This window comes from Hemicordylus capensis, chromosome 3 (assembly GCF_027244095.1).
Source record: "Hemicordylus capensis ecotype Gifberg chromosome 3, rHemCap1.1.pri, whole genome shotgun sequence".
NCBI classification, from domain to species: Eukaryota; Metazoa; Chordata; class Lepidosauria; order Squamata; family Cordylidae; genus Hemicordylus; species Hemicordylus capensis.
The window spans coordinates 195,073,513-195,134,460 of NC_069659.1; the positions used below are offsets into that span (position 1 = coordinate 195,073,513).

The window sequence follows — 60,948 nt, forward strand, 5'->3', positions numbered from 1 at the left end:
ATTTTAAATGTGCACCATGGGGTACTTTAAAAAGAGACAGAAAAGAGAGTTAGAAATTCCTAAATAAGCAAACAGGTTTTATCAGAAAGTGGGAACTGGCTACTCAGCTTTACTACTGGCTCCAGACCCCAGTTTGTTTCCAATGTATGCCAGCATCTCACCAAACCTTGAATGAAATATCTGCTGGTAAATAATAAAGGATAAATCTGGAATTGATATGGCACTCAATTCCCGAACCACCAGCTCACACAACTAATTATTTCACGCTCCCATAATTTAAGCTTTCTGGGTAGATATAATGCTACTGTTCAATTGCTTCTAGAAATGCTTTATTCTAGGAAATCGGGAGGAAACATAAGTCTGAGTAAAATAAAGAAAACTGCGTGTATATCCAGCCTCTCTCACTACTTTAGTTAACTTTAGTACAAGAGATTAGCAGAAGTTCAATAAAAAGTCTCCTACATTAACAGAAGCTCAGTTACAAGCTGTGACACATTTCAGGTGCCCTGTGAAGGTGGTTACTTTACCTGAGTGCACTGCACACCTCCATTGGAGGTGGGAATTACAGCAGCTTGCTTGAGTTACCTTGAAACACCATTGAGAACTTTGGAGTTCGATGTCATCAAAATGCTGATTAAACTCAGATCTAGATGCATTTAAACTAAGCCTCCAGGAGCTGCCATATCAGTTCTGAAACAATGAATGAATTAGGTTAAACCAATTGAAATTAAATCCAGAAAAGACAGATACCCCTCTCTGTGTGTGTCTGTGTCTGTGTGTCTGTTTGTGTGTGTAATTCCATGGTTCTTGGGTGAACTGCATATGAAGCCTCCCTAAGCCATTGGGCCAGTATGCTCTAGGGCTGTGTATTGATTTTGAAATGAATGAAAAATTGAACTAAATTGGACCAGTTTGGTTAATTTTTAAAATGCTGTTTAGAATAGATTTGAACCGACAGAAGAGTTCCTTCTGGCAGGGGTTAACAGTTCCCCCACACAATGCCCTGGATCAGGCCTTGTGGTACCTGAGGTGAAGCTGCGTTGTCCCATGACCCTGGTGGAGGCCAGCTCCCTTGCAAAATCCTTGCAAGCCTCGAAAGTGCCATGGAGAGGTGGGGGAGAAAATAAAGGTGCCAGCAGCTTCCCCTTCTCTCCTGGTGCTTCTTTCAAACTTTGTAAGGAGTGTGAAAAGAGCTTGAAAAGCTTAGATGAGTCCCAAACAGCTGCTCTGCTGGGTGGCCATTTTGTGACACGGCTGGCACCCCAATCATCTGCTACCTAAGATGACTGCCTCACTTTGTCTCATGAATGGACCTCCCCTGCCCTGCCCCTGATGTTGCATCAGTCCAGGGCATTGTGGGGGTGGGGGGAATGGCTGCTGCCGGAGGTGGTTGCCCAAAGGAGAGCTGCAGTTCTTTTTAAAAACACTTTGAGGCATTAAAAGATAAGCACCTCATGCCAAAAATGAATAGGGATTCTGACCTCCCCCCATTTTTCTTATGAAACAAATGTGATTTTTAATGAATAACTAAACAAAGCAGTGTTTTGTAACAGAAATAAATATAATGAAACACACAAAATTCTTGCACACGCCTAGTCTTGCCTACTAGAACTGTAAGTGGCTCTCCAGGTCGCAGACATAGAAAGATCCTTGAACTGGAGATTCTGAGACTGAACCTGTATGTGAAGCATATGCTTTGCCACTGTGCAACTGCCTTTCCAGGTGTGATGCCTGCTTTGGTTTTGGTGGTCGTTGTTCTGTTTTTTGGTGGTGTTATGAGCACCCCAACCTTAGACTTAAAGGTACCAACTCAGAAGTATGTGGAATTCAGGCCTGTGTCTGATTTCATTTTATATTAAGAGTTCAATTAAGGCCTGGACTCAAGGTGAACTGACACCCAGGTCAACTGCTCTGTGAAGGAGGAGGCAATCCAGCATTGTATTGTGAAATGGCTACTCAAGGAAGCACAAAAGCTAGGCCTGAGCTAATCAATATGCTAAAATGTAACTCACTATCAGATAATGTCTGTGGAAGAGGCCAGAGGCTGATCTCCCCTCTCCTGTTGCAAGAAGTCAGCGTTAATCCTTGTCAACGATAAACTCAATTGCTCTCTATAGAGATTCAACATAGGTAAATGCATACAAAGAAAACACCTGTAGACTTTAATTCTTACCTCACTGACAGGATGCTTCTGCCTTAGTCAAATGTATTGATTAACTCATCTCACACATGTACCCCTTTTTATGTTACTTTAAATATTCTCTTGTTATAATTACACACTAGATAGAGGTGCACAAGAAATAATGTAATTGCTGTCTCACACAAATAGAACTAATTCTCTCACTAACTCCTGACTTTTAACACCTTTTGGGAAGGGACCCATTTGCAACTCAGAGATGCAGATTTGCTTTGGGCAATGTCCCCCCCACCACCTTCCTAAGCGCACAGTTTGCAGAAGATGATATTCAGATCTCTCTGGACTGGCCAATATCCTGAATAATTAAAAGACATTATCCAGAATGTAGCAGCAAGTTGTCACCTTTTGGGACCCAGGAAAAGATCAAAGGAAAATACAACTATAAAGAATGAGGCTACTGGACAGAGAGTTAGCAGTCTTGTGCCTACGGGCAATCTTGTGCCTAAAAGCAAGATCTACTCACAAGCAATTCCAGGGTTTGCTGCTAAGCCGCGGGGCAACAAGCAGGAACTCTGTCCATGGACAGGAGCTGTCTGTGACTTCTACTGAGCAGTGAGAAGTCAAGACTTCACCAGCCATAGTGCTCTGACTCTCAGCCGTGATCTAAGCAACTGCTAAAACTCCTGTCTGCAGCCAAGAGCCTCACTCTTTCAACTGAAGAGATCCACTGCTCTCAAGTCTCTCTGATCCTGGTAATATGCTGCCTTTACAAGCCTTTGATCCCCTCATCCCTTCCCCTTCTTCTCCTTCCCCACCCCTTTCCCTCTACTAATTCCTGATCTCCCCAAAACCATGCCAGCCCTCAGCCTTCCTTACCCCCCCCCCTTTTCTGTCTATATCTGAATTATGTTAGGCTCTAGGAAGATTTAATACACACACATATGTTAGTTAGGAACACTGGTTGAATATTGGTACTGGCTAGGATGTTCTGTTTAAATACTGTTGGTAATATTGATAGAGTGTTCTGCTTTCTGCTCAACTAGAATTGATGTTGTTATTCTTTTATACTCAATAAAGCCCACTGAATCTTTGAGGATTGGTTTGATCTCCTTTCTTCCATGCGCCCAGATCCTACATGGTCACCATATAAAAGAACTTGGTCACTTGGTGACACTATGAGCCAGGCCTAATTTTGTATGCTAGCTAATGAGCATATTTAGTATATAAACCAGGCCTGGACCGCAACAGTGGCAGTACCACTCGTGTAGTGGAGCCAGGACAGGGCGTGTCACTGACCTGGCACTTCTCCTGCTGCCAGGTCCTCCCCACCCCCACCTATGCCTCCTGTGGAGCGTCTCACTCGGTCTGGTCCATGCCCCAGCCAGATCCCCGGCCCCAGCCAGCTGGCATTCCCTGCCAGCTGCCCTGCCCCCAGGATGCATGGATGGCCTCCACACATGTGCAGGCATTCTGCACAGGCCACACAGGTGGGGGCACCGGTGGCAGGAGGAGGGGGGCAGGAGGTGGCATGGTAGCGTCCCAGGAGCATCCTCCACCACTTCCCCTCAGCGAGCTCCGGCTGCAGGCTGAGCAAGCCCCTCTGCACGGGAGGGGTTTTTTTCTCAGTGCCCCCTGGAGATGTTGCCTTGCGGGTCCATTGCCTGGCATTTCCAGCTAGGGCTGGGAAAGACTGGAATGTCTCCTTCCTGAAACCCCGGGGAGCTGCTGCCACTCAGCGAAGGCAGCCCTGAGTTAGATGGACCAATGGCCTGACTTAGTAGAAAGCAGCTTTGACTGTTTCCCCTCCATGTATCCTCAGAACAATCCTGTGAAGTCGGTTGGGCTGAGAGACAGCAAGTGGCCCAAGGTCACTTTTGTCAGTTCACGTGGGCGAGGAGTTGAACACAGGGTCCCTTGGCTCCTATGTGCAGCTTTATTCTAGTGCCAAAGTCCCTTTCGTCCATCCCCTTTTCAAATGCATCTATAATTATCAAGTCCTCAGTGCAGTCCTTTTTGGTGGAGTCTGTTTACACATCATGCAAGCACTGCTTTCCCAGTGCATGGTAACTGAGCAGAGGCATCCAGTGAGGTCCATATGTGTGTGAAGCAGTCCAAGGGTTTAACCTCCCCAGTGATGACTAAGAGGGACGTTTCTAAAATGGTAGTGTGGAGGAAGTGGACTATTTCTCTTCACATAGTTCACACGTTTTGTCCAGTAGGTGCCACCTGTGAAGGAAAGGAGTCATCTTCCACATAGGTTCAGAGACCTAACACTGAGCTCCTCCCCTTAGGGAATGGGGCCATAAGAGCATCTCCAGGTAGGGATGGGAAGGCTCCCACCTGTCATCTTGGAGTGCTGCTGCCCGTCAGTGTAGACCTGCTGATGTTGGACTATAGCCCCCACTGCTCCTAATTATTGGCCACTGTGGCTGGGGATTATGGCAGCTGTGTAGTCCAGAAACAGCTGCGGGGGGCACAGTTGTGCAGCTCTGGTGTAGACAATAGTACTGAGCTAGATAGACTAATGGTCTGACACAGTACAAGGCAGCTTCTTATGTTCATACTTGGATCTCACCTGGCACCTGCTGGAAATTTAACCACTCCCTAATTTCAAGTTACTTGAAAGCACTGCAGGCACACCAACTGTTGCTTCCAACTGAGTCTGGCGCTGCGGCAGGTGTGCCTTCATCCTGTTAGCCAGGATGTTGAAATTAATCCAATTTCAGAGGCCCTAGAGTAAAACAACTAAAACGTGTACTATGGGTGTCCACCCAATTGTACAGTGCTGTGTCACCATCTCTTTCCCTCAGAATATTTATTATTATTACTATTATTTATTTATTACATTTATAGACCATCCCATCTAAAGGTTCTGGGCAGCAGTGCACAACACGTTTTAAAAGACATATAAACAAACACCATTTAAAACACACTGCTTAGAACAATATAAAAACAATTTCAAAACAATTCAAAACCATATTTATTTATTAATGATTGGTGCCAATATAGTCCAGTATACTTTGGCCAGGTTTCTTTTTTAAAGGTTTTTTTCACAGCTTGCATGTTTGCACACAAAACAATGAAACTGCATTTTAAAATACAAATAATATAAAGTGGTCATTTGCTTGGTGTTTTTTGAATTGGGGGTGTGGCTGTGGGGTGTGGCTATGGTGTGTGTGGCTATGGTGGCTGGCATGGTGAACACTTGCACTTCTGAATTCTTGACTGCACCACTGAGTGGTACTTGTCCCTTCTAAGCAGATCTAGAGCTTGAGGATGCTCCTTGATCCTGCCTTACTCCTGGACGAGCAGGGGCAGCTGGCTGGACGTGTGCAGGTTCTGTTATTTTTAGAGCAAGGAGACCTCCTCACCATGCTGATCCCTGCTTTTGGAACCTTGAGGATCAGCTGCTGTCATTTGTTCTTCATGGGGATGTGTGCTTGAAGAAGGTGACTCAAATGTCCCAATTTTTGTGGCAACTGAGCTTCCAGGCTCAGTTCAACGTGAGGATGCTTAATTTAAAAAACACCGTAACCATGTCCTGGTTCCAACCTACCTTAGTTATGACCTCCCCTGTATGAATTCCAGAGCTGGCTACAATAATCAGTTGAAGTCTTGATGCATTGGATAAAGCCCTGCTTGAACATAAGTAGAGAAGATTGTGACTGAAACGGGCAAAACACAGAGCTCACTTAAGAGTCCACTCCCCACTGCAGGCCTAGCTCCACTTGTGCTAAAGGATAGCTGTCATTCCAGGTGGAAAAGAGAACTGGATGAAGGGCTGCATCATTATGCAGCCCTTGCATTAATAACTCTGGTGTATGAGAATGCCAGGGTCAAACTTAGACAAAGAATGTACAATATGGAGCATCAAATTGATCTGGGCTCAATTCCTGTTGGTGTTCATTTGGGCAATTAAGTTCTGAGTTTCAACCCTGCCAGATACCTAAACCACATAATCGTGCCAAAATACCACAGAGCTCTGACACAGGCACGATGCAATGCCTTGCAATCAGCAGTCCTGGAAGGGAAATATCAGAAAATCCCCTACAAAGAACGTACTTGTCTCTGCAAATCGGGAGATACTGAAACTACGGCTCATGAGCAACTTTATTGTCAATTTTGCCAAGAAATACGGCATAAACATATAACCCCTTTTATTAGTTGCCATACAGATTGTACAGATTCTTTTTATCTTGATTATCTTTTAAATGACCAGAATGACTTGAGATCTTATAGTGTGGCTATGTTCTGTTTGATAGCCAGTAAAATCCGCTAGGAGTTCATTAAGAATCATTGTTAACTGATCTGTATGCTTAAGTATGTGCTTAACCACTATATCATAAATCTGTAAGTTATATAGGTTTATTTGTTGGACTTGTTTGTAAACTATGCTGGTCTGTGAATATAATAAAGGCATTGAATTGATTGATTGAGTCCACCCCTGGGCAGTGATGGTGGTAAAGAGGGAATAAACTTCTGCCACCATTCCAGCTGCACAGTCCCATCCAGTGGAATGGATTGGGGTGATACAGGATCTGTCAGTGTGGCTCCCAGGGTGAAACTGAACCCTGAAGAAAAAGGAGATGAATCTCCCAGAAACTAGAGTCCCAGCAATTAAGAGGGGGAAAGATTCAGGATTGGGAGAAGATGTCGACACATCTTGGGGTGTGTATCAATCAATGGTGTACAAATCACAGTGACTGGAAGAAGGCAGGACTTGAGAAAATAAAATGAGATTTCCATTTTTAGTGCTAGTGAAGGTGGATTTGCCTTATGCTAGCACTGTTACCTGCTGAGAATCAGTTAGTCTGGCCAGGAATTAGGACACAGAGCTAGGCCTTGGCATCTGAGAAACACGAAAAATCTCCACAAAACTCTGAGATTTTTTTGGTTGCCATTTTTTTGGTTGGCAAAATAAGAGTTTTGCCCCTTGTGCTCGATCCTCCCCCGTTATTTTCATGTAAACTGCTATGAGTGTAAGAAAAGTGGTATACAAACCTTTTTTAATGGTTTAAAAATGGACTTTGTGTATTCACACCTAATACTTTTGTTAGATGCTTCATCCAAAAGATTTCCCATTTTGAAGAGCAAATGGGAGCCTTGCATCATCCTCCCATGTTCTTATGTACCTATAATATCCTTCATTTTATGTGGGCAAAACATAACAGCCATTTAGGGCTTGAATAACTGAACACAGGAGCTTGAGTAGAAATAGAGTGACCATGTAAAGGAGACTACATTATCATGGCTCATTCCCCAATTTATCTGGCCAGTTAGGAAGGACAGGAGAAGAAGGTGCATGCCTAGCCAGGAGTGCCCTCTTGTGGCCCAGAAATGATAATAACAACAACCAAAAATGCTACGTGACATTCAGAGCTCCTCATGAATTTAGAACCCAGTGGTGTGATTAAAAGCTGTCAAATATGCCAGCATTTTACATCACCTCAAACCAGAGCAGTAATAAGAAGTAAGTTGCTTCCACTATAGGTTAAAAAAAAAAAAGAATACTTGTGAGGAGGCTCCTCTTCTTCTTCCACCACACTTGGCATAACTGCCAGCCTTTGACTTGGGCTGAAAGCTAAGCCAATGAAATCTGGTCCATCTTGGAACTAAGGCAGGGTCTCCACTGTATGGAGGGAACGAAAGCTAAGAATTAGCACAAGTCAAGGGCTGTTGTGCCAAGCGCTATACTGTAAGTCACACTGCCTTTCGACACATTTTCTTTTATTGTACTATTGCAATCTGGTCCAGCAGAGGGCATCCCTGACTAGGACAGTTGTGTACCCCAAAAGGACAGATCTTGATATTCCATTGCTTTTATTTGTGCTATATAAGAAGGGAAGGGCTGGTTTTTTGAGGAGCTGCAGCTGGATCTCCAAACAACCAGATTACAACTATTTGCCCAGGCTCATAAATACGACCTTTGCATTTCCTTTCTGGGACGCTACAAACTCTCTGTGGATAACCACCAAAGTTGTTTTGATGAGTTCTTATTTTTACTGAGCTGTGAACTGTCCACTTATAAATTTGAAGGGCTCCCACTAATCATTGTACCTCTGCTAACTGGGCAAAGAGGTGCCTTTTAAAGTGGTGGCTCTTTTATATGTAGCAGTGGGGAGAGCAACTGTCCCTACTGAGTGTTCCTCCAGTATCAACTGCTGGTGGTGTCTACCTTGTGTTTCTTTTTCGAATGTGAGTCCTTTGGGTCCTCCTCCCCCACATGTGTGGCAAGTTTCAAGGCTTTAGGACCAACTGGTGATTTTTTTGTGATTATTTTTATTTCCCCATTGACCATTATGGGGGGAAATCTGAATTTAAGTCAGAATTTGGATTCAAATTCCAAATCCAATCTGATATTGCTAGATCCCATAGCATCAAAATCCAATAGTGTCAAATTCTGATCAGGTCAAATCTGAATCCAAATTTTCTGAACACGCACTGGCCTAATAATTAGTGACCAATACTATAGAATAACCCCCAAACCATCACTTTAACTTCTATACACAGTTAATTAAAGACTTAACCTGCTGCTTTCTAACAGCACATACCATAGCACAAAATTTTGTTACCGTGAAAGTGGTTTGCTATGCATAAGTGGGAGTATAAGCAGGGAATGCACATCTTTATAAATTTGTAGTGATCAGCCACCCCTCCCCCAAAGAATTAACTGGAAGTGAACCCTGTCTTGACTGACAGACTGGTGAACTCCAGGGCTCAGTCAAACAGCACACCAGGTGGGTGGGACCTAGAGAGCTATTGGGAGGAAGAAGGCAGTTCTCTGTTTAAGAAGGACATGTGGCCAGGACGAATGGCTGCAGGAAGATAGGGGTGTGCACAGAACCACGGAGCTGCGGTCCGGCACTGGGGTGGGGGGTTCCAATAAGGATAGGGGGGGCTTTACTTACCCCTCCCAACAACCACGCTGTATTTCCTTGAGCAATCAGGCGGCAGGATATCTCCCTGCCGCCCGCTTCAAAACCCCGCTCGGCGGCGGCTCCTCCTTTCGTATTCAGAATTCGGGTGGCAGGATATCTCCCTGCCGCCCCCTTCAAATCCCCGCTCAGCTGGCGGCTGCCCCCAAGAAGACCCCTGCCGCCCCCAAGAAGACCCCTGCCGCCCCCTTCTTGCGAAATCCCTCCCATTGCAAGAGGGCAGCAGGAGAACTCCCTGCCGTCCCCTTCCCCTTTGCCGGTCTGGCTGCAAATGGCTTCTTAGAAGCCATTTGCAGCTAGACCGGCAAAGGGGACGGCAGGGAGTTCTCCTGCCGCCCGTTTTCTAAAAGGAACTGCTCCTTTTAGAAAACGGGCGGCAGGAGAACTCCCTGTCGTCCCCTTTGCCGGCTTGGCTGCAAATGGCTTCTTAGAAGCCATTTGCAGCCAAGCCGGCAAAGGGGAAGGGGACGGCAGGGAGTTCTCCTGCCGCCCTCTTGCAATGGGAGGGATTTCGCAAGAAGGGGGCGGCAGGGGTCTTGGGGGCAGCAGGGGCTTCTTGGGGGCAGCCGCCAGCTGAGCGGGGCTTTGAAGGGGGCGGCAGGGAGCTATCCTGCCGCCCGATTCTTAATACAAAAGGAGGAGCCGAGCCGCCGAGCGGGGAATGAAGCGGGCGGCAGGGAGATATCCTGCCGCCCGATTGCTCAATAAAATACGGCGCGGTTGTTGGGAGGGGTAAGTAAAGCCCCCCATCCTTATTGGAACACCCCACCCCATCTTCCCGAACCAAAACCACCCTGTGTCCGGACCGGTCTGGAGGCCTTTAGAATGGCCTCCGAACCGGTCCGTGCACATGACTACAGGAAAATGACTCCGTGGATCCTTGAAAGATAGGAGGGCAGGAAGCTTGAATTCTCCTCTGGAGTTTGGTGAGCAAGAAAAGGAAGTCTGGGCTTGGGCTTTGGGAAGTTAAAAGTAAATTAAAGTGTGCTGTTGGGTCGATGTCGACTCCTGGTGACCACAAAGCCCTGTAGTTAGTTTTTGGTAGAATACAAGAGGGGTTTACCATTGCCATCTCCCATGCAGTGTTTAGTCTAGGGAAAAGTTTGTTTAGTCAGACTTTGCATTAGAAGTTATATTCCTTGTGTGTGAGTATGTGTTTTGCACCTACAACCTAATTGAAATAAGAAACACTAGCCTACACTCCATAAACCTAGGGCGTAGTAAAAGACTCAGTACACATTTAAGTGTGCTTTGGCATTTCCTACATACCTGTTCTTTGCAACTGGGTAACTAAGACTTTTAGTGTGCTGTCCCAACATCATTCGGGGTGCTTTTGAAGTATTCTTGTAACCTACAGAGTATTATTATCCGTAACTAAAAGCTGAGTAAGCCTCATATGGAAGCAGTCTGTAGTACCTGAATAAAATTGTTTTTCTTTTTGTTCCTTTCTTTTACAAGCCTCTCCGTGTTAGTTGTTAACTTAGGAAAGGGTGTGTGTGTAAAATGGGGATTTCTCTGTTGCAAACACATCTCCCCAGGCGGACAACAGCTACCAGTTTTCTCATCACATGTAGGCTTGCACGTGGAAGACTTTTGTACTTGTCTAATAGCAAAATAAAGAGAGTTTCCCCTGAGATTCCATGCCAAGCCCAGAGAGGTTCAAGCTCTGTAATAAAGAGGTGTGGCGGTGGCAGCCATTTTTGAACCTACCAAAAATGCAGAAGAGTTTTAGGCCTAGTCATGCAGCTCAGCAAGGATGATCCAGCACTTCTTTCTCTCATGTGAGCTTGCTCTGAGACAAAGGCTTTAATCTGCTACAAAAACAAACAATAAAGCAGCACATGCTCAACCAATTCCACCATGCCTGTATGGTAGGGGCACAAATGTTGGGAGTAAAGCATATCTCCATTCCAACAAAGCAGAGATGATGATGATGATGATGATGATGATAAGTAATAAAATATATAATTCAAATAGGAAAGACAAGGGAATACTCTTCATGCTTCCCCTAATAAGAGAAATAAGTTGGGAGTCAAAACTATTAATGCAAACCAATATAATTTATGCAATGGTTATTCAAATTTTAATCCCATTCCTGACTTAGCTGCAGCAATGGCAAATAATCCTAAAATCATAGGAGTTACAAATAATGACAGAGAAGACAAAATAGACTTTTTGGTAGATGACTTTATTTGTAAGAAAGCAATTAATTTTTGAGAATTGTTATATGAAGAAAGTCTACAGAGCAATAATAACATATTGGAACTTAGCTTGTCTTTAAAGATAAAGAGGAATTATTTATCACATTAATATTCACAAATTTAATCTTTCAGAAGTAGAAGAGTTTTTGAATGATTTAGAAAAACATCTACCAAGAGATTTGATCTGTCTCAGAAAATGTAACTTTACCTGTAACTTTGTAAAATGTAACTTTACTTTTAAGGAAAGGGAATTTGAAGGGCTGGGTCTCATCTAGTCTGCCATAGTTTGACAGACTAGCTGTAATACATAAGATACTTTAACTTAATTTCTTCATTTTCTTTCAGGTTTTGTCAGCTTAGGGATCTTTTTCTCTGGGTTAGTACATCATTAAACATTTTCTGGTAAAAGAGTAGCAAATCTACTTTATTTAGAAAGAAAAGTGAAGAAGCTGAAACACTCCCATCCATGGAGACAAAGTATGAAGGCTTCCAGCTTAAAACAATTAATAAATATAAGGTAATTCACAGCTTCATTGGATGGACATAGAGGTTATTCAGAGTGACAGTCTCATCAAATGTGACTCTATTATTTGCATTCTTTGGATTGGATAAACATTGTTGCGTTAGAGCAATGAATTTGCTGTAGTGCAAGGATGTTATCCAGACTATGAATTATATCCAGACTATGAGAGTGTGGAAATGATGGTCCAAAATGTTAGCTCTTTCACCATCTCCTTGAGCTCCACTTCTAGACCACAGCTTATTCCAAACAAATGATAGGGGAAAAAGACATGTTGATAGTTGGACAAATAATTAGTTGGGCTGGGAATCCTATGACCCCACTATTAAAGCAGCAAACTACAAAGCAGTGTAATAACTACAGATTCACTAACACAGCAATACCAGCAGCCACTCACTGCATCCTAGAAACTTCACCATTGCCTGCCACTCATGATGTAACCCACCACCATATTGCCTGCATATGGGCAATACCCTCATTTATACAGAAGGCATATACAGGCACACACACACACACACACACACACACACACACACACAGGATGTCATATACAGAAGGCATCAGTGAACATGAGGTAACATCCAAACAACCCAATGACATCATTAAACTCAATAAGCAGAGAAGGTATAGGCAGGTTGCTGGAAAAATATCACAAATTTGCCTCCTGCTGTGGTCAGAAGAGAATAAGAGATGGTTTGTGTATAGAGAACTACCACCACTCTTGTCATTCACTTTGTCTATCTTCAGGATGGGGCTTACAGACATAGGGAGACGGGGCAGTGGAATTACCACCAGAACACTTGAGCATCCTACTCATGGCCTGACCACTGGAACACCAGCGAGAGAGAAGGCAGGCCAATGTCCCAGCAGTCAAGTCTTCCTGACACTCCTGACCCATTGCTGCTAGTGTGGTTACAAATTTAGAAGTTGGGCCGCATAGCACTGTATGTAGGCTCCTGGACTCTCTGCAGACCCTCATAGAATCCAGAAAGCTTACAGCTCAAGCCAAAGCACTGGAAGTGTGTGATCATCTATAGAACCTGGGGCCATCAGGGATTAATTAACCCAAAGCACCTGCATTTCTGGACTTGAATGCACCCTGGATAAGCTGCAGCCGTGTTCTCCTAGAGCCTATATGCATGGTGTGTATATTCCACAGCTGGGGCTGGACACCATGGCACAGGCTGAGTGTAGGCACAACCAACTGGGGAGTCGGAACCCCTGTTGTGGCAGTGGCTATAGAGAAGGGGCACCTGCAATCCCCCTAAGCCACATGTGGACAGGTATGGCAGGAGTGTGGCCTAGTCCCACATAGAGATACCCCAGGGCAGCAGCCGCATTACCAATGACACATGTGCCCCTCCCATTCCTGAGCCTAGGGCACTCCTTCAAATGGGGAGATTGCATTGCCTATTAGTTGACCACCTTAACCTTGCCAACCCATTAAACGAAAATTGAAACAAAGATAGACTGAGGGGAACTAGGCCAACTGACTTTCAGTTTCAGTACAGGGGGTGATAATTCTAGCTCAGTGATGGAGGGGCTGTATATTGTTAAAACATTTAGATATAATTTGCTTGCATTTGTAGAGTTCATGGGCCTATATAGCTCTGTTATCTCTGGATGCAGCATGCATATTATGGAAGAATGATATACCTTTGTACACAATTTTGAAATCATAATTCAGCCATCATAACACAGAATCTCGAACAACCTGTTGCGAAATTTTAACTCTAAAGGCCACAACCGTTCTGAAAATATTTAGAGAAATGGGAACTTGGACTGGATAAGTGAGAACTTGGGAGAGGAGAATCAGGGGAGAGGACAGAAAAAGAGTGAGTGGGAAATTCGCTACTGGTGACCTGGCAACTACATCTGTGCAGACTGGTAGTTCTGTATCTTTTGGTCTATATGAAAAGACTTATTCACTCACAGGGGTGAGCACACAGGTACATCCTAATTACTAGAAATATCTAAAAGAAAATAAGTATGGCTGAAAATCCTGTGGATCAGATACCTGAAAATCTATTCCCAATGAGAGGAGCACAGTGTTTTCTTGCCATCCCCACTTTATTTGTCCCTTCTGGTTCGGCAGGTGAAGCATATACTTCATGTATTTTCATGTGGATGTTTCTAACAATATTTCTGGTTAAAACATGGGTCAGTTGTGCAGCTCTGTTGAGTTTTTCTAGATGAGCCATATCCCCCCAACTGACCCTATGGCAGGGTCATTCAGTCACGTAGGGATGAGCAAAGGGCTGTTTGCCTATGTAAAACGTATAAGAGATCGAAAAGGAAGAAAGCGAGGCTTATTCTGCCACCTACAGCAACAGAATGCCTTTCAAAGGCAGGAATCTGGGATGCAAACAGTAACCATACATTTCTGAGAGAACCCTAGAATCATCCCTGCAGGACCTTCGTGGTCTGATCTTGAATGTCTTTTGATCTCAGTTTCCTTCTTTCATGCCTTGGCAGAATAATTTTTAAGAAGGAAAAAAGTAGATTTTCACTGAGTCTCATGGTAAACATGGAGGATCTTGTTTCTTAGGCATTATTCCTACATTAGAGCCACCTAATGACACAGTGGGGAAGTAACTTGCCTAGACAGCAAGAGGTTGCCGGTTCGAATCCCTGATAGTATGTTTCCCAGACAATGGGAAACACCTATATCGGGCAGCAGTGATATAGGAAGATGCTGAAAGGCATCATCTCTTACTGCATGGAAGATGGCAATGGTATAGGTAAACCCCTCCTGTATTCTACCAAAGAAAACCACATGGCCCAGTGGTCATCAAGAGTTGACACTGGCTCCACGGCACTACTGTACTTTACTTTATTCCTACATTACCATTGTTACATAGGAGCACTATTGTGGGTCTGCGTCCATAACACATTATTAATATCAGTAAAGAGGAACCAGACAAATCCTCTGACTCTTACCATGCTGGTGTCATCCATCTTTAGATTATGTGCTCCAAAGGCAGAGCTACAAAGGCCAGAAGGAAAGTCATAAAGAAAGGAGAAAGTCACCTGCCTTTTGGAACTCCTTTTCTGCCCAGCTTTCTGAGGAATGTGTTGTAAATATCCTCCATGATCCAGACTTTCTCTGCATCTTTAGGTAGCCCTTTCCAAAGCAGCTCCATTCCCTCAGCTCTTTAGAACAAATGCAATTCTTCTTGTGTTCACTCAAAAACACTCACAAACACTGGTTGCAGAGGAAGTCTCCAAAAGCTAAAAAGATCAAAGATTTGTAATAAGTCTTTCCAAGTTGCCTTTGGGGATGTTGCAGGGAGGTTGATGGTGAAGATTGCATCCAATGACTATTGGAGGGATTTGCTTTGTCTCTTTCTCTCTTTTTATCTCTTCCCCCCCTTCCTTTTTCTTAGTGCATTTGTCTTTGAGGGACCTGGGGTGTTCTTTTGATCAGTTCAGTCTCTCTCTGGCACTTGAGTCCTGATTGGCTGAAGGACTTAGAGGGAAAAAAATCTTTAATTAAGTAGATAATCTCTTCTTACGAATTTCAGTGGCTCCATTTCACCAGCCCCCTTTGCTCACACTTCAGGATTGATTGTCCTCCAGCATAGTTCGGATTCAGGGTCTTTCAACTTCTCTACACACTCTAGGAGCAGAGGCTAGAAACCCATTTTGCTCTTCTTCTAGTTTGTTTCTCTCTCCCCCCTCCCCAATTACCATTTTACTATTTTGAGATCTTCATTTGCACTCCTTCTGTCTTTTCTTTATTTTGGGGGGGGATTATGTTTCAGATGGGCTCTTATCCAGGCACCTTGCTCCTTGTGTCCTTCTTCCACTTCAGCCATCCTTGGTGAGTATTCAAGAGTTCCTTGCTTTGCACTGTAGACAGGCGGATGGGACACAGCAATGCAGGATCAAGTACTCTTGCTTCTTGCTATAAGCAACCATCACCTCCCTACCTCTTTCCTTTGAATTTTTATAATGTTTTATATATTTCAAAATCTGAGCTCACTCAGAGGCAGATCCCATAGATCCCTTTTGAAATGCAAAACCCAGACTACTGCTTGGATAAATCAGCAGGAGATCCAGGGAAGTTGCTTGTAAAGGATCTGGGGCATCACTTCCAATTTGTGAGATGAGATAATTGACAAACTATGTAGCAAACTATGTAGTACTCATCTTTAATCTCTCTCCTTTTAAATATTATCCTAACTGAGCCAACAGAAGTCAGTAATTCAGTTGTTATCCTCCCATATAGGTATAATCGCATTGGCCGTATTGATTTCAAATGAGCCTGTTAAAATCACAGCTTCTTGCCTTGGCACAGTTCAGGACTAAAGGAATAACAAGGGGGATAAAGGGAAATACCTCAAGAGAGAAGCACTTGACATTTGGCTTATCTTTTAATAGCAGATTTTTGACTCACTAATGGTCGACACTGACTCGGCGGCACACTTTACCTTTAATATCTTTCCATTGACCTCCTATAGCAACCAAAAAAATCTGATCGTTCTCAGATCAACTGGCAAGCAGTTGAGTTGGTCTTGCTGCTGTGTTTTCTATGTTTTTGTTGTATGTATAGTATTTTGCGGTGTGATTAAAAAAATACAGGGTTTGTGAAACCCTAGTGTATCACATAGAAATGATTTTTTAAAATATCTGGTAAGGATGTAAGAGAAACAAAGATCAGCATTCACAAGAATATGGGCATTATCTTTTATTGGGCCTATGCTTCTTGATGTAGGTTGAACATTTTCTGGTTTCAGTGAACCTCTGACAACAAAGAATTCTGCTCATCCATCATTTGGTATTGTTTGCTATCCTCATGTATAGAGATCCAAGTGGAATTAAGTTGTCTGAGAGAGTTCAGTGCTCATTGGACCCTGTACCTGCCATATAGCAAGGTGGGTTTCTTGGGGGTTTTTTGCAATCTATCAGCAAGCTAGAATGGGCTAAATGTATCGCAATTCATAGCATGCTGAATCCTGTCAGAAAGCATAACTCAACTGGGATCCTGGGAACTCAACTAGGAACTCAGCTACATACACAGTGAGCAAAAAATAAATATGTCAGGAAGGGGAATGAGTATAGAACATATTGATATTAAGAAGGACAGAGCGAGCGATCATTACTAGAAGAGGATAAACTAACCTCACTTTGATAGGATGTGAGTTTTGAGCCCAGTCCATATCTCCGAACAGTTTCAAGTGGCTGAACAAGTGGTGCTTCTGTCAGATTTAACATCCAAAGGAAAACTTGCTTGCTAGGGGACTGGGGAATATACAGATACTGTATGCTTATTTTGAGTTTGTGCATTTCTTCCATGTATCTTCCCTTCTGAGGGACCCAAAGCACATAAACATAAGTACAAAGTCGCACAGCTATCTGCTTGTGGGCACTTGCTGAAAAAAATCTGAAGTCGCTCAAGGTTAACTTTTTTCAGTAGGACTAACACAGGAGGGCAGGAGATTAGGATACTGAAAGTGCATGCTCTGATGTGAAAGACCTCCCTGCTCTACACTACACAGAAGGGTTTTAGGAGGAGGAAAGGAGGGGAAGTGTTCTTTTTCTTTTCCCCTCCCTTGAAAGTAGAGGAGTAAGTCCTCAACAGCACTACAAGGCTCTTGTTCTAGGTTGTCTGGAGCCCTGAACAAGAGCACTTCCGTTGGAGACTGAGGATATTCAGCAACATTTTTTGTTCTTTCAACATTGTTCTTTTTAGTAGCAAACTTGGTGGTCCCATAACTAAGAGTTTGGTAATGGAATGGGACCACCCAAAGACAAAAGTAGTTGTTTTTGCATCCCCCCTCCCCCGCTGCATATCCCAAATCTGCAGGGGGGGGGAAATTAGCTTGTAAATTAAAAGACGAGGAAAAGAAACCCCCAAAACATCCCAGTGAGGACTGAGTATTCTCTCAGTGGCTTCTATGAGCCATGGAATGTTCAGGGGAGTTGTTTGACAGCTGAAAAAAGAAAGAAAAACAAAAAGGACTAGAGTTTATTGATCTCATAACAAAATGGAATCTGGAAGTGGTGGTGAGGCAGGAATGAGATCAGGGGAGTACACCATGAGATGTACATCTCTCAAACCTAGTCTCTCATCCCCAAGTTCAGGGCACTATTCATAGTTTTCAGGGCTTTGGATACTTTGAAGCAAAATAAGTCTGGAATCAGAGGGGAAATAATCCAAATTATAATAATAATCCAATTAGAATCAGAGGGAAAATAATCCAAATTATCCAAATCCTTTGATCACTGCTCCCCTGACACTTTAAACTCAGAAATGGACAGAGCCTCAACAGTTAAACATATACTAGAGGGAGAATGAAATTTGCATATACTGTAGTTCACATTCTTTGACCTGTTTCCTCTCCAAATTCTCTCCTACACCACAGAGAAGGATGGGTCATTATAGTCCCTACCATGTTGTGTACAACTCACCTGAGCCTCAAACCTCAGCAATCAGCATTATATGATCAGGGATAGATGAAGAAGTTACTCATCATGCCAGGGGAGCTGGGAGGAGTAAGCTGCTCCAGGGCCCCAGAAGGTTGAGGGCCCTCAGCATACTATTACTATTGTTATCTACTGACAACATTTGGGGAGGGTACAGGAAGACTCTGATTTGTCCCAGACCCTAGCTTCTCTGCAGCCCTGCATCACGTCTCAGAGCTCAGCACTCTCATACAATTATGTTGGGGGAGTGGAGGGAGAATTCCCCCATGTTTATCCTTCCCATGATTCCTTGTGGGCCCCCAACTTGTATAATATATTCTACATTGTAGAAATACACCAAAGCCATAGTGACTTAAGATGAACACATTCAAATCTTCCCAGTATTGCTGAAGACTTGTAGGCATTGACATTGATTTCAGCTTTAGTAACCACCTGCGTTTTTTATTGATAGAAGGAAAGCCAGAAATTTAAAATATTGGTTAGCTTTGGATACAGTGTGGAGGGGATGCCCATCCTGAAGGTTCTTTTTCATTCACTGTGGTACTGGGAGGAGGCACCTTGTGCCTCCTGTGTGGCTCTGTGACACTATATCAAACCTACCAAGTAATCAGTAGACAAAGTTTAGCCTGCTATTAAAGCTTTTTTGATTGATCTGATAATTAATTAACATTATTTAATTTGTGTGTGTGTGTAATCAGGGAAAATAATGAGCCCTTACATAGATTTTTCATAGACATACCTACTGCATCTACATGGAAATTGGTAAATTCAGCAGCAGCATTTAATGTGACAAGACCATTTGTTAGTGAGAAAATTGGGATGGTTCCAGTTCAACGATTTCCTATAATTTTTGTTTTAGATAGCCACATTAGTCCATTGTACTGCAAACAATAAGATAAACTGATAGCATGGTGTGGACTAACTGTTTTAATCCTGCTTTGCATCTGATAAAGTAGATTGTTGCCGACAAAATTTCATGCTTTTATATATCTTTCCAACATTTTGATTGAGATGTGCTCCCTAGTAGGGATGTGCACGAACCAGTCCGGAGGCCATTTTAGAGGCCTCTGAACTGGTTTGGTGGCGCCGGCTCAAAGGTTCGACGCCAGGGGTTCTTTAAGGGTGGAGAAGGGTGCATTTACCCCTCCTGCCATTTCCCCCCCACCAGCGCTCCGTTTTTAGGGACAGCCCATGGGGCAGCAGTGTACCTCCCTGCCGCCCCTTCCCCCGTTCCTGGCCGGAAGTAGCGCATGTGCGTGCACCCGCCATGTACATCATGTGCGCATGTGCGCACGACGTGTGTGGCAGGCACATGCACGTATGCTACTTCCAGCCACTTCCGGCCAGGAATGGGCAAAAGGGCAGCGGGGAGGTACACTGTCGCCCCATGGCTGTCCCTAAAAACAGAGCGCTGGTGGGCGGAAAGCGGTGGGAGGGGTAAGTGCACCCTTCTCCGCCCTTAAAGAACGCCCCCCCCCCCAGTGTTGAACCGCACCTCCACGGTTACGTGCACACCACTACTCCCTAGCTTCTAAAAGGATAGACACTGATGTCTGCATTTCAGTGCTGTGAGAACAGGTTACGTGTGCAGTTTGCACAGCTGGAGTGCTGCATTTTATGAGCTTGCAAGGAAATAAATGGTGGGGATGACAATTATGTACAGAAAACAACTGTCATCCACACCTTTTATTCCTTGTGCAATCTCAGCACAGAAAGAGTTCATCCTTTTGGAAACGAGAGAATATATCTAAATCTATCAAAACAATAAGATTTTTACAGCAAAAAGATAAGCATCATATTAGCCCCTGCTAACTGGGCAAAGAGGCACCTTTTACCGTTGTGATTCTCTTTATTTATCAGGGGGAGAGTAACTGGCCCTATCCACCCCCAGCACAGTACTTCCAGTGACTGTTGCTGGTGTCTACTTTATGTTTCATTTTAGAATGTGAGCCTTTTGGGGTCAGGGAGCCATCTTATTTATTTGTTATTTCTCGGTGTAAACCGCCCTGAGCCATTTTTGGAAGGGCGGTATAGAAATAGAAATAATAATAATATAAAATAATGATATTTCCAGTTCTAGGAATTACTCTGGGAGTCATACCATTTCTCAAAAGGTTACATCAAGCCCAAAAATACTAGTTTACTATAAAAACATTGAGCATGAGATGGAGTGGTAATTGGGCACTTGCTAACAGGAAGCAGTGAAGATTGTTTTTTGAGATAACGCTTCAGACTATTCCTTTGCCCTAAAGAGATGATTAACATGGGCATACCATCTTGCTAGATTGCCAGTCACAACAAACAATATCTATCTATCTATCTATCTATCTATCTATCTATCTATCTATCTATCAATCATATTTTTATACTGCCTTATATGTACATCTCTAGGCAGTGTACAAAATTTAAAACTATTTAAAAATCAGCACAGATCAGCACAAAACAATTAAAACAGTAGCATAAAAACAATAATTTATTTATATATAATATTAAATATATATTATTATATTATATTATATTATATTATATTATATTATATTATATTATATTATATTATATTATTCAAGAAAAACCATTTATATTTCCTAAATCTTTCCATTATAAATGTTCCTTTCACTTACAAAAGTTTAATTTTTATAGTAGTTTTAAATTGTTTTTATTGTTTTGTACACTATCTCGAGGTCATGTGATGAATATATATTTTGTTTGTTTATTTGTTTGCTTGCTTGTTTATTTTTACATTTCTATCCCACTCTTCCTCCAAGGAGCCCAGAGTATTATACATGCTTACATTTATCCTCACAACACAGTGAGATTAGATGGTCAGATATTCACCGTATCTTTCTATGCAAGAGGCTCTTGAACTTATCAAGTAATAGCAATTTTAACAAAAGCATCACAATAAGTGACACATTTGGAAGCCTGTGCTACCTTTCTTACCTCATCAATAGGGATGTGCATGAAATGGAAATTGCATTTTGTTTTGAGATCAAAACAAAACACAGATGGCCAAAATGTTTAGTCGAAACAGAGGTTGAACCGGTTGTTTCAACTAAAGAAAACTCAAAAGGTTTTGAGTGTTTTGGTCATAAGGAACAATGGGGAAACTTGAAATACCCCATTATCCTCCATGGGTAGCTCCTATGGACACCAAAGTGGGTTGTGTGGTAGGGCATGATGGTTACTACATACCACCCAAACTCACAAAAGAAATAGACAAGCAGGTTATTTTAAACCATTTTTAACCTTTCCTCAAAACCCCAATATGAGCCTATGGGGTTGGGTGGGGTTGGGGGCAGGTTAAAAATGTGTTAAAAATCACCCATGCCTATTTTTTGTGGGTTGTATGGTAGGATCCTATGGGGGTTTGGGGGAAAGATTAAAAATAAATTAAAATTAGATTAAAGATTAAAAACTGCCCACTTGCCCATTTCTTTTTTGTGTTCGGTGGTAGGCAGCACTCATGATGCCCTACCACAATACCCACTTTGGTGTCCATGGGAGCTACCCATGGGGAACAATGGAGTCTTTTGAGTTTCCCAATTGTTCCCTATGGCCTGAACAGTTTGCACTCACAAAGTGCACTGCATACAAGTTTTGCATTGCAAATGGAAATGCAAATTTTGCAACCCTGCCTTCAAAAACACTGCTGAAGCACGCAGCAAAAGGGAATCTGACCCTCTCAATAGAGAACACACATTTCAAACAGGCCAAAAATGGCCAAAAAAGAATCACTGACCCCGAATCCACTGCCAGCCACAGTGCCCATGCTGCAGTAACATAATTGGCACAAGTTGCTCTCTCTCACAGAATTATGATCTATTATTATTATTAATATTAATAATATTAATATTAATATTAATATTAATATTTATAGACCGCCTGATATGTGTATCTCTAGGCAGTGTACACAATTTAAAACACAACCAATATAAAATAGAGAAACAATTTCACAGAATACAAAAATTAAAACAATTTCATGGGATAAAAACAACTGGTGGGCTCAGGTGCAGAGCATCTGTGCCTCTAGTTGGGCCCAGCTGTCCCCCCCGCCTCATGCCAGCATGCCTGGATTTCTGGCTGGCCGACCGGCCGCTCCCCCCCACTGCCGCCCCACCGCCCTTGGCCAGGCCATCCCACTGCTGCCGGCTAGACTAGGCTGGCCCGCCACCGCTTCCTCCAATGCAGCCTCCAAGGGCCAGGTTATCCTGCTGCCTCCTCCTCCCGGCCAGCAGGGCTTTGCCTGCCGTCCACCCAACTCTTCTGCCAGCGGGGCTTTGCCCGCCAGCCCTCTGTCTCCTGGCCGCTGCCATTATTTTTCTCCTCTTCAATGCTGGAACTCTTGCGTGCTCTAGAGCATCTGCGCACTAGTACTTGATTGCTCCCCTCACCCACTGCCACAGCCCCCCTCACCTCAGAAATCTCTGCACCCTCACCTGAGCTGCACTCCTGGTCCTCCTCCTCCATCCAATTGCTTCCATCCCCCTCACCCCTCTTGGTCGTGGCTGCAGCATTGCTGCTGCCTATTGGCCAAGCTGCAGCCCCAGAGACATCCCCACCCTCACCCAAGCCACACTCCTGCTCCTCCCCACAGGAGCAGCAGCAGTGGTTGACCAGGCTGTTCCTCGCTGCTGCCACTACCATGGCCGCTCATTCCCCTCAGGCTGCTGACAGAACATCTTCTGACCAGTAACAGCTGCATTCAAAATGACCTTAACCATTACAGGCTCCTCTTCCTTATCTGCATGTGGAATCCCCACTGCCCAATCACCATGGTGCTTCTGCTCTCACAGGCTCCTTCTCCCTATCTGCATATGGAATCCCCACTGCTCAATCAGGTGCTTCAGCAGGGGTGTGGCTTGCCACGTACCCATGCACCCCCCTGGTCCGTCTACAGAAATTAATAATATAGAGAGATTAAACAGTTTAAAATTAATTTCAATTAAAAGCCTGAGAAAACAAAGGAAGTAGCCAAGCCTACTCAGAAAATCAGACATGCCTGAGTCATCTAATATAATCAAAGTCCTCTGTACGGAATAGCGGATTTAAACCCAGCCTTCGTCTCAAGGTAAGCCCACGTGGGGGAAAGAAAAATGCTGCATCATTCCCTCCATGTTTGCTCAACCAAGGTTGTTCCTTTAAAACTTAAAACTGTTGCTTTGGTAATCGCTGCCACCACACCCAAATTATTACAGTGATTGCCCCCCCACACTGGATTTGGATGAATGTCCAGGGAACTCTCCTCCTCATTTACCAATTGAAAAATACAAAAAATCCTCCATGTGCAGCTTCCACGTGGTGAGAGAACGAAGTATAATAATTTGTGCTATTGCTTCTATAACTACGGCTGTGTGTTTTTGGTCTCATAGCACTGGGAAAGGTCCAGGTGGTCTCTCTCTTTTACCTGAATATAGATGCTTGGTGTCTTCCATTGGGAGCCTGTGGTTGTCCTGTTTTGGAGCAACAAACTAATGTTTGGCAGTTGGTTACCTGACAGAATCTGAAAACTCTTTAAAATAAAATTAACAGTTTATCCTCAAAGTGAAAATTCCCACACAGAGATTAATTGATTTCACAATTAATTAAAATATGGTCCTCCATGTCTCTGGTAAACTTGAATTATAACACACCAGCTTTATCTCCATTCTCAGGCAAAGACTACTGGGGAAGAAGGCAACACACAGATTCAAGTTTACCACACAGACACAAGGGGCTGCATTAATGAATGAATGAATTTCCACACAGCAAATCTGTGTGGAAATTGCCCCTAAAAACTCAGTTTAAAAAAAAAGAGTTTTCAATTTCTGTCAATTCATCATTGTCAGAATGGTGCAAATTTTTGATAAAACCAGCTTAAAGGTATTTTTAATTACCAGTATCCACTGTATTTGTGTTTCCTAAACAATGATGAAAGTGTTACTTAATTACAAGCTCATGATGAGGATAGAATCCTAACTGAAAAAGTACAAGACAAAGTGGGCTAATTCAGACATCACACAGAACCACAGTTAAAGCCTGGTTCTGAGCGATGTGCCCAAGCCTCAAGAGTGCATGCTCCCCCTGCCCTGCCCACAGAAACCTCTGAAAAAGTTGACTTCTGATCGATACGAACCCAAAGTGTGAAATAGCTAGGTTTATTTAACACAATTTGGTTTGAATAAACCAAGATTGGTCAGTCTGGATGTTAGGGGAGTGAACAAATCAGAACTCGTGGTTTGGTTCGAATCTGAATAGAATTTGAACCTAACTGCATGCTGCCGGACCGGTTTTGGTCGAACCAACTGACCAGTCCATTTGACCAAACCGGTTTGGCAGTTCAGCTATACTTGTAAAGGAGAATCCATTGAGGATTCCCCTTTACAAGTAAAGGGGTGGGGAAATCTACTAAGGGTTGGCCGGGGGGTGGGATGGCAAGAAAAGTAATTTAAAGTGTTTACTGGCCAACATGGCTGCCAGTGCCACCACTCCCCCCCCCCCGCACTCCAGCACTGCCCAAGTACATGGTAATCCATGTTTAGCAAGCTCCCCACACGTTGGTGGCTATGGCACAGTTGCGGCCTCCGTGAATGCCCAGAGGCCAACATGGCCTCTGTGCATTTGCGGAGGCTGCAACCATGCTGCCACTATTCGGGCAGCTTACCAAACACTGATCTCCATGTGCTTGGGTAACACCGAGTGGGGTGGGGAGAGTGGTGGCACCCACAGCTACGCCAGCCAGTAAGCACTTTAGATTACTTACTCACAACCCGGCCCCCACCCCCACCCTCCCTTCAGTGTCGAACTGGTTTGCCTCAAACTGGTCTGGTTCAATTGAACCCGGCCCAGCTTGCAATTGAGCTGCCAAACTGGGCCAGTTTGAGACAAACTGGTTCAACATCAAATAGTTTGTGCACACCCCTACTGGATGTCATGAGTGAACTTGGTTTGAACCTAAATCAGAAGTAGAATTCCTGGGAATGGGGGTGCGTAGGGAAGTTGCTCACCAGCAGCTGCCTGACAAGCTTGACTGCTGGCCATATGCCTGCATATTTATTTATTTATTGTTTGATGTATATACCATTTTTCATTAAAATAATCTCAAAGTGGCAAGTGCCTGCTGCACTTGGTACTTCATTCATGTGCTGTTGTGGTTGGGGGCCTGGGGCTGATGTGCTTTCTCCATTTTGCTCCAAACAGAGAAAGAATGTACTCAGCTGAACTCCCAAAGGTGCATGGTGGAGTGAGCCTCTGGCAGCCCCCGGAAGTGCTTGAGGCCACGCCTGCCAGGGAGGCTCACACAGGCAGGGTAGGAAAGAGCGCACACCTTTTTGTCTTGCACGGATATCGTTTGAACCAGGCTTTAATTGTGGTCTCATGGGATGTCTGAAGCAATAGTGAAATCTGAGATATTAGCCTGGGGGGAAATGATAGAAAAAGAAGCTTGTGGATGAGGCAGAGTTCTCTTTGGATGTCACAGATAGTTATGTTCTTGCTTCTTATTATTTGCACTTCTCACATGTGCTTTCACTGTTTTATGGTGAAGACTCAAAGATGAATAGGTTTTATTTTTATTTATTTTATTTTTTACATTTTATATCCCGCTCTTCCTCCAAGGAGCCCAGAGCGGTGTACTACATACTTAGGTTTTCTCCTCACAACAACCCTGTGAAGTAGGTTAGGCTGAGAGAGAAGTGATTGGCCCAGAGTCACCCAGCTAGTCTCATGGCTGAATGGGGATTTGAACTCAGGTCTCCCCAGTCCTAGTCCAGCACTCTAACCACTACACCATGCTGGCTCACTCAAGGTATATTTTCCATAGCTGTAGAAATAGTTCGATTTACAGGAGTAACATCATCTGGCTCTTATTCAGCTCTAGTCATACATATTGAACTCAGCTAGTGGCCCTGAATGGAGATGTGCCCCCCCCTTTTTACTAAAAAGCTACAGATAGCACGTATTTTGTTACCAGCTTGCTGCATTAGAAAAAGATACTCACCAAGTCTTGAGACCAATACTGTTGGGTGATGATTATTAATCTATATCGTGTTCAAAGTGATTTAACTTTGAACACTCAAAGTACTATAAAACACTCTACAGTGTTTTATATAAAACACTCTTGAACACTCAAAGTACTATAAAACATTCTGCAGTATTTTATATTAAAACACTATATAGTGTTTTAGAATATACAAAGTTTTTTAACTTTGAACACTCAAAGGCCTGTAGACACAATTGCTTCTAAGTCCCCCTCCTAACATGGTTCTGAATTATTCCCTTGGTGGGGGCTGAAGCAGAAAGGCAGGCAGTTGAAGAGCAGGTGGAGAAAGATTCAACTCAAATCTGACATATTACAGCACAGAGCACTTATGAAGATCTATGCTCAGGCAATATGTGCAGCAAAGAAGCAGTTCTTTTCTGTGTGCATTTTATCCAGAAGCTCATGTCCAGCAGAGTTGTCTAGAGTTGAGAGGAGACTAGTATGTGCCCCTCCTCCCTTGAATTAGAATTTAGAACCATCTGGGACTCACTGTGACACCTTTATTGATTGATTCCATGGTTGTTGCAGTCTATTAAGGAGGTGTCCAGCAACTCCTCTTCTATGGTTAGGTTGGATCAGTTTCAGTTTGTGACGCCCGAGGATGTGGACAAGCTGCTTGGAGAAGTTCACCTTACCACCTGTTTTCTTGACTCTTGCCCTACATGGCTCATAAAATCTAGCAGGGAAATTATTGGAAAGGTCTTGTTAGTATCACTGATGCCTCTCTGTGGGAGGGCAGGATGCCTCCTTGTCTCAAGGAGGCAATTGTTTGACCACTTTTGAATAAACCTGCATTGGATCCCTCAGAGCTAGGCATTTATAGGCCTGCCTCCAGTCTTCCATGGTTGGGCAAGGTGATTGAAAGGGTGGTGGCTTCTCAACAGTCAGTCTTGGAAGAAGATTATCTGGACCCATTGCAAATTGGCTTTCGGGCAGGCTGTGGGGTGGAGACTGCCTGGGTTAGCCTGATGGATTATATCCAATTGGGAATTGATGGGGAAGTGTGACTGTTGGTCCTCTTGAATCTCTGGTGGCTTTAAATGCCATCCACCATGATATCTTCTGGACTGCCTGAGGATGTTGGGGGTAAGAGTGGTTCCACCTCTCAGGCAGATGGTGTCACTTGGAGATTGTTTTACTCTTCAAAGTGAGAGCTTTAATATGGAGTTCTACAGGGCTCCATTCTATCTCCACAGCTTTTAAACATATACATAAAACCGCTGGGAGAGATAATCAGGATGGTACTGGGTGCTATCAATATGCTGATGATACCCAGATCTATTTCTCCATATCAACTTCATCAGGAAATGGCTTTAGCTCTCTAAATGCCTGCTAGGAATTGCTAATAGGCTGGATGAGGGAGAACAAACTGAAGTTGAATCCAAACAAGACGGAGGTACCTGTTATGGGAGGTCAAAACTTAAGAAGTGTTTAGATCTGCCTGTTCTGGGTAGGCTTACACACTCCTACCCCACAAGATCAGGTATGTAGCTTGGGAGTACTTCTGGACCCAAACCTCTCCCTGATATCTCAGGCTGAGGCCAGGATTGCTTTTTATCAGCTTTGGCTGATACACCAGCTATGCCAATTTCTTCAGATAAATGACCTTAAAATAATGGAGGGGCATATGCCGGTAACATCCAGGCTTCACTACTGCAATGTGCTCTACGCTGGGCTGCCTTTGTACGTAGTTTGGAAACTGGAGTTAGTATAGAATGCAGCAGCCAGGTTGGTTTCTGGGGCTGCCCGTAGAGGCCACATTACTCCTATTTTAAAATAACTACACTGGCTGGCAATTAGTTTCCAGGCAAAATACAAAGTGCTGGTTATTACCTATAAAGCCCTGAATGGCTTGGGCCAAGGGTATATAAGAGATTGGGGCGATTCTCACGATCAACAAAAATCGGGCTAGAGAGCCTAGCCCGATTTTTGTTGGCCGTAAGAACCACCGGGCTTGCAGCCGAGCCCAGTGGTTCCTGAGCGGGTAACTCGCTCGAGAACCCCTCCTAAAAAGCAGGTTTGCGGAGCGAGCGCTCCAGCAAACCTGCTTTTTAGGCTCGTGAGTAGCCGCGGCGCGGCTTTGTGCCGCGCCTACTCATTAGTAGACCCCTGGCCGGGGGGTCTCCCCAATATGCCCTGTGCACTTGCGCAGGGCATACTGGGGCTTGTGGGGGCCATGCAGCCCCTGCTCTCCACAGCCCCTGCTCTCCCCACCCCCCGCCAGCTCCTTCACAGCTCGCTCTCCTGCAGTTTTTACAAAAGCCGGTCTCACAGATCGTGAGATCCACCTCAGTGCCATCTTCTTCATGAACCCCACAGCCTATTAAGATAATCAGGGGAGGTCTGATTGTGTTTACCACCAGCTCGGTAGGTGAAAATCGGGCTTCCTCTGGAGTTGCCCTGAGGTTCTGGAACACACTCCCAAATGAAATCAGAATGTCCTCAACTCTGGTTGTTTTTAAACGACTTTTGAAAACACACCTGTTTCATCAGGCTTTTGGTTTAGGGTAATTTTAATCCGTTTTATATTAATTTTAGGCTTTAGTTGCTGTTTGTGCAAATTGTAAACTGCCCTGAGATTTTTCATAGGGTGATATAGAAATATGAATATGAATACAGATACTACAAATTCAAGTTGATGGAATCTGATTGATGAGGGAAGAAGAAGTGGTCCAGGATATGAAAAGTCTTCTCCTTTTCCTTCTCCTTCTTCTGGATATGTGCTAAAGGCTTGGTGGCTCAGGTGGTGGGCTTTGGAAGCCAGGGCTGCCCATTTAGCTCAGGTATGAGCATGGCTATGTGTGAATGCCACCACAGTAATCAAGAAGCCACCCCACTGATAAGCTGACATGTCAATAACCCCGCGTACTCCCTTAACCCACCAAACTCAGTATTTCATCCAAATTCTCACTAGGTCTGAAATGTTGATACAAATTTGAAAATTGTAAGATGAGCCCAAAGTTGAAATTCTTGAATTCCAGCAGGCAAACCAAATTTTAATGTTTCTGTTGGTGACTTTTGTATATATATCTGCTTTTAAGGGAGTTGGGGTAAAAGATAAAGTGTGCAGTCAAGTCGATTTTGACTCCTGGCACCCACAGAGCCCTGTGGTTTTCTTTTGGTAGAATACAAGAGGGGTTTACCATTGCCTCCTCCCATACAGTATGAGATTATGCCTTTTAGCATCTTCCTGTATCGCTGCTGGTACCAGCGGGGATTCGAACTGGCAACCTTGTGCTTGTTAGTCAAGCATTTCCCTGCTGTGCCACTTAAGGTGAATTTTAAGGGAGTAGCATGAAATTATTCGTTCTATCATCCCATTTTTAAAAATCTCAATAGATTAGTTATATTAATTGTATTTTGTTGATTAATCAATGGATTAAATTAGCATTCTCATAACAAAACAAAACAAAAGACAATAATTCTGAAATAAGAAGCATCCTTTGCTTTTAGATGATTATACATGCGTGTGTTGTAGCAGGCATAAGATAGTGCTTGCAATCTGCATTTTTTTTTAATAAGGACTGGTATTAAAGAAAATTAATTTGCTGCCCACTTAATTGGAGGCATGGTTTTAAGTGATGAAAAGTGTTTAATTGATTACTAACAGATTCATAATTAATTGTGGTAGCTCTGAAAATTACAGAGCAGACCAAAGGAGCCTTATCTGATACTCTCTTGCCTGCCCACACTGACAGGATGGTGTACCATTTTCCTGTTGAGTTTATTGCATTAATGAACTGCTCTTCTAGTGGAGAATGTTTTCTCATCTTTAATTTAGGTAGTGGTTCTCACAGATAACTGCCGCTTTGTGTTTTGTCCATGGCAAATAAGCTCCCCTATCTGTTCAAATGAGGCCTGCAAAAATGAGGTCTTTCTGACACATGCCCTTCTCAGATCTTCATGCATATTTCTGTGCATGAGGAAGTATTCAAGCTACAATTAAAAAGCTGTTTTTGATAACACAATCATTTCAAAGGCGAAAGGCGAAAAGGAGTGGTTTTGGAGGGGGCATTTACTTTCACTGTTTTTAACTGTTTTGTGTTTTATTTTGTTATATCTATGAAATTGGAAGTCTGCTGGCATAGGGTCTGTTTGGTGGTGTCTGGCTCTCTGAACAACACTTAATCTTTTAGCTGTTCAACATATATTATTATTAGTTTTCTAATTTCAGCTCCATGAATGTCTGTCTTTCTGTCTTTCTCAAATCCAAGCTGACATTTTGTATCAAATGCCAATATCTGACCATATGTAACAATATTTAATCAGGCAATAAATTAAGGTAGAGACTGGTGAGTCCTGATTAATCTTCAGCTGTGGCCAGTGATACAATCAGCAAAAACTGGCATGTGTGACTGAAACATGGAAGAGACATTTCTGAGGACTGGGTAGAGTGAGAGTGAGTGGTGGGTGGACAGGGTTGGTGCCAAGGAATTCCAGGCATTCTGTCCGCTTCTCTCCATTGATGAATTCTTCTCTCCCTTCCAGGTCAGTGAATAATTTCCTGATGACTGGTCCCAAGGTAAGTGGATTTCCTTTGATCTGTATTTCTGATTCTATAAGCCCAGACCAACTCGGTCTGGTCTGCTTTCGACCTTCCAGTATGCTAAGCTTGGACAGGCTTCCTACACTCTCTTGTGGACTCTCTTGTACTTTGTTATTATTTATTATTTATTTAGTGCATTTATATACTGCCCTATACAAAAGATCCCTGGGTGGTTCACAATATAAAAACTGTTAAAATGTTTACATAATTAAAACAATTTTAAAAACAATAAAAACTCTAAAAACTGAAACTTTAAATCTGTAAACTAAAAGCCAAACTAAACAGGTATGTTTTTAGTTCCTTCTTAAAAACCTTCAGAGAAGAGGAAACTCTTATTTCATTAGGGAGTTCAAAAGTCCCGGGGCAACTCTAGAAAAGGCCTAGTTTTGAGTCGCCACCAAGCTGGTGGTAACCACAACCGGCCCTCCCCAGATGATCTTGAGAGGCGGTAGGGTTGACAAAGAAGAAGGCTTTCTCTTAAATACCTCAGATGCAAGCCATTAAGGGCTATATAGGTAACTAGCTGATCTGGCACAGAGCATCTGTGCCCCTAGTTCTCCCTGTCTCTCCCTTCCATCTTCATTCTGTCTTCAGCCCCATTCCATTCTCCCCGCCTTCAGCCCCAGTCCATTCTCCCCCTTCCCTTCAGCCCCAGTCCGTTCTTCCCCTCCCAGTCTGCCTTCTCTTACCACCCTCTGGCGGCGCTTTCCGCTTTCCCTCCCCGCCCGCCGGTAGCCAGCTGTCCTGGCTACCGCTTTCCCTCACCACCTGCCAGCCAGCCAGCCAGAGAGCCTGACCACCGCTTTCCCTCCCTGTCGGCTGGCTGGGCAACTATCTGCCCATCCCCACTGCTATCTGGCAGCTGCTCGTGAACTCTCGCGAGAGCTGTCATGCATGAGATTAGCGACAGGTATGCCTGAGAGAGAGAGAAAGAGAGAGAGATGACCAGCACTTTGTATTTGGCCTGGAAACTTATTGGCAGCCAGTGTAGTTCTTTCAAACTGGGTATAATATGATCTCTTTGGGCAGCCCCGGAAACCAACCTGGCTGCTCCATTCTGTACTAACTGCAGTTTCCAAACTACGTACAAAGGCAGCCCAATGTAGAGAACATTGCAGTAGTCAAGCCTGGATGTTAACAGCATGTTTTAAGGTCATTTATCTCCAGAAATGGCTGTTTGTTCAGTTTGTTCTCCCTCATCCAGCTCATTACTGCCTCCAGGCAGGTATTTAGGGAAATTAGGCCATTTCCTGATGAAGTTGACATGGAGAAATAGATTTGGGTGTCATCAGCATACTGATAACACCCTGCACCAAATCCCCTGATCTCTCCCAGAGGTTTCATGTAGATGTTAAAAAGCACTGGAGGCAGTATGAAGCCTTGTGAGCCACAGTTTCCATGCGACACCATATGGTACCTACCTGAGAGGTAGGAGTGGAACCACTGCAGAGCTACTCCTAACCCCTTTAGGCATCCCAGAAGGATACCATGGCCAATGGTATTGAAAGCTGCTGAGAGATCCAAAAGGATCAGAGTAATGAACTGCCTTTAAAAGAAGATTGGCTGATAAAAATTTTGGAATATGCGGACATGGCAAAACTTACAATATTGATAAGAGACCAAAATTTAGAATATTTTAAAGAAGATTGGAAACCATTCTTGTTGTATCTAAAGAACTATTTTCCTACTATTGACTTTACAACAGGGTTTGAAATTTAGTAATAATTGCAGGTGGGGTAGATTAAAATTGTGTTTGTAAAGTTTAAATTTATGTTTTGAATTATTATTATAGCAAGGGTTAATTCTATAGTTGATGTTTCACGAGGAGGTGTGAGCGGGAAGTCCATATTTGTTTATTTGTTGTGAATGTTAATGTTATTATTGTTAAAATTAATAAAAATTTAATTTAGGGGGAAAAAGAGAGAGATCCAAAAGGATCAACACACTCCCCCTGTCAATTCCTAATTGGAGATCATTCAACAGGCCAACTAAGGCCATCTCAACTCCATAGCTTGCCCGAAAGCCAGTTGGAAATGGGTCCAAATAATCCGCTTCCTCCAAGAGAGCCTGGAGCTGAGACGCCATCACCCTCTCAATCACCTTGCCCAACCATGGGAGGTTAGAAACAGGCCTGTAATTAGCTAACTCCAAGGGATCCAGTGCAGGTTTCTTCAAAAGTGGTCTAATAATAGCCTCCTTAAGACAAGGAGGCATCCTACCCTCCTTCAGAGAAGCATTTATAGTATTTACCAGATCCTCTCTGATAATATGAATATCAGATGAGATAATCTAAAATCAAATCAAATTTGTATACAAATCAAATTAATAATAATAATAATAATAATAATAATAATAATAATAATAATAATAAGCCAAGTTGGGCAAAGGTCAAGAGAACAGGTTATAGGGTGCACAGTCCGAAGCAGCTTGTCCACTTCCTCAGGAGTCACAAACTGAAAATGATCCAATCTAATCCCATAAGAGGAGTTGCTTGACACCTCTAAAGTATCCTCTGCTAACTGAGCAAAGAGGCATCTTTTTAAAGTGGTGGTTCTCTTTATTTATCAGGGGAGAGCAACTTGCCCTATCCAACCCCAGCACAGCATCCCTCTAGTGGCTGTTGCTGGTGTCAACTTTATATTTCTTTTTAGATTGTGAGCCCTTTGGGGACAGGGAACCATCTTATTTATGTATTATCTATTTTTATATGTAAAGTGCTTTGAGAACTTTGGTTGAAAGGCGGTATATAAATATCTGTCGTAGTAGTAGTAGTAGTAGTAGTAGTAGTAGTAGTAGTTGTTGTTGTTGTTGTTGTAGACGACGATGACTCTGCAGTAACCGTGGAATCCAGCTCAGCCTGAATGTGAGAAATTTTATCTGCAAAAAAGTTGTTAAAAATGTCATAGCGAGTAACCGATGGTTCCAAGTTTAAATTCAAGGGTGAAGGGGTACATACCCTCACAATCCTAGGCAACTCAGTTGGATGTGAGTTTGTGGAAGCAATGCAGACAGAAAAGAACTGCTTCTTCGCCGCCCATACTGCCTGAGCATAAATCTTCAAATGTGCTCTGTGTTGTACCTGATCAGACGCCGAGTCTTCCTCCACTTGTGTTCTAGTCGTCTACCTTGCCGCTTCAGCTCCTGTAACTCATCCGAATACGACGGGGCCATCTTTAAAGCAGGTTGGAGAGGACGCTTAGGAGCAATTGTGTCTACTGCTCTAGTGAGTTCATTATTTCATGTTTGCACCACAGCGTCAACAGAATCACTAGCAGGGCCAACCCTAAACCCTTCCAAGGCTTCTTGGAATCCTATTGGATGCAATAACCTCCTCAGGTGGACCAAGTCCTTCACCCCTGCAGAGGTGGGCCAGGGCTGTAACTTCTACCTTCTACCTTATGGTGATCCAGCCATAATAATGGGGAGGTGACAGGAGCACCCACGGAACACCACCCTGATCAGAGCAAAAGACTGAATCGAGTGTGTGACCAGCATCATGTGTCAGTCCAGAGACCAATTGGGATAGGCCCACAGTCGTCATGGCCACTATGAACTTTTGAGCTGCTCCCGACAACCCAGTCTCAAAATGAACATTGAAGTTCCCCAACAACAACAACCTGGGCCACTCCAATGCCAACTCAGCAACCAAGTCCATCAGCTAAATTAGGGACTCCACTGGGCAGCAGAGTGAACAGCAGTCTAAACCGCCCTGAGCCAGTTTTGGAAGGGCGGTATAGAAATCAAATTATTATTATTATTATTATTATTATTATTAACAATAACAACAACAACAACCCCCAGTGAGGCACTGCCTTGGCGTGGTTGTGGGGCTTGCATGCTCTGAGGAAGGTGAGAGCTATGCCAGAGGTCCAACCATACTGGACAGGTCTCACCAGAGGAGCCAGACAAAGAGTGCCTCTCCCATCAACAATATGGTGAGACGTAACTTTAACAAATCTATACCGGAGCGGTTGTCGCCCGGGTCAACAAGGACCACGCCAGGTGCTGGAGTCCCTGGGCATCTGGTAGCAAGTGGGCTACAGGACTCAGGCTCTTCAGTTGATCAACCAGGGCTAGAGACAGCAGGGTTACTGGAAGAAACATCGCTTAACCGGAAAAAAATATACAAAAAATGCGAACAAGGAAATAATGATCTGCTATTATAAGTCTTGTCCAACTAGAAGAGGTTATTTAAAAAGAACGTACCAAATTTGGAAAGAGAAGCATCCAGATACAGAAATAACGGAACAAAGGCTAGCAGACCAGAGAAGATGCATAATAAGAAATAAAGTATCCACAGAAGTTGAGCTGGAGGAATTGCAAAGAGCAACACAGGCTCAAGATATGGAAGAAGAATTACCACCAACTGAAGAAGTTGCTCAGGTGCAGGTGGAGGAGGCGTTGGAAATAAGGAGGCATTGGAAACAGGATGCCACTGTTGCTGAACTGTTTCAAAATCAAAACCAGGCAACCTCTCCTTTGCCTTCACCTCAAAAACCTGAATGCCGTTTAAAAGAACAGCAACAAGAACTAAAGCAAAAAATAACTGAGCACATGAACCAAACAACCACCAGGGTTCGACTTCCAGCTCTAAAAACAGTTGCCAAAAAACAACTTGCTCAAGTATTAAAAGATGTCAATGCTGCACTTGCAGAAATAACAACCAATAATTTGCAAGAAACAAACCAACTAACGTACAGTGCAGCAACAATAACAACACAAGAGCTCGGATATAAGATCAGTGGACCTGTAAAAAAAGAAAGTAATATATCACCTAAATGGAAGATTAGATTAGAAAATAAAATCGCCAGGCTTAGATCGGATGCTAGTAAATTGAAAGATATGAAGACAAGAAGCTGAAGAATGAAAACACCAAACAGTATCTGATCCAAAAATACCACCTAGATTCAAGGAAAATTAGAGAAGTCCTGGAAATAATAAAGCAGCAAATAACAGCAGTGTCAAAGAAGATTAGCAGATACGAAGTCAGAATTACACAACACAGGCAGAATCTCCAATTCCAGTCGAATCAGAGACGTTTCTACCAAAGCATAGAAGGAGAAACTGCAAGAAACCTAGAAACACCAAATAAAGAAGAAACAGTGCAATTCTGGGGGAAACAATGGGACAATCCAATAGATTATAATAAAAAAGCAGGCTGGGTAAAAGAGGTCAAAAAATGTAACCAACAAATGCAAGATCTAATAATAACACCAGAATTAATAAGTGAAAGAGCAAAGAAAATTAAAAATTGGACTGCACCAGGCAATGATGAACTGCATGGCTTTTGGCTTAAACACCTAACAAGCCTCCATAAACAACTACCAAAACAGTTCAATCACATTTTGCAAGGTGGTGATATTGAACAATGGCTAACAACTGAGAAAACTCATCTCATAATGAAAGACCCAGCAAAAGGTGCAGTTCCAAGTAATTATAGACCAATAACCTGCCTGCCAACCATGTTCAAATTATTAACTGGAATAAAAGCAGATGAAGTGATGCAACACTTATTAACTAATAAGCAGCTTCCAGTTGAACAGAAAGGAAATTGCCCGAACACCAGAGGCACAAAAGACCAGCTGCTGATTGACAAAATGATTTTAGAAAATTGTAAGAGAAGAAAAACAAATCTAAGTGTTGCATGGATTGACTACAAGAAGGCCTTCGACCCATTGCCTCACACATGGATACTCAACTGTTTAGAAACAACTGGTGTCAGCAAAAACATTCAGATATTTATTTAAAAAGCAATGAGCATGTGGAGTACACAGTTAACAATCAGTGGCGAGACACTTGGACAGGTTAGCATTAGAAGAGGTATTTTCCAAGGGGACTCACTATCCCCTCTGTTGTTTGTAATCGCCATGACTTCACTTTCACAAATACTAAACAGAACAGGCCTCAGATACCAAACATCTAAAATATCAAGTCAAATCAACCATCTGCTGTACATGGACGATCTGAAGTTGTATGGAAAGTCCCAGTCAGAAATCGAATCACTGCTAAACACTGTCCGTATATTCAGTAGCAATATAGCAATGGAGTTTGGACTAGACATGTGTGCTGCATTAATAATGAACAGAGGGAAAATAACAAAAACAGAAGGCACAGAACTGCCCAATGGAAGCAAGATCAAGAACCTGGAAGAGAAAAAACATTACAAATTCTTGGGCATTCTCCAGGCTGATAACATTGCACACACTGAAGTTAAAAGAAAAATTGGAAGTGAATACATCAGGAGAGTTAGAAAAATCCTCAAGTCCAAACTCAATGGCGGGAACACCATACAAGCCATAAACACCTGGGCTATACCTGTTATCAGATACACTGCAGGAATAATAGACTGGACCCCGGCAGAGCTAGAGACGCTAGATCGTAAGACCAGGAAAATAATGACCATCAATCATGCTCTGCACCCCGCAGTGATGTATATAGGCTATACCTTCCTTGCAGCTCAGGTGGAAGAGGAATGCTGCAAGTCCATCAAACAGAGAAAAGAGGCCTTGAAGAATATATCAAGGACAGTGAAGAAGATGAACTTAAAATGGTCAATAACGAGAAACTATTCAACACCAATGAAACAAAGCAGGCCTACAAGAAAGAACAAGTCAAGAACCAAGCAGAAAAATGGAAAAATAAGCCACTGCATGATCAATATTTGCACAATATATGTGGAAAATCAGACATCACCAAGACCTGGCAATGGCTTAAGAAACAGAGGGTTCAATACTGGCTGCACAAGAACAGGCACTAAGAACAAATGCAATAAGAGCAAAAGTTGAAAGATCAACAACAAACAGCAAGTGCCGCCTTTGTAAAGAAGCAGATGAAACAGTGGACCACCTAATCAGCTGTTGTAAAAAGATTGCACAGACTGACTACAAACAAAGGCATGACAAGGTAGCAGGGATGGTACATTGGAACATCTGCAAAAAATACAAGCTACCTGTAGCCAAAAATTGGTGGGACCATAAAATTGAAAAAGTTGTAGAAAATGAAGATGTAAAAATATTATGGGACTTCCGACTACAAACAGACAAACATCTGCCACACAATACACCAGATATAACTGTAGTCGAGAAGAAAGAAAAACAAGCGAAAATAATCGACATAGCAATACCAGGGGATAGCAGAATAGAAGACAAAGAAATAGAAAAAATCACCAAATACAAAGATCTACAAATTGAAATTGAAAGGCTGTGGCAGAAAAAGACCAAAATAATCCCTGGTGCCCTAGGCGCAATTCCAAAAGACCTTGAAGAGCACCTCAACACCATAGGGGCCACAGAAATCACCAGCAGCCAATTACAAAAAGCAACTTTACTGGGAACAGCCTATATTCTGCAACTATATCTATAATAACAGCAACATAAGAACATAAGAACAGCCCTGCTGGATCAGGCCCACGGCCCATCTAGTCCAGCATCCTGTTTCACACAGTGGCCCACCAGATGCCGCTGGAAGCCACAGACAGGAGTTGAGGGCATGCCCTCTCTCCTGCCATTACTCCCCTGCAACTGGTACTCAGAGGCACCCTGCCCTTGAGGCTGGAGGTGGCCCACAGCCCTCTGACTAGTAGCCATTGATAGACCTCTCCTCCATGAAGTCATCCAAACCCCTCTTAAAGCCATCCAGGCTGTTGGCTGTCACCACATCCTGTGGCAGAGAGTTCCACAAGTGGATCATGCGTTGTGTGAAAAAGTACTTCCGTTTGTTCGTCCTAGACCTCCTGGCAATCAATTTCATGGAGTGACCCCTGGTTCTAGTCTTGTGTGAGAGGGAAAAGAATCTCTCTCTCTCCACTTTCTCCATGCCATGCATGATTTTATAGACCTCTATCATGTCTCCCCGCAGACGTCTTTTTTCTAAACTAAAAAGCCCCAGGTGTTGTAGTCTTGCCTCATAAGAAAGGTGCTCTAGGCCCCTGATCATCTTGGTTGCCCTCTTCTGTACCTTCTCCAGTTCAACAATGTCCTTTTTAAGATGTGGTGACCAGAATTGTACGCAGTACTCCAAGTGTGGTCACACCATAGTTTTGTATAAGGGCATTATAATGTTAGCCGTTTTATTTTCAATCCCCTTTCTAATGATCCCTAGCATGGAATTGGCCTTTTTCACCGCTGCCGCACATTGAGTCGACACTTTCAACGAGCTGTCAACCACAACCCCAAGATCCCTCTCCTGGTCCGTCACTGACAGCTCGGATCCCATCAGCGTATACTTGAAGTTGGGGTTTTTTTTGTCCCAATGTGCATCACTTTACACTTGCTAACATTGAACCGCATTTGCCATTTTGTTGTTGATAATAAAATTCAGCCATCCCGGGTCCTTGGGAAGGACTCGATGTCTGGATAAAACAAACCAGTCAATAACACCGTCTGACTGTGTAAATAAATAAATAAATAAATAAATAATATAAGAATACCATCTTCCTTACTAGGATCCCTATCAGGGATTTGGCCTATGTTTAATGTGTATACCTAAGTCTAGGGACCAGGGATAATTTGGGACTTCTGTTGGTGCACCGTTCACTCTGCTTCACAGGGTTGTTGTGAGGAGGAACTTAAGTATGTAGTACACTGCTTTGGGCTCCTTGGAGGAAGAGCAGGATATAAAATGTAATAAATAAATAAACAGCAAGTGCTAGTCTGCGGCATATTTCTTGACTGCTGGATCCTTTACTGTTGATGGTCGATCCTAAAAGGCAGAAACTACCCACCACTTCAATGTCTTCATTATAAATTCTGAGGCTGTTTGCTGTACCTGTTGTCATTAGTTTAGTCTTCTTTACATTTAGTCGTAGTCCCATTTTTTTTCACTCTGCTCCTTGACGTTCATTACTAGGGCTTGCAGATCATCCACATTCTCAGCTATCAGAGTGGTGTCATCAGAGTAGCACAGGTTATTGAAGTTTCTTCCTCCAACTTTAAAACCAAACTCATCTTCTTCCAAACCAGCTTCTCTCAGTATATGTTCAGCATATAAATTGAATAAATAAGGAGAAATTATACAGCCTTGTCTTGCTCCTTTGCCAATCTGGGACCAGTCTGTTTCTCCATGTTCCATCTGGACTGTGGCTTCCTGTCCTGTATATAGGTTTTTCAGGAGAACAATGAGATGTTCTGGGATGCCCATTTTCCTAAGGATATTCCATAACTTGACATGGTTGACGCAATTTTAAGGCTTTTCTGTAGTCAATAAAACACATATTGAACTTCTTTTTGGTATTCTTTGGCTTTGTCAATTATCAAGCATTCATCAGCAAGAATGTATCTTGTTCCTTGGACTTTTCTGAAACCAGCTTGAACATCTGGCATTTCCCTTTCCAAGTAGGGCTCTAATCTGCATTGAATGATACTGAGCATTATTTTGCTAGCGTGTGAAATTAAGGATACTGTGTGATGGTTTGTGTAATCTGTTAAATCTCCTTTCTTTGGTATGGGTATGTAGACTGACCTCTTCCAATCTGTTGGCCACTGTGTTGTTCTCCAAATTTACTGGCATAGTTTGGTTAGAGCCTTTACCAATTATTTTTCTGTTGCCTGCCATATTTCTGTAGCTGTTCCATCAGTTCCTGCAACCTTCTGACTTGGTAATGACCGGAGTGCTGATCTAACTTCATCTTCCCATACTAGAGGTTCTTGCTAGTATAGAATATCTTCTAGAGTATCTTGGATGATGACATCCCTGCTGTACAGATTTTCAGTATACTCCCTCCATCTCTGATCTTCTGTGAATCCGTTACTATCTGTCCTTTGGCATCCCTTAACTTACCAATTTGAGATTGGAAGTTCCTTCTGAGTTCAGAAATCTTTTGGAAAACTTTCCTTGTTTTTCTGTGTCTATTTCCATCCTCAAGGTCTTTACAGATGTCATTGTAGTACTGCTTCTTGTCTGCTCTAGTCTTATGTAATGTTTTTTTGTTGTATAGTCTGATCTACGATCGTAAAAATGTTATCTGAAAGCTGTCTCTTCTAACAGCTTTCTGAAGTTCCCTATAACATTCTTTCCTGAGGTCTTTATCTTTCTTGACTTTGGCTTCTCTCCTCTTCTTGGCAATTTCCACTGTGTGTTCTGACATCCATTTTGCTTTCTTCTGTTTCTTGCTCTTTAGCAGTCTCTTTTCACATCCATCCTTAACAACTTCTTTGATTTCATTCCACAGTTCCTCTGGTTCCCTATCAATGAGGTTCAGAACTTCAAAGTGGTTCCTGATGTTCTCCCTGAAAATGGTGGGTATATTCTCAAGATCATATCATGAAAACTGGATAGCTTTGTTTTTCCACTTTAGCTTGACTTGGAACTTGCTCATTAGCAGTTTGTGATCTGTTCCACAATTGGCCTCTGGCACGTCTTTGCTGTTATAACTGAGCTCTTCCATCTTCTTGCACCAATTATGTAATCAATTTGATTTCTGAGTATTCCATCTGGTGATGTCCATGTGTATAGGCGCTGCTTCGGTTGTTTGAAGAATCTGTTAGCAATGAAGAGACCATTGGGTTGGCAGCAATTAATAAGTCGTTCTCCTGTTTCATTTTTGTTTCCCAGACCATACAATCTGACTGTGTTTTCCTCCTTACCATTTTCAACTTTGGCATTCCGGTCTCCAACCACCACCAGCACATCTTGTTTGCATGTTCTGTCAATTTAAGACTGAACTTGAGCATGAAACTCATCAACTTCCTCTTCTTCTGCATCAGTCATTGGGGCATAGACTTGAAAAACTGTCATGTTAAAGGGCTGACCACGAAATCTAATTAATATTAGTTAGTCACTGACAGCACTGTACACAAATACTGTCATTCCTATATCCTTCCTATGAAAGCAACACCATTCCTTCTTTGTTTTTCGTGTCCTGAGTAGTAAACGGTATGATTTTCTGACTGAAAGTGTCCAATACCAGTCCATTTTAATTCGCTGATGCCCAAGATGTCAATCTGTAGTCGATTCATTTCATCTTTCACTGTGTTGAGCTTTTCCATATTCATGCTTCTTACATTCCATGTTCCCATTGTAATTCTGTCTTTGCAGCTTCAGATTTTCTTTTCCTGCATGGCAACATCAGCTGCTAGATGTCCAAAAGGCTTTAGCATAACGGCATCATAAACACCATCAGTACTCTGCTCCTCCTCAGTAGTATGTTGAGGGGCCCATCATCCGGCACTATATCGACAATCATTCTATCTTGTCTCTCCATGTGGTTTTCTTGGTAAAATATAGGAGTGGTTTAACATTGCCTTCTCCCGCACAGTATGAAATGATGCCTTTGTCATTGTCACTAAAGAGACTGTCCACCTATAGTACCTTCCTATATCGCTGCTGTCCAATATATGTGCCTGCTTGCTTAGCTGGGCAGCTGGGATGACCTTCGCGCCTTGTGTGACCCTACTAGAAGTATACTTCACTCAATCCCTCCCAGGAACGCCCCACCACCACCACCATGAGGCAGCATAGCAGGACTTGGGGGGGGGCACATCCTGGGGGGGGGCAAATCCTGGGATGGGGTGGTCACCGCTGGTCTGCACTGTGCCGGGTGGCCGAGTGTAATTATGATCTGTGCCGGGTGCTTTAGAGACAGAGGAGGATTGGGAAAAGAAATATGTGGGATGGGGATACATTAAGTTGCGTGTTGAAATTTATTTTATTTTATTAATTTATTTTACATTTATATTCTGCTCTTCCTCCGAGGAGCCCAGAGTGGTGTAGGTTAGGCTGAGAGAAATAGGTTAGGCTGAGAGAAATGTGACTGGCCCAGAGTCACCCAGCTAATATCATGGCTGAATGGGGATTTGAACTCAGGTCTCCCCAGTCCTAGTCCAGCACTCTAACCACTACACCGCACTGGCTCTCTATGTTTCTGCTAATGTTTCTGCTAATGCATATTTGCATAGATATACCTGCTTTATATTCTTACATTCTTGTGAGTTCAGTTACTGTGAATGCACACAAGAACCCACATGTTAAAAATACTGTGTGGAGAAGAAACTGATCAGCCATCATCTATCAGTTATTTAGTTATAAGGTATCCTCCAAGACAAGGATTTAGGCTAGGTGACTAATGAGATCCCTTTTAGCTTTATTATTTTACAGCATTTTCTGATGTAACTTTTTGTTCTGTGAAAGAAGATCTGTGGAGGAATATTTTTTTAAAATCCCTTTTAAATTGGAATTAAAAAAATAAAACTGAATTTTGAATTCAGTCCATGAAAAGTTTTTTCATTTAAAATAGCATTTAAATTAAAATGTTAACATTTTAAATGAAAACAAGTTTTGCCTTACAGGCAAAAATGTATCATAATTTTTTATCACACTAAATCTTTTAGTCTTTAAAGTGTCATGATGTAGTTGCTACGAAGAACACAGTTACCCTTCTGGAAGACTTAACAGTCATTCCTCCAAAGATATTCTTCCATACAGGAAAATATTGTATTGGAATTGGCCCTCTGAAGTTTAAAAAAAAAAAAAAAAAAGTAAGAGAAAGGAGGAAAGGAAGCTTGGAGAGAGACCACACACGGATGGGTAGACCATTAAATAAAGTCTACATAAAAGTCTAGGTCTACTTGACAAGTTGGGGGAGAGGGGAGGAGGTGGATTAAGAAGCTGAGAAAAGTGGAAGGTCAAAAAGTTACACAAATGCAGTCTGAGTGGCTCTGAAATTCTCTCTGGTGTGGGGTCTGGGCTGGCTGCATTTTCTGTCCACATGGCATGCAAGTAGGCGTGGGGTAGGAACAAAATGACAAAGACAATATTAAAATAGTGAAAAACAAGAAAATGTTTACTGGAATAAAATCTTCAATAATAACAATAACAACAAACCACAACAACAACAAACCACCACCACAACAACAATAAACCCAGTACAGGAATAAACAGGGAGCATTCAGTTAAGGAAGAGTACAATTAAAACCATTGAACAAACAAGCTTGCTAACCTTCTAAACTAAGGCTGGCTCCAGTAGGCCCAGCTCCCTCACTGCCAATTCCCCAGCAACTTCAGCCCAATCCAACTCAGCTAGTCTTCCAGACTGTCAGCTCTTATCACTTTTTCTCTGCTCTTCTCCTTCTCTCTCTTTTTAGTAACTTCTCCCCCCCCACCCCCAACACCCCCAAAAAAGGTGTACCCAAGCCAGTCAGGATGATTCCTACCTCAGGCAACCAGAACCTTCTGTTTCTACCTGGAAACAACCAACCAGATCATTTAGATACATTCCTTCAAAAAAACCCCACAACAAAACAACTTCTTACCTCAGATTTAGTTGTCATTCAGAGACTGCAACCTTTTAACCCCTGAAGACCTTGACAGAACTCAGAGGGAACATAGAACAAACCTATCTGTCTGTCTTGTCTGTCTGTCTATCTATCTATCTATCATTATAAAACATAAAAGGAAGGAGCCATGATAGCCATGTAACGAAAACAGATTTATTTTTTTTAAGCCAGGATCCTCTCTGTGTCCTTCAAGTTTCTGCAAGGCAAGGTCTAGCACTTAGAACAAAGAGCTCATAAAGAGTCATGGCAGCAAGAAGGAGCTACCTCCCTCCATCCCCAGTGGAAGGGCCATGTAGAAGGCTCAGAGCGGCAAACACCTGGAAAAAGAAGCGGTGGTTGCTAAGAGGAAACTCCCCACCTCTCCCAACCTGGCTTGTATCTCTTGGTGATGGATACAGTGGCAGGGGAGAAGTGCATCTTGCAAGGGATGTGCTCTTGGGAAACCCAGCAATGGAAAGTGTAATGAACCTAACAAAAGCTTCCTGGAGTCCATGACTTAGGAGATTGTGCTTTAACTTTTTAAAATGGCACTACTATATTAGAGGCATTAGTGTGATTTGGGGTAGAAGCTGCTACCCCAAATCACACTTGGCATGATGGCAACCAGCTAGGCCTAGTGGGGTCTGCGCTATATTCTGCCAGTCACTATAGTGGAGAACTACATAGATTTCCCAAAGTGGAGAACTACATAGTGTGGGAAGGAAATCCTCTGTAGGAAATATCCTTTAGCTTGGTAGTAAAAAAATAAGAGAATAAGATCAGCGGGATAACATTGTGCTTGATTGGTTTACAGCACCATGAACCTGGCTGAAAATAAAATTTGCAGGCCTCTGCCACATAGGAATACAAGTCTGTAGGGGATGGGGATCCGAACAGATGTGGCTTTAAGGGCCCAGTATGTTGCTATGGTAATAAAATCTGGGGTTGGCTAGAGGACAGAAAGGACGGGCAGAAAATCACCCTGTATATTTTACTGACCAACCTAAGCCACAAGATGGGTTAATAGTTACGTGCATAGATGGCTTTTTCAAAGGATTAGATAAAGCTATGGGGGAACGAAGTCTACTGTGCACAATAACTAAATAGGACCTTTATATTCAGAGGCAGGATGCTGCTGATTATGGGGAAAACAAAAGGGGATGGATGTCATTTGCATGCCCTGCCCGTGAGACTCTAGAACATCTTGATCTGAAGGGCCTTGGTCTAACCCTAACCCTGAGCCATTTTTGGAAGGGTGGTATAGAAATCGAATAAATATATAAAATAATAAATAAATAATCTTGCAAGGCAATTATTTTGCTCTGGTTTTCCTATGGCAGACAAAAAGCAATCTCCTAAAGGCCAAAGGTGGTGGTGGGGAGACAGGTTTAGTAATTTAGGTTTAGTAATTTAGTAATTTTCCATTGTCTTTCTTTCTGGAAGCTCCTCCTTTGTCCTTACTCTCGTCTCCTTGCAGGCATACCTCATCTATTCCAGCAGTGTTGCAGCCGGTGCACAGAGCGGTATTGAAGAATGCAAGTTCCAGTTTGCTTGGGATCGCTGGAACTGTCCAGAGAGAGCTTTGCAGCTCTCCAGCCATGGAGGCCTCCGCAGTGGTAAGGAAAGGACAGGCCATAAGAGTTTTACAGAAAATACTAACTTGTTATATACTATGCTATTACAATGCTGGAATCCAGCTAAACAAAGAATCTAACTCTGATAGGACCAGAGTTCAAATCCCCATTCAGCCAGGATACTTGCTGGGTGACTCTGGGCCAGTCACTTCTCTCTCAGCCTAACCTACTTCACAGGGTTGTTGTGAGGAGAAACTTAAGTATGTAGTACACCGCTCTGGGCTCCTTGGAGGAAGAGCGGGATATAAATGTAAAAACAAACAAACAAACAAATAAATAAATAAATAACCTGGCAGTTCTTTCATATTTCCAACCAGGGGCGTAACTATAATAGGGCAAGGGGAGACAGTTGTCTGGGGGCCCACTGCCTTGGGGGCCCCCTCAGAGGGAAGTCACATGACTGACTCCCCCAGCTGTGCACCCACCCAGGCTTCCTTGAGTTGTATTCATCCTCTGAAATTGAGTGTTAAGACCTGGAGCTACCAGAACAGCATGTCTTCCTCTAGTACCATTAAATGACTTGCATCATCCACCATTTACAAAACCTTTTTAAAAATAATTTAGGATGATGTTCTATTGTGGCACATAGGAGATAGATAGATATAGATATAGATATAGATATAGATATAGATATAGATATAGATATAGATATAGATATAGATATAGATATAGATATATTTGCTATGCTTTTTGTTACCACAATTCAACCTCATTTAAGATTTCTTTACTTCATGAGCTGAGCTTCAGTGAGCGGGGGGGCATTTTAAAATCTTGTCTCTGGGCCCACTCCAAACTTGCTACGCCCCTGTCTCCAACATGTGTCTTTTTAAAAATGCCGTCGTGTTCCTATGGTCTCACAGCCACAACCATAATAAACATAGTTAAATTCCTCAACATGTGAGGTGTGTCTGTGAGAGAGAAATCTCACTTTGCTAGTCCATTCAAACTTATTCTTCGCACCAGCAGGTTTCTTGCCTGCTGTATCCTTGTGGCAAGAACAAAAATTAAATAGGCCTTTTGCTGCTAGCCCTCTGCTCAGCCTGCAGCTGCTGGTGGCTGTTTTTGTGTGTGCATATGTGTGTGTTTTTAAAAAGATTCATTTGGAAAAACAGTTACATATATACATTGATCATTTATTTGGGGGCCTGCATAACTTATTAATGGTGGTCTGCTATTTCTGCTCGTGGAGCAGAACCCATGTTGGGACAAGATGGCAGCAGAGAGGTCCACAAGCTCACTCAGTGCCTTGCCTGCTAGAGTCATTGTATCAGATAATTGAAGTATTAGTGGGAGTCAGTTCTCTTGTTTGTAACTATTACAAGCCATTAACAGTTTGATCCCAGACAATAAAAGATAACAAATAAATAATGGGATCTTTTCATTTTATTGAGCTGAGCGTTATCTACCTTTCTGTTCTGTCAGATGAAGAGTCTTGATTTGGACATCTTGTGGGAAAACATTTCTAAGCTAAATGTTGCTCTTCGATGTATGTTTGGCTTCCAAATCAATCAAAGGTGCTCCAAATCACAAGGGCTGCTGTTGCATCCTGTCCTGCAATTTCTTTAGTTATTTACTTGTATCTTTGCTTGACAGCAAACCGAGAAACCGCTTTTGTCCATGCTATCAGCTCTGCGGGTGTCATGTACACACTGACCCGCAACTGCAGCCTTGGGGACTTTGACAATTGTGGCTGTGACGACTCCCGTAATGGACAGCTTGGTAAGGAGCACCCTCAGCAACTCTCTCTCCATTCTCCAGGATGGAGGTACACAGGTGATGTTTTTCTGTTTGCCTGGCCTCCCTACAGCCCAGAAAAATAAGCATTTGGAGTGGCTCTTGCAACCATGTTTAGCAAAGGCATCAAAACTGAAAATCCAGCCATGGTTTTCAGATGCCCAACTCCGCATCTTCACTTTGGATTCACACCCCCACACATGCTATGACAAGTCAGTGTTCTGAAAGGAGTGGAGTTTTTTTCAAAAGTATGCACAGCAGCAAGGTGCTTTAAGAATGTGTTCATTTGTACATATTTTTCCTGGAATAATGAGATCTGAGCCTCTTCATATGACACTTTCTGTATTAACTGGGCCAGTTCAAGTTATTTTGCTGCCCTTAACAAAAACCAATTGAGCCCCGCCTGGGTCGGATTATGACATGCTGAGGCCCTAAGGTATGCCAAGCTTAAAAAGTCTCATAGCATTACAAAACAGGTTGTGTCACTTACCCTCCCTTGCCACACTGCTCACAGTTACAGCAGCATTTGTCTGAAGAGGTGGACGCTGCTTGTGACCGTGATGGCGGGCATTGACCTAAACTGGGCTTTGGTCTTATAATTTTTTTGATATAACTTACAATTATTTCTGCACAGATTTATAAACTCAATTTAATAGATATTGTATAGCCATACAAAAGTATATTTTGCTCTTATCAGAACAATATCTGTTTTAGAGCCTCCCCCCACCCCCCGATTCTCCTTTATTTTTCAACTAATTACATAGAAATTTAGTCATTTTTAGTATGAAGAAGGTCCAAAGCTGTAGGTCCTAAGCTGTAGTTTGCTTTGCTTGTGCCTAAATCTGGCACTGCTGCCCCCATTGTTTTCATCTTGCTGTATCAGGAAATTCATCATTAAAGGATTTTCCCTGACTGTTATATATTTTCTTTATGCCATACAAGTGAATGGAACAATGGAAAGAGATTCCACTCCATTTGCTTGTATGGAATGAGGCAAAATATTATAATATTTATGCATTCTATCTATATACCACTTTCAGCCATAAAACTCTGTGTGTTGTGTGTGTGTGTGTGTGTGTGTGTGAGAGAGAGAGAGAGAATGGGGTGTGGGGTTTCCTCCTACCTTTTTGGATTGGGCTGGCTTGGTGACTACTGTTTTATCCTATACTATACTATAATTGTTGTTCCTCATAATATTTTATTTCCATGCCTTGCTAGAAAGATTTTTCCTACATTCCCTTGCAGTTAAGAAGTGAGTGTGGTGTTATATTTGTTAAAGTTGTTCCAGTCAATAATTTCTGACCAGCAGGAAAATAAGTTGCTTCATAGAAACCTGGGGGTGGGGGGCACAGCAGGGATCCATGAAATTCCCTCTTACAGTTTTCTGCTCAGCTTTCTCAGAATGACAGGTATCTAAATTGAGTGTATCAAGCCTCAGATTGTGAATCCCTATACTACAGTTTCTTCCATTTGTCATTCCAGCAGAAAACGGGTGGTAAATTACTACTAATGCAAATATCACAAGTTTTACGGTTCATTCCCCATGTCTCTCCTGCCCAGCATAAATTATCAAATTTCCTAGTGGATATTTATTTCTCAAAATCAAAAAGCATTTTGATATTCAGTTTGATAGAAAAATCTGAGTTTTGACTCTTTGATCTGAGTAACTTTGTGGGCTGGGGTGTGTGAGTGTGAGAACAGAATTTGTTGACAACACTTGAAGCACAATTATGCTGCTCCCATTCATTTCAAATGACTTGTTCAGGAAAGCTTCCTGATGGTTTTCACTCTTCAGAATTTCTGAAGAGAAAAGTGGTTTTAGAAACCAAATATGAAATATGAAACAGCAAATACTCCTAGGTAGTACAGTTGTGAAGCTGGCTTAGGTAGGTATGTGGTATGTTGCATCCTGATAAATAATAAAGATTTGTTAATTATTTTGTACAATTTGCTAGGTGTACTATGTTCCAACTAGACAAGAAATTAATTTTTTTAGTGGATGGGATGAGGATGTACTTTCATTTAAATTCTTGAGTTTTAAAATTGCATATGGAAATCACCATTGCAATGTTTACATTGAGAATCTGCCAGATTTCAAGCTGGTATCCAAACAATGACAAAAGATTTGAACATATTACTAAATTAAAGTTGCCCTCTGGTTCCAGAAACAAAAATCCTCCCTATTGAGGATCCTGACTTTTTCTGCTGCTTGCAAAAATACATCTTGTACTTCCAACGGTAACACACATAATAATGATGGAGGTGGGAGATGTTGCCAACGTCTCCTGTAACTTCCTGCTGGCATGTCTCTCTCCACAGGAGGACAAGGATGGCTGTGGGGGGGCTGCAGTGACAATGTGGGCTTTGGGGAAGCCATTTCCAAGCAGTTTGTGGATGCCCTTGAGACAGGGCAGGATGCCAGAGCAGCTATGAACCTGCATAACAATGAGGCTGGCAGAAAGGTAAGACCTCTTCCAACTACCACAAATGGAAAAGCCAGTAGAAGCAGGAGATGGGCTGGGCCTCACTGGGTTCCTGCCTCGTGCAGCAGCCATCTTTGGAGCAAAGGTTGAAGGGTTTGGTTAATATAGAGAAAGCAGAATAGAAATGAGGGCTGGTGACATTGTAGGGCTTAGAATATTCCTTGCTATTTCATTTTAATTTATTTTATGTTAAAGATTTATAACCTGCTTTTCAATCCCAAGGAAACTTAAGGGAATTTGTAGCCATTTGCTAAATTAATGGCCACATCACTCCATGTCTATCTGCTTGTCTATCTTATATTCCAAAAGCACTTTCATGGCATGAATGTGCCATCAGAGGCTAAATAATAAGCCTTATTCACAAGTTACACAGACATACAGTCTGTGTACAGTGCATGTACATACAGATGTGTACACATGAACAGTTATTCACACATTATGGTCAACCTATGTAAAGTAGTGCACTTCCAACTTGTATCTCTACATTTGAGAGGGCCTGTAACTAGCTTCATTTAAAAAAGAAACACATGTCCAGTCATTTACACAAAAATACGTACACGTATACAGATAACTCTATGCATGTACAATGTAATGAGGCGGGTCTCATGACCCGCCTCGGAAGGATGAGTGGGGAGAGCGGGCTTAGCGGGTCTGCTCCGAAGTGGCGCCCACATGACTGCCGGCTCCGTTACGGAGCCGGCAGGTGCTGGGGGGAGCGGGGGCCATTCGGCACCCGGAAGCTCCAGCATGCGCTGTGAGAGCACGCAGGGCATGCTGGAGAGACTCCCAGAGCCGGGAGGTGGCTTGACTTCCACAACTCAGTTCAGATGATGCATTATTTCCTTGCTGTCATCTGGATTCTCATAGGCAAAAATCAAATCATCAACATACGCCAAAATGTAGGTCCATTTGCCATCCCTGCATCTCGTGTACAGCCAGGGATCTGCTTCACTTCTTTTGAAGTTTGCTTGAAGCAGCATATCATTTAGTTTTATGTTCCATGCTCTGGCAGCCTGTTTTAAACCATAAATGCTCCTTTGCAGTTTGCATACATAGTCCTCTTTGCCTTTCTCCAAGAAACCTGGTGGTTTTTGCATGTAAATGTCCTCTTCCAGTTCGCCATGCAAGAATGCAGTTTTCACATCTAGGTGTTCAACATGCATTCCTTTGCTAGCAGCAATACTTAACAAAGTCCTTACTGTGGTATGTTTAACCACTGGTGCAAAGGTTTCATCATAATCTTCTCCATATTTCTGTGAATATCCTTTTGCTACTAATCTGACTTTGCAGCGCTGAATCTCACCATCAGCATCATGTTTGAGTTTGAAAACCCATTTGCAGCCTATAACTTTCCTTCCTTGAGGTAACTTAGTAAGAGTCCAGGTTTCATTTTTCTGTAGAGCCTCAAGCTCTTCAATTGCAGCTTGTTCCCACTTCTGGGCTTCTGGTTGTGGTAGCTGAGATATTTCCTCCCATGATGAAGGTTCTGGTTGTTCCACCGTTCTTGTGAGGTAGGACAGTCTCGGGACTGGAACACCTCCGTTTGAGCACATTGATCACCTCACTTCACCCTCTGTGGTCTCTTCCATTATCTCAGGTGTGTCTGGTGGATCGCTGGGGGTCTCTGTGTCGAGCGTGGTTGGATCTGGATCTGCTGTCTCCTCCTCCTCAATTCCTCTGTGGTCAGGAAGCATAATCCAGTCATCAGGGTGTTTGGTCTGGTTGCTTGCTTCAGTATAGGCCCCCTCTGAAGGTGTAGCTCTTTCATTCTCATCAAAATACACTGATCTGCTTATGGTTATCTTGTTGGTATCAGGATCCAGAATTCTGTAGCCTTTGGATTGTGCTGAGTAGCCTTAAAAAATCCCTTTTGTGGCCCTAGCTCCTAACTTAGTCCTTTTTTCCTTTGGAATGTATGAGTAAGCCGTGCTTCCAAAGACACACAGATAAGCATCATGGACAGCTTATGACCATGCCAAAGTTCATATGGTGTTGTTCCTATAGGCTTTGTGTGCATTTCGTTTTGTATGTATGTAGCAGTCATGATGCCTTCTCCCCAGCTCTGTGGGAGGTGTGCGTCAGCAAGCATGCATCTTACCATGTCCAGTAGACTTCTGTTCTTTCTGAGACTCCATTTTGGGACGGGCTGTAAGCTACCTTGGTTTGATGCACGATTCCATGTTCTCTCAGGAACTGCTGTGTGGTGCTGGACATATATTCTCCTCCATTGTCTGTGCGCAGGATCTTTGGCTTCCACCCAAATTTGTTGCTTGCTATGGCCACGTAGTCCTGGAGTTTCTCCAGCATCTGTGATTTCTCCTTTAGTAGAAACACAACTGAATATCGTGAGAAATCATCTGTGATTGTTAAGAAATATTTTTGATTACCTATGGTTGCTGGTAGTGGTCCAGATATATCTCTGTGGATCAGCTCCAGGGGTCTTCTGGTCTTCCTTTCACTCTGCTTAGGAAATGGCTTGTTAACTGCTTTGGACTCAAGACAACAAACACAGTTAATTACAATGTCACATGGTACAAAATCAATGCCATTAGCTAACCCTTTTCCTTCATGTTCTGGATTGACTCATAGCTCCTGTGTCCTAGGTGTCTATGCCACAGTTGCAAGCAGTTTTCATGCAGGCATGACTTAGCAAGGTTCACTTCATTAGGCTGGTATGCCTCCAGTCTGGAGTTTTTGGCTGGTCTTTCTCTGTCTGTCTTTGATACAGGTTGCTCCTGCACACTGTATAGGCCTTTGCATTTAGAGCCTACAAGGCAAACTTCTCCATTCTGGGTAACACCACATTGTCCATTTTTAATATACAGTTCACAGCCTTGTTTCTCTAGGTTGGATATTGAAAACAAGGAGCTTGAGAAGTCAGAGATATACAAAATCTCTCTCACAAAAAACTCATTAATTGATCCATCCAATAACTTGCAATACAAAATTCCTTCGCCTTTCTTCTTTGCTTTAATTGTAGTATTATTGCCCAACTGAACAGTCTCTTCAGGAATATCAAACAGTTCAGTATAGAAACCTAAATTATTTGAAATATGGACTGTGGAACCTGTGTCCAGGATAAACTTTTCATCGCTTTGCATCAGGCAAACATTAAAAATTTTATTTGAATATCTTTCTGTAAAGTTGGTTTTCTTTGTCTGATTCTTGAGACAGTTCGCCACCTTGTGGCCAAATTGGTTACACAGAAAACATCTAAAGGCATTAGTCCCAATTGGCCTCATTTCAGGAGCAGTCTCCCTGCTGGCGGTCATGTGACCTCTCTCTCTGGACTGAGTTTCCTTGGCAATGAAGCCCAACCTCTTTGTATGCAAATGTGGGGGGACCATGTGGTTTCCTCTTGCAGCATTTCCTCCCCATCTTGGGTTTCCTCTGGAGTGACCAATTGTTGCTTTAAGAGCAAAGTTACTTGCCAATTCATCTTCATAGCGAGAGTTCAAAACTTTCCTTCCGTTTGCCTCAGAAGATATCATTTGCACTGCTCTCTCAAAGCTTAGAGTGGTGTGGGTTTCCAGTTGGCCAATTATATTGCTATAGCTGGGGGGCATGCTTAGAAACAGAGCTTCCAGCTTCTGACTCTCTGTAAATTCCTCCCCTGCAGCTTTAAATTGAAAAAAGAAATCTTCCAGTAGTCCCACATATGTGGTAAAACATTCCCCATCTTTATACTGGAGATCCTGCATTTTCTTTCTCAAGTTAAAGGTGTATGCCCACCCCTTTTTCATATGCAAGGAATCTAGCTTGCTTAGCATTTCCCTTGAGGTTCCAAGATCACATATCATGTAAAGGTAATTTTTACTCACAGAAGCAGTGATCAAAGCTTGAGTTTTAGAATCCTTGAGCAGCCAATTCTCTCTAGCAGTCTTCTCAGCAGCTGTGGTTCCTTCTGCGGGAGGGGGGTCTTCCTCAGTTACTTTCTCGAGTCCTTCAGCGCACAATGCAAGCCTCAGTCGGGTTTTCCATTCCAAATAATTGTCTGCGTTCAGGATAGTCAGCCTGAGCTTTCCCTCTAGGTAAGTAGCCATCCTCACTGGCTCCAAAAAGGCAGTTGCTGTAGATTAGCAATTCAAAGTGTCCACGCTAGATCTCACTGGATCTCCTGGAACAAACCTAACTCTCTAGTTGCAGTACACACAGCTCAAAATACTGGGCTCCCATAACCTGTTGGAAATTCTCTTTGGTGAGAGAATCCCTTTTTCATTATAGCAGAGTGCACAGAGGCACAACACTGCGGAATTTACTTAGGCATGCATGTATGCTGAGAGTAAAGTAACTTGGAGCCAATTCATAGTTTCAAATCAATATATAAGGCATTTATTAAGGAACTCCATTCTAGACAGAAAAGTGAGGAGTTAGGATCTCTAATCTATCTATCTAGCTGGATGCAGATGGATTCTGCATCTTCTCTGCACACATGGTGCAGGGAGAGGAGCTTGCCATGTTGCAAGGTAGAAGGACAGGTAGGGAAGAAAGAGAGGAAGTGAGTTGCTGGAAGGAAGGAAGTCCCTGAGATTAGCAATCTACATTCCAAAGGGATAGTGTCAGAGCAGTAGAGAAGGGATGACCAATGTCTTGACCCTCTAGCCCTCTGACTCACTAGTCTGCCCCCCACTGTCTGAGACAAGAGACAGCGCAAAGTCCTTAACTTCCAACACTTCACACATGATTCGGGTTTTTCATTGCTCATTGGAGTGGAGCCTGATTTATGTCTGGGGTAAAAATTGTGTCTTTTGTGGGGGCAAATTTGAATTCGCAATAAAACCTCACAGTAAACCCATTGTAAAGCCTGCTGTCTGGCAAAGCCCGAGGTGACTCTTTTTGTGTGTGGTGGCAATAGTGGGGGCTAGCACCCTCATGCTAGCCATAAGGCACTAGCAAGGGGGAAGAGGTGAATGGTGACAGAATCTGGCACTCCACCTCAGATACCCCAATATCTTGAGCCACTCCTCAAATTTCCTAAAATGAATGTCAAGTAACACCCCATGTTTCTGCTAGAAAATCAGAACAGGTTACAGAGAGGGTCTGTCTTCCTATAGAGACAGGCTACAAACAGTTTAATTCTTCAGAAAGAAGGAACTCCTGTCCACCTGTTTTTACTGCATGCCATTCACTGTCTTTTCCTTCATCTCTAGGCAGTGAAAGGGACCATGAAGAGGACCTGCAAATGCCATGGGGTATCTGGCAGCTGCACCACACAGACCTGCTGGCTGCAACTTCCTGAGTTTCGAGAAGTGGGAACATACCTGAAGGAAAAGTATCACAAAGCATTGAAAGTTGACCTACTCCAAGGGGCAGGCAATAGTGCTGCCAGCCGAGGGGCAATTGCAGAGACCTTCAGTTCCATCTCCAAGAAGGAGCTGGTCCACCTGGAAGACTCACCTGACTACTGCCTGGAGAACAAGACTTTGGGCCTACTAGGGACTGAAGGCAGAGAATGCCTGAAGAGGGGCAAGGCCCTGAGCAAGTGGGAGAAGCGCAGCTGTCAGCGCTTGTGTGGGGACTGTGGACTGGCTGTGGAGGAACGGCGAGCTGAGATGGTGTCCAGCTGCAACTGCAAGTTCCACTGGTGTTGTGCAGTTCGTTGTGAGCAATGCCGCAAACGTGTCACTAAATATTACTGCGTCCACAAGGAGAAGCGGGAGCGCAATGTGGGCAGTGTAGGTTCCCGCAAACTCAGGAGGAAGCAGCCCTGATACCTTTATAATTATCTAACAACTTTCTATCCCATAATCACCTCCCACACTTCTCTTCTATTTTCCACATGTATAGATAGCTATGAGGATGGAAGGTTCTGTCTGTATAGTATTTAAGTTAGAACCACGCCCCCCAGTTTGAGATGTCTGCAGGGGAAAAGCTCACTAAACTCTAACCAAGATGGAGCTACCCCCAAGTCGATAGACTGTTCTAGAGTGAGTTTGGTTTTAAGCCTGAGTCTCCCCGCACCCTGTAAAGTAAGGAAACACTAGTGTTTTAGAAACAACAAGCATGGAAATGCCATCTTTATCGGAAACTATTAAATATTCATCCATTCAAGGAACCCTTACCAGCTCCAACTCCAGGGGTTTAGGGGTGGGATACCCAATGAGGGGAACCCAAGGTTCAGAATTTTTAACTCCCTATTCACAGGCATTGTTTTCATAGGCAGCGAATCTCAAGTGTGCTTTAGCTATGCCTATTTGCTCCTTCAAGGGTAGCCTCTCTCAGTGTACTTGTCATTACCTTTGAATGCCATATACCACTACATGCCTGGAGTCAGGGCCAGATGTGAAAAGGACAGATATGACAAAAATATTATTATTACTATCAATACCAGGAGTCTTTTTCTTCCTCTGACTTCAGGATATGGCTTACCTTTGCTTGTGTAAGCAGAGCAGAGGCTGACGTGAATTAAAGGGTTTTATTTCAGGTACCCCAATTGTGTTCAGAAGCTGTTGAGAGGGTGTTGAGAGAGCATCCTTGAACTCTGAAACAGCCCTTGAAGGGTCAGGACAAACAGGAAATATGATTAACAGCCCTGCATACTAAACAGAGGAAGGGAATCCACAAATTTTTTGCAGCTGGATCAGACACAGTTTTAAAGGGGAAAATGGAGGAGTGGAAGGCAGCTAAATCTGAGGGGTGGGGTGGGAATCATTAGAAAATTTAAGAATTTTTCTTTTGAGTACCCCCTAATAGAAATATGCTTCCATTACACACATACATTTGCTATGTTTTTCTGGGGGGAAATCATTTTCTGGGCCCATTTTTGTTTCCTAAAATAAGCACACAAAGGCTGCATTTGCACATAACGTGGAACCGCCCCCTCGCCCACCACCGAGAGCTCGCCCTCTGCAGTCAGTAAGTGAGACTGCATAGAGGAGGGGGAACTGGCTGTCTGGGCTTCCTTCTTGACTGAAGGACAGCCCTGACAGCCAATAGCAGCTGGAGTGAGGGTGAGGCTTCACTCAACTCTGGATGCGAAACAGCCAGACTGAGGTGTTGTGTTCGGACGAAACACTGGCTCTGCTAAACTGGAGTTCCAGGCATTGAAACTCACTACAAACTGAAGGTACAAATCGAAGTTGAAGACATCTTCTCTCAGGATAGCACTAGGGTGAAGATGTCACATTGCCTTGGCACTACTTGGCACAATTCTTTTTCCACTTGGAAAATACAGGGAAATTGTTCTCCTGCTAGTGTTTTTCCACCTCTTGTGGGGGCTGTATACCCCTTGCATTGTTCCAGTGACATCATTAATAGCAGGTGAAACAGATACAGACAAATGGCTCATGTCATTCTGTGAATTTTTATTTGTTAAAATGTTTTATATTTCATACATAGTCTCAGAATCCATGCACCCCATCCCCTCTTTATACAACCACAGTGATAAAGTTTTCATTCAGTTCTAGTTTTTAAAAAAGAAATACATGGGGAGGCATTCCAGCTTCATCCTGCTCCTGGCATTAATTTCCTTACTGAAAACAAGCTGCGTAGCTGTACTCATTACGCTCCTTAGACAAAAAGGCATGGTTATGCTTTCACACCAAAGTTTCCCCATACCTATTCATTATAATATTAGTGCTGGATTTAGGACTAGGGGAAATGTAGTTTTGAGTAAAAAAATCTCTTTTGTTACAATCTGGAAAAGCCCTCAGTTGACCAAAAGTGAATGAGGAAGATTAATTCAATTTATTTGCACAATGGAAAATATAACTGGGGTGTGTGTGAACACACAGATTTGACTGAGCGGAAAATTCTACAAAAAATATTGTATTTCTGAAAGGTATGAACTTGTGAGAAGAAAAGATTTGTTCCAAAAACTTTAATCAAAGATTTGTTCCAAAAACTTTTAAATCAAATTTTAAAACATAATGTTGGTTCTTTGAAGCACGTGTCTTATATTTGGAGTGTATTAGAAGAGCCTCAAGAATTTTTATTTAAGCGGTTCATCTCTTCTTGGCTAGGATATGAAGGGTACCTTCTGTGCTAGTCTTTGAGTGGAATCCTCTGCCTCTTTGATCATCTCTGCAGTTCTCAACAGTGCAATGCAGTGTGAATAAAGGTTTTAGAAGCTCTCCTTCAAAGATTTCAGGGTGCCATTTGACCTTCTTAATCAGCTGCTGTCTCAAACATGCTGATTTAGGGATCCCATGACTCACTTTCTCATGTTTCTTTGGTACATCTGGAACATCCATTCCTGCTTTCAGTGGAGTGTATTCTTTGCCCTCATGGCCCTCACCAATTTTACTCCCTTTTATCTACAAGAATTATTCAAGGGAACAAGACTTCAGCTTCTTCCTAGGACCTGATCACAAGAACATTATAAGAACAAACTGTGATTGTGGTTGGGACTGTAACACACACAAAGGCTATGGGTCTAAGAGCCAACTGGCAGAAGCGTCTGCATGTGATATTTTCAAATCAGGTTAATGGTGAGCAGGTCTTCTGAGCAGTTTTGTCATAGGCAGACTGCTAAGGTGGATGCACAATGGGATGCAAAATGACCAGAACCATTCAGATATCTGCCTCACCATGAGTACATTTTGAGATAGGAAGGAAGAGGTCTCCAAGTAGGCTTGTAATTAGCACACGAACTGGCTGAGTGAGTCCCCAGCCTCATAGCAAGCATTGTGTGTGTGTGTGTGAGGGGGATAGAAATTGATGGCCTCTGTCCTTTCCTGTCATCCCAGTACCAGGACAGAAATTACACTATTTAAAAACCCTTTCTTGTTCTCCTTAATGCTACTTACAAAACCCTTCCCCTTACATGGCATGGATAACATCAGTAAGGTATTTAATTATGTTGTAAATAGAAGAGTTAAGCACTTTGAAGTTTTATTTATTGCACAGTTAACTGTGATATATACATAACTCTTTGAGCATCTAGATTGTATATCTTTATTAGTCTTAGTAAAAACTTAGTAACTGTGGAAGTCTCCACACACACACACTGTTTTGCTCCTTGCTGTGCAATGGGATATACACAACACAACTTTTGTCAGGAATTCCCCACGGGACAAGTCATACTAAGTTAGATAGCCCCCTCCTGGAAATTAATTAATTTATCTATGTAATTGCAGCTTTTGCTTTTAATTTTCAACATTAGAATGATTCACATTAGAATTGCTACAAATTTTCAGTATTAGAATGTTTTCAACATTAAAATTAGAATGGTTAGCAGACTAGCTAGTTATTACTGCGCAGTAGGCCTCTACGTTTGTAAGCATATATAATAAATTGAAAGTGTTAAGGTGTCTCTGCAGTTTGTTTTATTTATTTTTATTTTTAGTCTGCCATATCCTGAGGGCTTGATAGGTGGAGATACTTTAAAACATAGCCAGAGTCTTCTGGAAAAGTCTGAGTGTACAAAAGTGGCTCATGTGTGAAACTATCTCATGGTTATTTGTTCTTCAAAAAATCATGGTAAAATAGTAATATACACACCATGCAAAATCCTTTTATAGAAAATTAACAATATCACTATTTCATGAGGTAAGGGCACTTTATAAGTCTAAGTAATGCTGGAAATATAGGTATTGCTCACATTTATAGTGAGAGTTCCTGGTTAAAGTAAAATAATGTAAACTCACCCTGAGGTTTCGACTTCAGAAGGGCTTTAAGAAATGAAAGCTGGGAATTGTGAAGCAATAAAACATTTGTCCCTGATGCATGAAACTGAAACCCACCCACATGAAATGCATGGAATTGCGTTTAGGGGTGTGCATGGAACCATTAATGGTTCAGTTCAAGTTCGAACCTCATGCTTGCACTGAGGCCATTAGAACTGGTGGTGGTCTGTTCAAACCAGCAGCGAATGGTCTGGTTCGAGTGATCAAACCGGGCCAACTGGATTTGGATGCTTGTAAAGGGGAATCGGTAAGGGGGACTGAAAAAAGGGGGGCAGGCAGTTGAAAAAGTGGGGTTGAAAAGGGGGATGGGAGGTTACCTTATATGCCATGTGGTGGTGTGGCTCCTCAGCAGTGAGCTAGTGTTGGCTCACCTAGATCCCAATGGCGCTCCCCGCATCAGCCCGGGCTGGTGAGGGCCTAGTTCAGGCCTCAGTGCAAGCATGGAGACAATTAGAGTGACTTCTGCACATGCATGGAGACCATTTGCATCACTACACAAATGGCCTCCGTGCATGCACAGAGGTCACTATAATGTGAGGAGGCCCCAACCAGGCTGATCAGGTGACCCGGGCTGATCAGCAGAATGTTGGTGGGGCCTAGGGGAGCCGCCGCTGGCCCGCCACCACTGAGAAGCTGAGCATAGCATAAGGTAACCTCCTTCCTGCTCACCCAGCTGCCTTTTTTCAACCCCCACATGCTTGTAAAGGGAAATCCTTACCAGATTCCCCTGTACAAGCATCCGAATCGGACAAAGTAGGCCAAACCAGTTCAATCCAAACCAGACCTAATTCAACCCAACTCAGACTGGCCCACCTTTTTGGAGGGCTGGTCCAGTTTGAGCTCAAACTGGTCAAACTTGGCAGGTTTGACTTGAACCCAGTTCGAGCTCAAACTGGTTTACACACACCTAATTGAATTCCATGGATATATGACATTGGCATCCAAATTCCATGCATCCAGTTGCATAGATGCATGGAATTCATTCTCTCTCTCTCTCTCTCTCTCTCTCTCTCTCTCTCTCTCTCTCTCTCTCTCTCTCTCTCTCTCTCTCACACACACACACACACACACACACACACACACACACACACACACACGAAAAGAGGTTCTCTCGGCCTGTATTAGATATTGGATGAGAACACGAGGAGTGGGAGTTGAGAGCCGTCTCTGAAGTCTGTGGCACTCTTCTGTAATTCTTTCATAATCAGAACAGAATAAATGGTTATGGGGACACAGTTTGTAAATACCGCTTACCTTTGAAACTGAAATATCACAGCTTCTCAGTTTTCATGTCATGATTCGTGACCTCCACAGCCAGAGGACATCCGTTATGGCCCTGAACATCCCTAACATTAACTAAACTTCATTGATTTAAGCTACTGCAGACCAAAGTTTAGGAGAAGAGAAAGGTTGACTCAAGTCGCTTAAATCTGGAC

General features: G+C 42.9%; 1 protein-coding gene across 3 annotated transcripts; it reads left to right on the forward strand.

Annotated features, from left to right (window-relative positions):
• The first annotated feature begins 11,752 nt into the window (after positions 1–11,752).
• WNT8B (Wnt family member 8B) lies at positions 11,753–59,133 on the forward strand. 3 transcript variants are annotated; one of them, XM_053313192.1, is made up of 6 exons: positions 11,753–11,790; positions 30,728–30,761; positions 45,513–45,651; positions 47,263–47,442; positions 49,723–49,865; positions 55,037–59,133. In XM_053313192.1, exons 1-6 carry the CDS (start codon positions 11,753–11,755, stop codon positions 55,595–55,597), a joined length of 1,095 nt encoding a protein of 364 aa, XP_053169167.1. In that variant the 3' UTR covers positions 55,598–59,133. The 3 variants fall into 3 exon arrangements, with proteins under 3 accessions (XP_053169167.1, XP_053169166.1, XP_053169168.1); XM_053313191.1 differs by lacking the exon at positions 11,753–11,790 and adding an exon at positions 15,338–15,616; XM_053313193.1 differs by lacking the exon at positions 11,753–11,790 and adding an exon at positions 15,338–15,616 and having other exon boundaries at positions 47,263–47,388.
• Positions 59,134–60,948: the final 1,815 nt, after the last annotated feature.

Excerpts from the sequence above, each read along its gene's own strand:
- WNT8B (XM_053313191.1), top strand. The coding sequence starts at position 15,549 with ATGTTTCAGATGGGCTCTTATCCAGGCACCTTGCTCCTTGTGTCCTTC. Across the intron at positions 45,652-47,262 it reads CCATGGAGGCCTCCGCAGTG|CAAACCGAGAAACCGCTTTT; the intron begins GTAAGGAAAGGA and ends TTTGCTTGACAG. Across the intron at positions 47,443-49,722 it reads TCCAGGATGGAGGTACACAG|GAGGACAAGGATGGCTGTGG; the intron begins GTGATGTTTTTC and ends CTCTCTCCACAG.